Source organism: Tiliqua scincoides, chromosome 5 (genome assembly GCF_035046505.1).
Source record: "Tiliqua scincoides isolate rTilSci1 chromosome 5, rTilSci1.hap2, whole genome shotgun sequence".
NCBI classification, from domain to species: domain Eukaryota; kingdom Metazoa; phylum Chordata; class Lepidosauria; order Squamata; family Scincidae; genus Tiliqua; species Tiliqua scincoides.
Window position 1 is genome coordinate 126,399,549 of NC_089825.1, and position 71,257 is coordinate 126,470,805.

General features: G+C 48.8%; 1 protein-coding gene across 1 annotated transcript; it reads left to right on the forward strand.

Moving 5' to 3' along the window:
• Nucleotides 1-6,324: 6,324 nt before the first annotated feature.
• On the forward strand, nt 6,325-51,634 carry EFNB3 (ephrin B3). The gene is made up of 5 exons (XM_066629081.1): nt 6,325-6,443; nt 35,941-36,233; nt 46,225-46,317; nt 48,697-48,804; nt 50,820-51,634. Exons 1-5 carry the CDS (start codon nt 6,325-6,327, stop codon nt 51,224-51,226), a joined length of 1,020 nt encoding a protein of 339 aa, XP_066485178.1. The 3' UTR covers nt 51,227-51,634.
• Nucleotides 51,635-71,257: the final 19,623 nt, after the last annotated feature.

The window sequence follows — 71,257 nt, forward strand, 5'->3', positions numbered from 1 at the left end:
AATGGAAAGGCAGAGGCCAATACGGTTGGTTCCAGCGGCGTCGCAGGAGTTGCCAGAACGTGACTGTGTTCAGCCATGAACTGCCTCAGGGACTCCGGCTCCGGATTTTGACTCGAGGTTGACTCCTGAAGCCTTTTCCATAACTGGAAGTAGCCACAAGGCAGTGGAGGTTTGGGATCAGAGTTTTCCTTCTTTCAGATGAGCTGCCTTCCCAGGCTATGAGTCCCATCTACCCGGTGGCTGTTTAGTCGCCTCTTAGGACAAGTACAGCCAAACTGAGGGCCTATTCTTATCCCCAGCCCCCAGGGGAAATTTGCAGGGTAATTAGCAGCTATCTGATATTTGAATAGTGTCAGGCTTGAATTAGTTAGTTATCTGATCTTGCCATCACCTATGTTCACATTGGAGGCTCTGCTCCAAGCTTGGAGACCCATCAAAAATCAGGTTGCAACACAGCAGTGGGTCCTGACCCACAGTTGGGAAACACTGAACTAGACTAAAATAATTTGAAGGTTTTTCCTTCCAGCCTCCTTCTTTACCCCTCTGCAGTCCCACTGGGAGGAACCAGGCAGTCCTGGCTCAAAACTCCCACCCACTTCTAGACTTCCTTGATGTTCCTAGAAGGTAGGGGCTCTGCCTCCTAGCACCAATCCATTCCTGCTCCCCCCTCTCCCCCCATGAATGAATGACCTGTCTGCAAAATTGATGATGGTGATGATGATGATGGTGATGAAGAAAAGAGAGGTACCAGAGTTGTATCTTGTTCTGTGTCCAGCCTAAACTCCAGGGGTGATGCCAGCAATTGACCAAATTGGGCACTGATCAAGGGTCCTACCTGGTTGGGTTGGTCCCTAAATCCTTGTCCCAGTGACAGTGGTTTTTCCAGGACCACTGACAGGGGACACGCAGGGGAAGATTGGAAGGCTCCAAGCAGGGCTTTACTCCACAGGTGCTGTGAAAAGCTGTGCTCCCCAAGGTGTTCAGGGAGGGCCTGTGGCTGTGAGGGCACTCTGCACATGTTCTGAGGTTCCCATGTCTTTCATATCGCATGGTAGCGGTGTGATCCTTGTCAGACACAACAGGCTTTAGAGCTATGTGTTTTCATAGTCCTTTGATTGCTTTATCTTTGTTCCTGCAACCTTAGCAGGCTAACACTTTGGGGGTCTCTTCCCCATGTTCACCTATAGATGGCGCCCTTTTGCCTATTGAACTTGCTTTACCATAATTTCTCACAGACATTGGGATATGTTGTGGTTTGTATATGTGTGTTTGTCTAAATTATTTATATTTCTACCCCCACAAAGCAAATGCACCCCTGCAGAACTCTCCCATTTTGTAACCTCTTCCAGAATTCTGGCCTGAAGCTTCCAAACACCCTAATCCTGAACACTCCACCAAACTTCCCCCGAACCCATTTTTGCCTGACCCACAAGTATACACATTTGGTCCCTGTTGCATATATGTAACATTGGGCAGAAATGGCTTTAAAAAATTGTTCTGTCATTATATTTTATTTAAATTCATTTCTGTCCCACCCTGTTCTGATGGCTTGTGATGGGTAAAAAATTTACACTCCTAATACTGAAAATGAATGTCTATGATACCTAGAAACATTTTATAACAAAATGTGTGAGTGTGTGTATATATAAAGCTTGTGTGCATATATACTGTGTATGATGAAATACACTGTATAAGCACTGTATTGTGTACATGTATATTCATAGATCCAGATCCTTTTTGGGGGGGGGGGGTGGACTTGCACATATCCTGCAGTCAACTAATAGGGCTCCCTGGGGCACAGTTTGAAAACTAGAGACCTAGTTCTTATTTTATTTACCTCTGAGGAGAGAAGCCTGGAGTTTGATAGTTGCAGAATTCACCATTGTGGGCATGTGAACATCTTTTCTTTTACGTAAGCTGCTAGTCCTCATGTTAGGCTTGAAAGAATACGAGCATTGCGTGAGGCTACCTTGCAGACTTGTTCAAGGGGATTTGAACAGGCTGTGCAGTCACTGGGGGAGGGGCTCAGTTCCCCCATGGGTCCCACATAATCAGGAAAACCAAGCAGAAGAATCTTGAAAATGCAGGTCTGTTGAATATGCATAATTTTAATACAGAGTAACTGGGTGCAGCCTTTCAATCACCATAAAGATGGTGGGTGAAGCAGACACAGAGGCATTTCTACTTCCCTTCCCCCACTCCAGACAGCATTGGAGAAGGGCAGGGCAGGACCATATTGCAAGCAATGGGGCCTCTTGCACTTGCCTTCATTCCTTGAAGGCTCATTAGTCTTCAGCATTAGTGCACAAACCCATATTGGTGTGGCCCAGAGTCTCTGCTTGCCCTGAGCCATCCAAGCGAAGTGCTTGAGTGCAACATGGGTGCCCATCCGACAACCCTGACACTACATGTATGTCTGCCATGCCCCTATTACTCTAATGGAGAGCATGTATGTCTGCTAGAATCAATTGCTCATGTGCTTTCCAGTTTCTCCTCTTCTGTTATGAGGACTAGAAAGTCGGGGTCCTTTAGGGGAGAAAAGTGGAAAGCCATGATTCTCTCAATGTGAGAATGATCACATTGATGTTGAGATGCCGTATTTTGTTTCCTTAGGAATTCTTGGGGGTTGTATCCAGAGTCACAACTAACTTGTCTGTCTCGTTGATTTCAATGCAGCTTTGTCAGAATTCCTTTTCTTTGGGTACAATCCTTGGTCTGTCTTGGGATTCGGTCTCACAAACAGAAAATGCTGGGATATTCTGAGAATGAAGTCATATCCATTAACTATCTTGGTTCAAGCTGTCAGTTAAGCCACCATCATGATATTTATTTAATTTCTTTTTTTCTTTTAACCTAGTATTAATGGCATTCAAAACATCCTGTGGTAGGGAGTTCCACTGATGAATTGTTGCAAATTGCAATGAGAAACAGTAGCTTCTTTGCTGTACATTAGATTTGCAAAGGAAGCACAACTACAGGCAAAAATGGTGCCTGCAGATTTGAGTGTTCAGAAATGACAATTTCTGGACCAGAAGGTTTCTTACTGTGCCTCAGAAAACTTGACCTGATATGTATGACCTGCAACAGGCTATGGTTATTTATTGCACAAGGGAAAGTACTCTCTGCATTTGCTCTCTGGATACTCCAGTACTCTCTGGCTGTGCAGAGAGGACACGTTCACAATTCTAAATTATTTACTTGATCTGGGTCACAAGCACCCCAGCGTTAAAATTACTAAAAACTAAAATTGAATTAAGATTTGAGGCAGGGCTGAACCAAGACCTAAGGGTGTGTGTGTGTGTGTGTGTGTGTGTGTGTGTGCGCGCGCGCGCCAAATGCTATCTCCCCCTTACTTGGTGATGTACCAGCTCTGCTCCCTAACTTTGATAGAAAGGGGAATAGAGTGGAATTTTGGAATTGTAGCCCATGTGTATGTGCATGCATGTGTCTGCACTTGCATGTACATGTTGTACATATGTGTGAGAGAGACAGGAAGGGGCCGAGTGAGTACATGCTTTGGGTAGCATCAGTTCAGCCACCAAGATTCACAGGACTCTTTGTCTTCCCAGAGAAGGTTCCGTGAAACTCAAAAGCCTGCATATTTCTCTTTTTATTGAACAAAGTCACATTTGGTGTAGAACAGGGATGTGTGGAGGGGGGGGAGGCAGGTGAGACGGAGCCTTCCCTTCGAAAAGCAGCGCTGTTGCTCTGCCTCACCTGCCTCCCTCTGCCACTGCACATCCCTGGCATAGAAGTGTTTGTGCTTTCAGTTGCCACACATCTGAAGAAGAGTTCTGTCCATCTCAAAGGCCTGCATCCTGCTTTACCAAACTGCATCAGCAGACTCAAAATACAATTTTCGATACTGTGCTGTCTTCCCTCTTGATATGTGGTTTTATAATAATCTCAAGTAGTTTTTAATATGCAGACTTACATGTTCATAATAACTCTGGTTATGCTTTGGGTCATTTTCTTTGTTTTTCCTGGCTTCAGAGATGTAATCCGTGGCCAGACGTGCCCACATTCAACAGGTCTGACTTTTCTCCTGGCATGACCATGTAGAGATGAACTTTGCCGGAAAAAAGTCAATATGGAAAAAAAAAGAATACAAATTTAGTATCCCCTTGTCCCCTTGTCTTCTGTGACACTGTAAGACCCCAGAAAACGGGTGTCTCCAGATGTTCTTAGATTCAGTCTTCCCATCTTTTCAATCTTTGCAAAATTCCTTTGGGGGGGGTTTGTTGCTACTGACATTACTACTGCATCAGGTCAGCCATGGAGATTCACAGGATTCTTCACCTTCTTGATGAGGAGCTTGTGTAACTCGAAAGACTTCTGTTGCTCTCTTACTGATTCAAGTCAGATACATGTAGAAGTGTATGCTCTTAAGAATCATCGCCCCTCTGACGTAGAGTTCTGTGTGTCTCAGAGGCCTCCATAGTGCTCTGCCAACTTGCAGAAGTGGAAACAAAATAAAATGTTAGCTACTGTGGTAATGCTATTTGGTTTTTTGTTTATTTTAAAAACATTTTCATCAAGCCTTTCCAAGCTTTTGTGATTAACTGAAGATGGCTTACAGGATGGGATTTTAAAAAAAAATTATTTAAATTTTACAAAATGGGAATTTTTAAAAAAATCGTTTCTTGATATGCTGTTTTCTAAATAATCCCTAATAGCAGAGGGCTACCCCAAAATAGATTATTCTTTCTCCACCTCCAGAGCCACTAATGAACATAGGGTCCAATCCAGTGTGGAGGTCTCTGGTACAGGTCTTGTTGAAATTAATGGAAGGTTCACAAGAACACAGTAGTTGGTGACAACACAGGAACCAGCCAACTGGTGCCTTCCATGGCACCAATTCCCTTCCTTGCACAGTTCCCGGTGGTCTCACTAAATTGGGCTCACAATGGGTCCACTCTCTCCACCTCCCATTGCATTTTGACACCCAAATCGGCCGCCACCTTCCTGTAAGGGCAGCTCTCCACCAGTGTGCACCCCCAGCCCCCACTGATTAGAGGTCTGATGTTCCACCAATCTCTCTTGCCCCCCTTCACAACACTTTCCTCTATAAATAATTATGCTGACTCCATTGAAATCAGCTCTTCCATTTATCTACCTCAGTTCTGTTCACCTGGTGGAGGGGGGGGAACACTCAACATTTTTTTCAAATGTCCCCTTTCATTTTATTTTTTAAACACAGCAAACCCCCCCCCCCTTTTCTTATGAAGAATCCTTGACAGAGGGGTGGTCCAGAGTCAAAACCAGAAAATATTCTGCTCCCTCCCTGTGTGCAAGCAATCCTGGTGGCATTCGGCTGGCATCTTTCTCTTGCCAACCCCCCTGCCTTGGGTTGCACACGCTCTTGTTGTCGCTCTCTCTTTTATTCCTTTTTTTGCTGGAGTTTTTTCTGTGTGCAGCTTCAATCCTGAGTCCATATCTTCTCTCATCTCCTGACTCCAGCTCCCTGAATGTGTTTGGAGAGTCTCTCTTCACTCCAGTATTTCTCATTCACCAATTCTTCTCCTCCCTTCTCTCTCTCTCTCTCTCTCTCTCTCTCTCTCTCTGTGTGTGTGTGTGTATGTGTGAGTGTGTCTAGGCAAAAAAAGAAAGAAAATTCTCCTTATTCCCATTCTTTTGGATCCATCGCTGGAGTTCTCCATTGCTCAGCCTTCCAGAGTGGGGGCTGCAAAGAAAGCAAAGCACCAAATCCAACCGAAGAGGACGACTCAGAAGGGGGGTAGTGGTTGCAAATGAATTCTTGCTGTGCCCCCCTTTCTTTCTATCTTACAACACACACTTTTCCCCACCTCTCTTCAGCACCCCCCTAAGGAGCTCAGAACAGAGGGACCTACACATTCAAGAGGCCAAGTGGATGAATTTCTCCCTGGTGTGTTCCTGTGTTATTCTTGATGGTTGGTTTTTTCCCCCTTTTCTTTCTTTCAAGCAAAACAAAACAAGACAAAAAAACCAGAGATGCGGTTTGTTCTCCCAAGATTGTCTCCATCTTCGCCTCTGGATCTGTGTGTGCTCTTCAAACTTTCCAGATCCACCAGAAACCTTGTGCAAAAGCGAGGATTTATAAAACTTTACTGACCCAAGGGAATTAGATCCATAGAGACATTTTACATTTTATTTTTGTGCATATGTCTTGCTTCTCGGTTTCCAAAGGGTTGCATTAGTTGCTGCTCCTTGGAATTAGTGTTATGTGTGTGTGATTTGTCAAAGAAGGAAAACAAAGACAGGAAGGAGAAAGGAAGAAAAGGAGTGAAGAAAAAAGACTGAAGGGGAGTTGGATTTGAAAGGAGTTGTTTCTCTTTTGCAGTAATGGCCCTGGGGATCTCTTGGGCTGGATTTTATACTGGGCTGTTATTCTCTTTGCTGGAACTCTGGTTTATAGAAGGACTCAGTTTAGAACCCATTTACTGGAACACCTCAAACAAAAAGTAAGTATCTTGGAGGGGGGGTGTCCTCCATGCACACACCCGGAGTGTGAAGTATACTGTGTTTTAGGGGTAGCATTTTAAAAATAATTTTCAAGTTTTCCTAGCTCTTTGTCTTTCTGCAGATTAAAAAGAAGAATGGGGTGGTGAGGAAGGTAAATTTGGTACAAAAGAATCTGTATTGTTTGTTCTTATATTTTTTTAAAAAATATCTAATTTGGGGATTCTCTTGTTGCAAATCCAGACACACAGTAGTAAGAGAAGGAAAATGTCTTGTTTGAAATGCCAGAAGGATGATCTTGGTAACCGTGGTCAGTTTCAAGTGAAACAGACTAGGAGGAACCCTTTCATCACAAAGAAGCCTCCTTTCACACCAACTAAGATTTTACAGGTCTAGGTCCCCCCCCTTTTTTTTTTTTGCAAACTTTTGGAATTTCCATTTCCTCCTTCCATTTGGTTATAGGATCAGAGAAGGAGAATAAGAAATTTAGTGCTTGATTTGCACCCAGTCACTACAGTTTTAAAGATCCAAAATATGATTGTTTTGATCCCCATGTGTCTCTCTCAAAATTGTATCCTGGTTTCTTTTTCATCTTTCAGGAAAGTGATTTTCCCACTTCAGCCTCTGAAGAGTTTATCTGGTGACTGACTTCAGCTAGTTAGGGAAGTTCTGTATGGCTCCACACACAACTAGAATGCTTCTGAAGAGTGTGTGTGTGTAAATATTACTTTGACAGCATCTTAGTTATGTGTGTCTGACACCTTGATACTAAATGCATTTACTTGAAAGTAAGCCTGTTGATTCTGGTGGAACTCCCTGTTAGATGTGCAATGCAAGCAGTCCAGTTGGTCTCTGCATCTCTGGGTGTGTGTGCTGGTAACCACTTAAAAATCATGGTTGGTGACACTCAAAATTAAGTGAGGTGCACTAAGTTTGTGAGTGTGCTATTTTATGGCCTTTTCAGAACAGCTCATACTTGCTGTTAAACACTTGTTAAACTGGGTGTGTGTGTGTGTGTGTTGTAGAAATGTGTCTGTTCTGAAGCTTTTCATTTTGTGTATTGGGTGGGTCTGTGGATTGCATTCTGCAGTTATCAGCTGCTTCTGTGACTTTGTCCCTTTGGGTTATAGTCATCCAACCCCCCACTCTCCCTATGAATGGGTTACATTTTAAAAATGCATACACCGTTTGGGGCAAAATCCACTGGAAAGGCCTTCTGTGCAAGGCCTGTTGAAATAACTGAGACCAGGCAGGATTGTAACTTCTTTTCTCAATACCTATCTCTGCGCTCTCTCACACACACATTTTTCCAGATCAGAGCTTTAATAGGTCAAATTAAGAATTTTTGTGTGTGTGTGATGTGCTTTGTTTTCTGCTTCTCTCAACTGGAGTTTCAGTGCCTGTCAGTTTTCCCTTGAGTGGTCAAAGTATTCTTCAAATGGGATAGACCCACACAATTTCTCTCTCTCTCTCTCTCTCTCTCTCTCTCTCTCTCTCTCTCTCTCTCTCTCTCTTTAGTGTGTCATGCACACAACCTTAAGCACACACACACAAACCTCCCCCTGAGTCCAGAACTGGCTCCATCTGTTAACAATTGTGGCTAAACCTCCAATAACTTCTGAAGCTCAAGTCCTACTTGCACATTTAAAAGAATATAAAAAAAAGAGGGAGGAGGCTGGACTGGAATAATTTATTTAGGAGCTGAGATTCAGGATTACATCAGTTTTTTTTAAGGTAGTGGGGGGTGTGATGGGGGAGGCAGAGTGGTTGTTTGTCAGAAAATCTCTCTCTCGCACATGAAAAAAAAACCCCTGTGATTCATAAGTGCTACAATTTGCGCTCTGTCGCCATGTGAGGAAGCGCTTCCTAGCAACAGAAATATATATTAGAGCTTAATAGGCCTATTTGCCTAAATCATGGTGTGAATGTGTGTGATGGTGTGTGCGTCTGAGTGAGGGTGTGTTTTCCTCCTTCCTTACCTTTTCTTCTCTCCTCCTCTCCTCCCCTTCATCTCCTCCTCAAAAGGGAAGGGGGAAAATAATATTTTCAAACACATCCCTTTCTACCACTCCTGAAGAAATATATGCATATATAATCTTTAAATGGCACAGGAGGAGCAGAGATGGAAACAAACAAAAAAAGGGGAGAGAGGGTCTTCCACATTAAAAAAAACAACCAGTTATTTCAAAGTGGGGACCTGAACAGAGCAGGCCTGATCAATTGCTTGCTGCAAAAACCCATACACCCCCCCCAGCACCTGCTCTTTCTAATGGTTGAGAGGGACAATCATTGGGGAGAGGGGAGAAACAGTGTTTGGGGGCTCCATCACCCCCAGAAACGTTTCCAGCACAAGCCCTGTGTGAATGGATGGGAAAGGTTGCCCAAGTGTGCAGCCCCACATCTCCCGTTCACTCCAGTGGCCACTCCTGGAGAACTTTTGGGTGGACGGAAAGCTTCCGAACAGCATCAGTGTTGCTTTTTTGGAATGTAAAATGTGTCCTTAGTTGGGTATTCTTGTTGTGCTGGAATTTCCTGTTGGTGGTTCTGAGAAAAGGGGGGGGGGGCAGAATGTCAGAACTTGCCTGCAGTTTTGGAGGAAGTTATAACACAGAACAAAATACTGGGCCAGCAGGAAGGGTGCTGAGTGCTAAAGTTCTTAGTTTTTTGGGAGGTAGCTTGTTCCCTCCACATTGACAAGGAACCCCATGGAACTGTCCTGGTTTGTTTGAAAGCAAGCAACCAGAGTCCCTTTTCCAGAAAAGCAATTCCCAGAGAACACACACAAAACGTTTACATTTTCTGCCCTGCTCAGCACAGAAGGTGCGGGGGGGCGGCTTGAACTACAGGGAATGTAATCAGTTGGTCTTTCTCATCTGTGCAGTTGTAGGTTCCCCCCCCTCTCTCCCCCTAAATACCAGCTTTAACCCCCTCCCTTTAACTCACCAGGCGGGAGCCTGAAGAGAGAATGAATTTGGAGAGACACAACTTAAGGAGTTTGACATGAGTGGTAGTCATTTTTCATGTCATCTGGTGGTGTGGGATGGATGCCGCACTTGTAGCTTACAAGTTTGTTATGAATCTGTGTGTGTGTGAGCCCTTGTATACGTAGCTTTCAGTTGTTGTTTTTTTCCAAGCCATGTTGCAAGCTTTCACTGATAGATTAATTAGTTGATTAATTTGAGCAGGCCAGCTTTAACCGGGGAGGCTGGATGTTAAGACACAGATTTATACCTTGCTGTGCCTGGGAGTGAAACTATGTTGAGGCCACTCTTTCTTCCAACAATAGTGTTTGCCCCTTAACTTAAAAATTGACCTCACACTTCCTTCAGTATCTTCCCTATGCTGAGACTTTTGTGATATGAGAATATATTTAATTGTAACCAATTGACAGCACAGTCCAATGCGTGTCTACTCAGAAGTAAGTCTCACTGTACTCAATGGGGCTTGCTCCCAGGAAAGTGTGCATAGGAGCCGGAGGGCCCAATCCTATCCAATTTTCCAGTGCCGGTGCTGGTGTGCTTATGGGGTATGCACTGCTTTGTGTGTTGGGGATGCAGTCACAGAGGCCTCCTCAAGGTATGGAAACATTTGTTCCCGTACCTTGGGGCTGCATTTTGGTTGCACCGGTGCTGGAAAGTTGGATAGGATTGGGCTCTGAGTCAATTAAATGGCTGACAACTTTTGAAGTGTGCCTCTAAAGGAAAACATGTGCCTTTTCCATGCTGAGGTCCACACAGTAGCATAGCCAGAGGGGGCAGCGTGGTAAGTAGAGCAGGTGCCGCAATGCACTGTATAAGCAGGCCTTCCTGCTCAACATCAGAGCCATTGTGGGCAGCCCAATGACAATGCCCAAAGTTGGGAGGAAAATAAATGTTTTCCAGCTCTGATGATATGACAGAAATCATATCTCTGTATTAAGATAAGTGAACTCAGTGCAATGTTTTCCCAAGTGAATATTATCCAAATCTGTGGCTGGTCATGTCAATGGCTTTTCAGCAGAGGAAGGAAGAAGGTGCTTTACATGTTTGCCTTTGCGAGCTGTGTTGGCTGATCAGGTGTGGTGACCTTCCCAAGCAAGGAGCAGGGATGTATGTGTGCCAAAGTCCTTCCAGGCCTAAACGGAGCCGCTCTTCGCCTCGGCACTAAGTTATCTGACTGAGATCAAGCTCAATTCAAATGTGTTGTGTGCTTTAAATCTGTGAAACTCTCGTGTAGGTAATCAGACACGACAATTTCACACATGTTCTATTTATATACCTGTGATGTACACTGTGGGTAAGCCAGTCAACTGTAGCCTCCCAGCACGTATATGCAAGATGAGATCCAGGTGTGGTAGACCCATATGACAATTGCTATGTGGAGAGCGTTCTTTTTTCTATACAGAGGTACTCTCTGCCACCAGTCTGGAAGGACCTCAGTGTGATTTCCCCAGAGAAGATCCCGACTTTTGGCCACTGGATGAATTCATTCTGGACCCTCAACCGCTGCCTAGCTCTATCCTCTGTTATTATCGTAGATTAGAGTCCAGGCTTCACTCATGAGCATAAATGATGAGAGCAGAAAAAACCACCCACTACCCCTTTAGCCACCGATAACTCTGGGAGGCTCCATAGCTCAGTGGTGGAGCACCTACTTTGCACACAGGTCCTGGATGCAACCTTTGGTTCCACTACTGAAAAAGGATCTCAGGTAGCTGGGCTGGGAAAAAGGCTTATCTTTCCCTAAGACCCTGGAGAACCCCTGTCTAAGAAGACAGCACTGGGTCTGTCTCAACACAGGGGGGCTTCAGATGCTCTGAGGTTTCACTCTAGAAAGGAGCCTTAAAGCTGGCGAAAGGTCCTGAAGGGACACTGAAAGACCAGTAAATGTGTCTGAAGCGGTGTGATGGGCTTGTGCTCCAGCAGATCTGATCAGAGCGGTAGACATAATCAGACTTGGTAACTTTGCCACAAGCGGAACTAGCAATCTAATTCACATTTGACCATCAAGGAGAGACCATCTGTGGGACAAACAAACGCATGCATTCCTACCACTTTTAAAATGGAGGAACATTCTCACTAAATGGGATGTTATTGCCAGGGATGTGGGGCCAGGATTCAGTTTTCTTGGAATTGGTGGTTTCATTTGCTTTCATTTTTTTCTTTTAAAGCAAGGTTCATACCTTCTTGGCTAAAAACACAGTTTCAAAAGTGTATGCATGATGAGTGGTGGCTGAGCAGGCTTTCCAATGGTCAGGACTCTTCCCCATGACTGGCTAAAGCAGAATATACATGTTGGCAACCTTCAGTCTCGAAAGACTCTGGTATCGCGCTCTGGATGGTGGTTCCGGCACAGCGTCTAGTGTGGCTGAAAAGGCCGATTCGGGAGTGGCAATCCCTTCCACACTTGGAGCAAGTGTAGTGTGTCCCTGGTCTGTCTCCCTGGCTGTGGGCCTTCCTTCTTTGCCTCTGTCTGTTGACCAAGTGTTTCTTCAAACTGGGAAAGGCCATGCTGCACAGCCTGCCTCCAAGCGGGCTAAAGCAGAATAAAGCATGCAAAATAAGCCATACTTTTGCCAAATTTATGCTGGTCTCAAAATTCCTCTTATTTTTTATTTTGGTTTTTTTATTTGGTTTTTAGAGCAGAGCCCTTAAGAATGTGAGTTGCAATCTGCGTTTTGCAATTAAGTAATTGACAGAGCCATGTCACCCACCACCACAGAGAGTGAGGAAAATCACACCAGATTTTTAGGTGGTACTCCCAAAATGAATTATGCTTTGATCTCTAATCTCTGGTCTGTGAATGAGACTGCAAAGCATGGTAACATCTTGTCCTCCTACCTTCGCACGCAAGATGTTCTGACTGTTTAGGGTGGTTGTTCCTCCTGGAATTGGTGAGAGTTCACAGTTCATCTATTCCTCTTTTGGCCTCTTTTGAGTACTGCTTTCTATATAGCATCTTCTGCTAAGCCACAGTTGAAGATATAGGGCAGCTCTAACTACATACTTATATGTGTGTTAACTAGTTTAACCATCACACTCTTCCCCCAAAGAATTCTGGAAATTGTAGTTTGGTGAAGTACCAAGAATTATCTGTTGGGAATCACTTCATAGGTTTCTTTGAGGAAAGGAAATGACTTTTAAACCTAAGTGCCACATAGTAAAGGTCACTGATTTGACTTTACATAGAGTCCCCTATGCTCAATATGTAGTAGTAGTTGGCAACCTTCAGTCTCGAAAGACTCTGGTATCGTGCTCTGAATGGTGGTTCTGGCACAGCGTCCAGTGTGGCTGAAAAGGCAGATAGAGCACCACCTTTGCACATGGAAGCTCACTTGTTCAATCCCTGGCAGATTTGCCAGTGGAAAAGAGCTGAGATAGTGCTGGTAAAGGCCGACCCCTATCTGAGACCCTGGACATTGGGTTCCAGTCCAAGCAGACAGCATTGGACTAGAGGGACCTAGGTTGCTTCATAGGTTCCCAGATGTGGCCGTTGCTGTGATCTTTAGCAGGCAGGTTGCTCTAGGTCAGGGGTGTCCAAACATTTTGGCAGGAGGGCCACATCATCTTTCTGACACTGTGTCGGGGGCCGGTGAAAAAAAGAATTAATTTACCATTTAAAATGTGAATAAATTTACATAAATGAATATATTAGAGATGGAATTTATATGAATGAATGAAGGTCTTGCAGTGATTCAAGGCTTATAAAAGGCATTGCACAAAGCAAGGCCAGCCTTTCCTTCACTGCCACTGCTGCATCACAGATGTGAAACAGCAAGCTGTGGAGGGAGCCCTCGTCCCACAGCTCAGGTGAGAAGTCAAATAGTCGTCCTCTTGCTGACAGCAGTTGCGTCAAGCCAGCACAGGCTCCAACAAGTCTCTGGAGGGCCAGAGGCTCATTGGAGACTGGGGGCTCCCTGAGGCCCTGATTGAGGCCCCTGGGCAAGTGGCCCCTGGGCTGGGACTTGGGCACCCCTGATCTAGGTGGAAATTGAAAATATACTTGCTGGAGTACTGGGAGGATTCAAGCTTCAGAGTTAATCAGAATTCATCTAAGTCATTTTGGTAGCAGAGGACAAGGGCTGGTTCAAGCACATGTTACCATGCGAACGGTCTCCATTGGAAAGTCTTTTGTGTTGAAGGCTGCAGTCTTATGCACAGTTACCTAGGTGTAAGCCCTGCTGAATGCAGCACTGCAGTGGGACTTACTTCCAAGTAAACGTGTATAGGATTGTTCTGTAAGACTGCGGAGAAACTTTGTGTGTGGAAGGCAAACCTCGGAAATATAAAACAAGTGCCTTTGAACCAGCTTGGTCCCATGGGCAGCTATCAGGGAGGGACTTCACTTCAGACCCCACATCTGTTGTGCGCTTGGACTGTCTTGAACAAGTTGTGTTCTCTCACTCAGCCTCAGTTTCCCTCACTGGGAATAATCTGCATTATTTTGGGGTGCCGCGAATCCTTCACATTAATTATCATAAAGTATTTTATAATGAGAAACTCGCAATTACTATTAATGGATCAAAGAAGAAATGGATCAAATGCTAGAAAGAAGCAGGTTTGCAAATTACAAAAGTTTTTGAGCATTTGGGGTTTCTGTTATTTATTTATTTATTTATTTATTTATTTATATTCCGCCTTTCTCCCCGAAGGGCACCCAAGGCGGCTAACAATCAGGTTAAAATACAAGACAACAGATAAACATTAAAAATACAAAACACTAAAAAACAATTACAACAAGATAAAATACATAGCAGCAGATTGAAAACACGCAGTAAAAGAGAAATTTATAAAAACAGCGCTTATAGTGTCTCGAAGGCTTTCCTGACGAAAAAACTCTTCAGGCCCTGCCGGAACGCTAATAATGAGGAAGCTGTTCTCAATTCAAAGGGAAGGGAATTCCATAGTGCAGGTGCCACCACCGAAAAGGCCGTTTCTGGCCGCCATTCCCTTCGCCACTCTCACGACCAACAGGGCCCCTTCTGATGACCTTAGAGACCGGACCGGATTATACGGAAGAAGGCGGTCTCTCAAATACGGTCTCTCTCTGTTCCATTGTGTAAAAGAATTTGGAGTAACTGAACAGCTTGCACTTTCTTACCCTCGCTGGTTGATCTTCTAAAAGCTCTTGTCTTACCTGTTTGAGCTTGGCAGTTGACAAAACTGCAAACCAGCAGAAAAATAGGAGTATAACAAAGGTTTGGCTCTTTGCAAAATATTTTCTTCCTTTGTGATGCCTTGGCAAACTCTCATCAACTTGCTTAAGGTGTTTGTCTATATCTTTGCCAGGCAACTCTGCATTCAGAATAATTTTTTCTTTGCATGGATTCTGAAATGTTTGAATCTCACATCATAAGGGCAGCAGTGTTCTTGGATTAACTGTTGTGTCTGCTTAAGAAAAAAAAAAGATGATGATGATGATGATGCAATCAGATTTTGTTTTTTGGAAATCAGGCAGCCACCTCTGTGGAACTTGCTTGACTTTCCACCTTACAGAAACCTCTGGCCTTAGAGGTCCTCAGATTTTCCTCTTCACGGCTTGTGGCAGACTGTGATTTGTCCTGATTATAGCCTTATATCTTTCATTTTGCCAACTGAGAGCCCAATCCTATGCTTGTCTATTCAGAAGTAAGTCCCATTAGAGTCAATGGGCTTACTCCCAGAAAAGTGTGGATACGACTGGACTGTCAATCTCCTAGAGATTATTTGGGCATGATAGAGCCACACCAGTGTGTGCCACCAGTAGAGGTGAGGGAATGGGGCAAGAAATAGGGCCTTCTTGGTGGTGTCACCCCGCCTGTGTAATTCCCTCCCTCTGGAATTAGATATTTCCCTCCCTCTGGAGCCATTAGATATTTGATTTTCTCTGTAAACCGCTTTGTGAACTTTTTGTTGAAAAGCTGTATATAAATACTGTTGTTGTTGTTGTTGTTGTTGGAATTGAGAACAGCTCCCTCTTTGGTGTCCTTTCGGCAGGGTCTCAAGACCTTTTTATTTAAGGAAGTTTTTAAATGCTGACATGGGGGGGGGCTAGCACTTTTTAATGAAACATCATTTAATCTGTGGTCCAATTGTGCTTTATAGTTTTTGTGGTTTTAATTGTTTTAATGTTTTTAGCACTGTTTTTAGCGTATTGAAATATTGTTGTAAGCCGCCTTGAGGGCCCTTAAGTGGGATGGAAAGGCAGGGTACAAATCTCTTAAATAAATAAATAAATAAATACATGCATTGAAAAGATTTTTTGTGGACCTTGAAGTGCTTTTCTGAAGGTTGTGTGTTGTCACAGGTCTCAGAAAACATTTTTTAATCATGCGTGTTTCCACACTGGCTATGAGGCTGTGTCATTTAGAGACCAATCCTGCTGTTCATTTACTGGTGCTAAACATTACCCAGCCTGCACTTTACAGTTGCAGCGCAGCCCGCAACCCACGCTAGCAAAGGGATGGAAAAGAAACTGTAGTGATGCCCTTATACAAATTGGTGATGTGGTCACATTTGATGTGTGTAGTTCTGTGCCTTGAAAAAGAATGGATGGTGAAGACAGGAAGAAGGGCAGAAAAGGGCAATGCAAATGACATTTTGAGCACATTTGAGGAAAGGCTAAAGCATTTGGTGCTCTTTAGTTTTGAGAAAAGGCAGCGAAGGGGGTACATGATAGAGGCTTATACACTTCTCTGTCATGCGGGGAAAGGGGATAAAGAGAAGTTGTGTTTCCCGCTCATTCTGCTAGAACTTAGGGTCATCCAAGAAATTGATTGGCAGGAGACTGAAGACAGGCAAAATAAGATATTTCTTTACACAATGCAGAATTAACATACTAGGGAATATGCTCCCTGGTGACAGCCGCTGACGGACAGCTTCAAAAGAGGATCAGACAGATTCAAAGACAACAGCTGTTACCCAAGATAGCTAAATGGACCCTCCAGGTTCCAAGGCAGAGGGAAGGCCAGCAACAAGCGGGTCTTGCCTTCCAGTCCTACTGGAAGCCTACTGAAGGCAATTTGCCACTAGGAAGCAGGGCGCTGTTATATGGTGCTCTCCGAGCCAGCAGGACAATTCTGCAGGTCTTATGTTGAGTCCAACCTGAAGAAATGAATCCCTTGTGAATCCCTTGAAATGAAATGAATGAAGAAATGAGTCCCTTGAAGAAAAGAAGACCTTGGGCAGATACCGCTGCCCGAAGGGCCCCTCCTGACCGAGGAATTAAGTCAGATAGAGGTTAAAAGAAAAGATGTTTCAGACCTCATTGATAAATTAAAGATCAATAAGTCACCAGACCCTGATGGCATCCACCCGAGAGCTATTCAGGAATTGAAGAATGAAGTTGCTGATCTCTTGACTAAGATATGCAACTTGTCCCTCAAAACAGCCACGGTACCAGAAGATTGGAGGATAGCAAATGTCACGCCGATCTTTAAAAAGGGAAAGAGGGGGGACCCGGGAAAGTATAGGCCAGTCAGGCTAACATCTATACCTGGTAAGATGGTGGAATGCCTCATCAAAGTTAGAATCTCAAAACATATAGATGAACAGGCCTTGCTGAGGGAGAATCAGCATGGCTTCTGTAAGGGTAAGTCTTGCCTCACAAACCTTTTAGAATTCTTTGAAAAGGTCAACAGGCATGTGGTTGTGGGAGAACCCGTAGACATTATATATCTGGACTTTCAGAAGGCGTTTGACACGGTCCCTCATCAAAGGCTGCTGAGAAAACTCCACAGTCAGGGAATTAGAGGGCAGGTCCTCTCCTGGATTGAGACCTGGTTGAAGACCAGGAAACAGAGAGTGGGTGTCAATGGGCAATTTTCACAATGGAGAGAGGTGAAAAGCGGTGTGCCCCAAGGATCTGTCCTGGGACCGGTGCTCTTCAACCTCTTCATAAATGACCTGGAGACAAGGTTGAGCAGTGAGGTGGCTAAGTTTGCAGACGACACCAAACTTTTCCAAGTGGTGAAGACCAGACGTGATTGTGAGGAGCTCCAGAAGGATCTCTCCAGACTGGCAGAATGGGTAGCAAAATGGCAGATGCGCTTCAATGTCAGTAAGTGTAAGGTCATGCACATTGGGACAAAAAATCAAAACTTCACATATAGGCTGATGGGTTCTGAGCTGTCTGTGACAGGAGAGAGATCTTGGGGTGGTGGTGGACAAGTCGATGAAAGTGTCAACCCAATGTGCGGCGGCAGTAAAGAAGGTCAATTCTATGCTTGGGATCATTAGGAAGGGTATTGAGAACAAAATGGCTAATATTATAATGCCGTTGTACAAATCGATGGTAAGGCCACACCTGGAGTATTGTGTCCAGTTCTGGTCACCACATCTCAAAAAGGATATAGTGGAAATGGATAAGGTGTAAAAGAGAGCGACTAAGATGATTGCTGGGCTGGGGCACCTTCTTTACGAGGAAAGGCTACGGCATTTGGGCCTCTTCAGCCTAGAAAAGAGACGCCTGAGGGGGGACATGATTGAGACATACAAAATTATGCAGGGGATGGACAGAGTGGATAGGGAGATGCTCTTTACACTCTCACATAACACCAGAACCAGGGGACATCCACTAAAATTGAGTGTTGGGAGAGTTAGAACAGACAAAAGACAGTATTTCTTTACTCAGCATGTGGTTGGTCTGTGGAACTCCTTGCCTCAGGATGTGGTGATGGCATCTGGCCTGGACGTCTTTAGAAGGGGATTAGGCAAGTTTCTGGAGGAAAAATCCATTACGGGTTACAAGCCATGATGTATATGTGCAACCTCCTGATTTTAGAAATGGGCTATGCCAGATGCAAGGGAGGGCACCAGGATGAGGTCTCTTGTTATCTGGTGTGCTCTCTGGGGCATTTGGTGGGCCGCTGTGAGATACAGGAAGCTGGACCAGATGGGCCTATGGCCTGATCCAGTGGGGCTGTTCTTATGTTCTTACGTTCTTGTAAAACCAGGACAGTTTTAGACCAGTCAGTCTTGTGCCACTGCTTAGTCTCACTAATGCTTGCCCATTTTCAGCAGATTTACTCAGTGAACTGGCACAATTGATTAACTAATGTTTTAATCACAGGTTAAAATTTGCCCCTAGCCGGTCAATTAACTGATAAGAAGGCTAGATAGCAAATTGATTTCACACACGCACTCATGCACACACTGAGAGAGAGAGAGAGCGAGAGAGCTTGAGGGCCCGATCCTATTGGGACCATGCTGGCCCAGCACTGGCATGCAGTGTTGCAAACATGCCGTAGGCATGGAGGGAGCCATTACGAGGTGGGGAGATGGTGGGGGGCAGGCATGGTGGAGGACGGAGTGGGGTGGAAGGGGAAGGAGAGGTGGCAGGCCCTGCCACCATATCCTAACTCCCTTCTGGCTCGGGAGACCCAACACGGATCTCTTTGAATCTGCACCCATTCCATAGCGGGCGCAGATTCAAGGAGACCCACTGAGGCCACCTGGGGATTAGATGGGGTAAAGGAGTGTAAGCTCTTACTTACCCAAGTAGATCCATACTGCTTCCCAGCCCCATGGGATGCAGCGGTAGCCATTTCGGAACCACTGCAGCCCTGGGTGCCAGGAAGCCCAGGACTGGGCTGTGAATTGGTGGACAGTCCTAATTTCGAGATGTGGATAGTTAACAAGTCTTCAGCTAGTGAAAGGCACACTGAGCTGATGTGTTGAGGCCTTAAAACGATAAATCCAAGTGGCATCTTCGCACCACAAACACAAGCCCCCCACACAGAATTAGCCACTGTGCCCTTGTGCATGTCATTGGGGCTTGCTCAGGAGAACTTGCTCATGGAGTGCGCCCTGGATCAGATCCTTCCGACGCATCCGCTGCCTTGCCGTAAAGCCACCTCTGGCTTTGCCTCTTGGGCTGAAGATTCCACCACAGTACCCTTCATGGGCAACTCCTTACTGCTTCTCATAAGCCTTGCAGTTTACGCTTCCTGTTCTCCATGTGAAATTGGGGCTGCGTTCGTTTTCTAATAATAAATAGGAGGAAGCCATGTTTCTTGCATGCCTCTAGCGTGCTTCTAGTGCGGCTCATTAAAAAGCACACAACAAAATGGAGTGCAGTCATAGAGGAGTAATTGAAATCAGCTGCATGAAGGCTGCCGTGTTGTAACCATAATGCAAGGATTTTCAACATTTATCATCTCACGGCACACTAACAAGGTGTAAAATTGTCAAGGCACACCAGCAGTTTTTTGACAATTGACAAGGGCCACCACACTGCCAGCAAGGGGCTCACATCCCCCAATGGCCCTTTTAATAAATGACCCCCTCCCCCAGTCTCCCATGGTGCAGACCATTCACGGCATGCCAATGTAGAGGTTGCCATGTTTATGCCAGTAGTAATCAAATGCATGGAAGTGGCCATCTTTAACAGCTCTGAGCTTACAATTCAAATTGCTAGTGTGGTGTGCATGCTAGAATGTGGAAAATAACATGACCCGAGCGTGCTAGACGGAGAAAAAAAATCAGCTTTCTTGTTCTTCTCACGCTAGAAGCTGAACAATGATTGCAGCCTAGGTTTCCTTGTTGGCTGTTGTTTAGTGCTGTTATTTAACATCCTGCCTGTGGTCCATGTGGAAGCCAATGGATCCCTGTCTTTTAGAAATGGGCTATGTCAGAATGCCAGATGCAAGGGAGGGCACCAGGATGAGGTCTCTTGTGATCTGGTGTGCTCCCTGGGGCATTTGGTGGGCCGCTGTGAGATACAGGAAGCTGGACTAGATGGGCCTATGGCCTGATCCAGTGGGGCTGTTCTTATGTTCTTATGTCTTCCTTAAGGTAGCTTTCCATGTTCCTGAAGATTCCTATCGAGTGTCCCATGAGCCTTCCTTCCTCCAAGTTAAACAAACTCAATTCCTTCCATCCTTCCTCATCTGTCGTCATCTCCAGACATCTAAGCATTTTCCTTTCTGTTACTCTTTTGAGTCTTTCCCATTTTTCCGTGAGGGATCATAAGCAAGCTACTTATCAGGAGTTTATTGACTTGAGCAAGATGTTTTCACAGGGGCCAGAAACGTTAAAGCCTTTTCTGCTTTCAAGGAAGGTGGGATTCTGTTCTTGCCAATCATCAGGGCTTTGTAGATTGTCACAAGCAGCTTGTACATTGCTAGGAACACAGGACCCTGAATCAGACCATTGGTCTGTCTGGCTCAGAATTGTTGACAATGACTGGCAGTGGTTTCAGACAGAAATCTTTCTCAGCCCCTCCCTGAGTGAGAACCATGACCCAAAATTCATTGATGACTTTGTCACTGCTTAAACATACCTGAACGATGTCTGTTTATAAGTGAATTGTTTTCTGGTATAAATGGTTGCCGTGCTCTTTCCTTTTTTGAACAGGAGAGGATGCTTCCCCTACCCAACAAGAGGGTAGCACCCAATCAGTGCAGGTTAGAGAAGAAGAGCCGATAAAGAGAGGCTCTGGTAACGGTTTCACTTCTGAATAAGTTATTTCATTTTTTAAAAATACATTGAACTTCCCCCTAAGGAAAAGTTTTTTTAAACTTGCAACGCAATGAGCTCAGTGGTGGTCGGAGCACTAATGCACTTCAGGTGGAGCACATCTGCTCACAGGTGTCACAGAGAACACATGAAGTTTGGCATGTGACCATAAATCCACCTTCCTGTACGGACATCAACTGCTTTTAAAAACTGGTTTCCTGCCCATTTAAAACTGCATTACTGTACATTAATTCTCCCCCTCCCACATACACAGAGTGCAAGGACTGCTACGAAGCACTTTTAATGTTTAAAAAATCCCTTTCAGTGCTGCATTCAGTGTTCCACTGTGTTGTTCTGGTTTATGAAGATCATATTTTGGCTCTTGTCAGGACTTTTGGCTAAGGACCTTGTGGAAATCACAACTATTGATCCTTGTGTTCTAGAGGGCTTTACTGGGGGAAGGAGGGAAGAGGCATTTCTGTCTTAACATGATTATATATCCTTTCTACAACCAAGTTTGTATTTAAATATCTGCTGATGTGCCCAGTAAATCTAAGCTTTCTCCTTTTATTAAAATCAACAGTTCAGTCTCATAGACTAGAGCAAGGAAAGGCTCAGCTGTCTTCGCATCTCTAAAAAATTATCTGCTTACGACATTAAAATTCTTGATAAAATTAGGGTAGCAAATAATTGAGCACCCTTAATTGTGTTCGGGGAAGACATGACTGGTGTGACCTTTGCATAGAGGTCTTGCCAAATCAGAGGAAGATCTTTTCCATGCTCTTCTCCACAAGGCTGGTCCGAGCCATTTTGGGGCCCTAGGCAAAACACTAAAATGGCTCCTCCCTGGCTGCTAATTAACATGGGACAAAGCTTGCTGCACAGCCCCTGTTTGTTTCAGTAGGGTTTGTGCATGAGAACTCAGTGCTGACCCTGGATTGTGCCCCCTGTTAATTAGGGGAAGAGGAGGTGAAATTTTAGATTGTCTGTATAAGCCTGGCTCTGAGCGGAGAGCAGGTTTGCATGGCAGAAAGGTGCTCACCAATTGCTCAGGTAAGCCAGCCAAACCGGATGCCAAAAGTGGGAAGGGAAACTGGTGCGCACTAGCAAAAATGACTTTTTAAAAAAAGGAATTAGGCATTAATGGAAGATAAGTAGTGGCTTAGAGCCAGCACATTAATAGGTAACATATCTCTGATCGCCAGTTCTTGGGGGCAAACGACAAGGCTCAGCTGTTTCCATTGTGCTATGCTTGTGAGCTCCCAGAGGGATCTGGCCGCCCACTGTTGGAGACAGAGCGCTGGGCAACACAGACTCTTGGTTTGATCCAACAAGGCAATTGCACTACGACTTCCTAATTTGACTTTGGAGGAAAATTTTGCACTCTAAGCATTATTTATTAACTTACATAATTTCTGTGCAAAAGCAGCTACCAAATGCACATCCTACCATTCTCCCCCCCCAAGCAATTTACATTAAATTATCATGCCAATGTGGTACAATTGTATCAACTGAAACCAGCAGCCAAGACCTTGCTTAAAAAGATGGACTAGATCTAAAAGCTTGTTGGAAAATGGATTAGCTAAACTCATCCGCCCATCCGTCCAACAGGAAATTCAGGTGGGCACATCTCCACCCCACTCAATTCCCTATGCCTGGCTGCGGCAGCCCTTTGTGCCCCAGAGTACGTGAAGCAGGGCACTAAATCGTATCCATTTTCATGAACTTCACTGAATAGCGGTGGCGCAAATTGTCCTTGAAACCAGGCTTCAGCTGCCCGCTCCATTGGGGGTTTACTGAGTGTGCTAGATTACCAGTCTCCTCCTCTGGGTCTTGATTTTTGGGGGACAAATCATCTCAGCATTGTGTCCAATTGGTCAATCATTACCTATTGTGTATGAAGAATGGGGGAAAGGGGACCCTTATTTGTATTGTAAATTTTTTCCCAGCTTTTCCTCAGCTCTCATTCTGTCTCTTTGCTCACCCCCCTCCCAACCTTTGTGTGATTCAAGAGCCCCTTGGAAACCAAAGCATGAAAGGGGGTTGGTGAAGTGCCATCTTGTCACCTGTGCGACATGCATCTCACAGAAGAGCGAAGGCCCAACTGCCGATCAATGCTGCAGAGGCACTTAGAAATCAGTCCCCTCTTGTTAAATCAACAGGCAACTGTTCAGGTGACTAGTAATTTGCCACACTAATCTATATGGTCTTGTGTGAGAGTTTCAGCAACAGATCTGTGGACATGCCTGTGAAATCTATGGAAAGGCCACATCTGAAGAGTGGGGCAGAAAATCTTAGCACATTTTCATGTGTGGTGTGATGAAAACCTTTCAGCCCACAATATGTTGCTTCTGATTATAGTTAATGTGGCAGGGAAAGGAAAGTGGATTTTTAAGTCAAAGGCACATTCTTGCCAGTATGGGCTTTATGTCTGAAACAGGGACGTATGGTAGGTGGTGAGGCAGAGCCTCCCCACCAGAGTCCTACAAAAAGCACCGCCTCCGTGTGAGGTGCCCAAGCACCCACAACCCACAGCAGTGGCACTTTTTGAAGGACTTTTTGAAGGGTATTGAGAACAAAACGGCTAATATTATAATGCCGTTGTACAAATCTATGGTAAGGCCACACCTGGAGTATTGTGTCCAGTTCTGGTCGCCGCATCTCAAAAAAGACATAGTGGAAATGGAAAAGGTGCAAAAGAGAGCGACTAAGATGATTACGGGGCTGGGGCACCTTCCTTATGAGGAAAGGCTACGGCGTTTGGGCCTCTTCAGCCTAGAAAAGATACGCTTGAGGGGGGACATGATTGAGACATACAAAATTATGTAGGGGATGGACAGAGTGGATAGGGAGATGCTCTTTACACTCTCACATAACACCAGAACCAGGGGACATCCACTAAAATTGAGTGTTGGGAGAGTTAGGACAAAAGAAAATATTTCTTTACTCAGCGTGTGGTCGGTCTGTGGAACTCCTTGCCACAGGATGTGGTGATGGCGTGTAGCCTGGACGCCTTTAAAAGGGGATTGGACAAGTTTCTGGAGGAAAAATCCATTACGGGGTACAAGCCATGATGTGTATGTGCAACCTCCTGATTTTAGAAATGGGCTCTGTCAGAATGCCAGATGCAAGGGAGGGCACCAGGATGAGGTCTCTTGTTATCTGGTGTGCTCCCTGGGACATTTGGTGGGCCGCTGTGAGATACAGAAGCTGGACTAGATGGGCCTATGGCCTGATCCAGTGGGGCTGTTCTTATGTTCTTATGACTCTGGTGGGGAGGCTCTGCCTCACCTGCCTCCCCACCCACCACACTTCCCTGGTCTGAAAAGGGAAAATTTGATGCATGTGTCTCTTGGGGCCTCACCTTGCAGAGTTAATGCAGAGTCCCTATCTATCAGTAGTTTGGCCTGAACAGTTCAGCACTGTTGTTTTGGCGGTAAACATTTCAGTTTGTGTATATCATTGGGATTGCAAATGCATTCCTGCTTATTTTGGGTAGTCTTCATGTGTAAAACCTTTTGTCCAGGGCTGGCCCCCGCACGAGGCCGTTTTGGGGGTACCATCCAAAGGCAGAAAATCGCCATCAATTATTGAGTTTATTTTTCCTACGGTTACGGCCCTGGGGGTGCTATTTGGACTGTTCTGCCTCGGGCACCAAAATACCTTGCGCTGTTTCCACTTATGTCAAAGAGAGGAGAGGGAATGTGGTGTGGCTGTGCAAGGCTACGGAGCCTGGCTGTGCCTCAGAAGGTGGGCCTCCGAGTATGCAGTGAGTCTTCTGGAGGTAATTTCTGCTGACAAGCAGACAGGGATAGCTGGTGGTGCTCTTGTTAATTAGGTCATGAACAATTTGGAACAGTGTGGTGTTAAAAATATTATGTGAGAGGCTTTTGAGAGGAGTTTGCTTTAAACCCAGAGAGAAGTTTCTGAAATGCGAATACAGGCATTGCTACACGTCTGTGATTTTCTCCACTATAGAAATGGACAAAACTTGCAAGATTCACTTCATTTTTTTTAAAGTTCATATCTGTCCAAGATTTTTCCCCCTTCTCCCAGAGTTGGCAGTCCTAGATTAAGTGAAACTTGTCATTGCAGTGTCACTTGTCACTTGCTGTAGCTCTGACCAAGACATCTTTGGTGTTTGAGGTGAACAATCAAAATGGCATCCTCTCCGGTAGGGTTGCCGATTCTCAGGGTTTGATGTAGAGTAGGGGTGTCAAACATAAGGCCTACCGGCCAAATGCAGCCCCTGGAAGCAATTTATCCAGCCTGCGTTATAATTGGGCTTTCCCAGCTCCGTAATTGGGTTCTCTCATATCTTGAAAATATGAACAAGGTTTGCACATTTTCTCTTCTGTCATTTGCAGCAAATGAATTTCTATGTGAGAAAAAGTGCTACTTTCTGGCCATCATCTGCTTAATGATGTCACCCCCTGCCTAATGATGTCACTCCCGGCCTCAGCAGGCACCACGAATACTAACCAATCCTCTGTATGAAATGAGTTTGACATCGCTGATGTGGAGTGTCAGGGTTTTAGCCTCCTTCTCAGGGTCTCTTTGAAAGGAGTAAAAGGACTCAAAAGGACAGGCTATCCATTTTTCTGAATAGCTTGAGAGCTTTTGCTAATAGCTTCACAACAGAAAGTTTCTGGAAAGTTCTCCACTGCCTCACCAGCCAGCATCACTTATCACTGAGACTCGTCCCCTCAGATTTGGCATTCTGGTAATCCGGCAACCAGACTGTCTTCCACTTAATAACATGGGACACAGACTTCCAGAAAGTTCTCCTGCGCTCATCTTATTTATTGACTTAAGCAGAGCTATGCATTATTGGGGTGCAAAGCCACACCACCCAATATTCTACCATTACTGGTAGCCGATCTCTGAAGTCCAAGAAGAAGAAACACCCAAGACCATAGGTGGTGGGAGGGAAAGCCTCGCTTTGGCTCCCGGGACAACAGAATAACCAAATCACATTAAATCCCAAACAACTCCTGGGGTTTCTAGAAAAGCCTCCATTCCATCAGAAGGGCATTTCAGGTGGTTATTCTAGAGAAGCAAAACAGTGGCAATATGCTGGGGTGAACACACATCAGAATCAACCCCCAAATAGCCAGTTATTAGAGTTCCGTGCTGGGAGTGAATGAAGGGAAGGAATGGGGGCAGGCCTGCAAATTGCAATCCATCCTCCTGCTCTCTTAAACCAGGCTCAAAATTCGGATTACAGATTTGAAATGGTCCATTTATTTCCACTCTAAAATGCATCGGTCTGCCCTATCTGAAACGGACAGGTGGTGACCAGGCAACCAATAATTTGCAGGCGAATCGATAGGGATCTGTATGCGCGGGTACTTCAGATGTCAGCCCATCTCAGTAAATGTGCTTGCAGAGTGCTGGTGTGTGTGTGTGTGTGCGGGGGGGGGGGGGATACCTTTTCTGGGATGCTGTATAGGGGTGGGGAGGAAGGCACATAGATATAGGCCTTAATTGTTTGCGGCTGGTTTTAACCAGCATTCCTTCACCGTAGAACTTGGCAGAGTTTGAATAGTTCACAACAACTCAGAAATGAAGGGGTAGACTGCTGTATTCAATTCAAATAGGCCAAGGAGGAATTGCTATTATTTCATTATATTTGTACGCCTTCTAGATGCCCAAGGCCCCTCAACAAATTAATATTTTAACTTTACAACATCAAATGCCACAAAAATCACTAAGAACACAATTTAGAATGCAATAAGAGCAATTTCAGCTACAAACCAAGTAGCAGGGTGTAACAGTAGATTTAAACTTTCCAGACAATAATCTCCTTTTTGTAATAAAAAGAGGCTGCAGTTGCACCCGGTAGACTTTCCTCCTGCCTCTGGTGAATTTCTCTGCTTGCCATTGCCTAGAGCTAAACACAGCCATTACTTTTCGTACAGGAATCAGGAAGTAGAACCAGGACTCTATACATTCGCATTCCATGTTTTGGGTAATGGACATAGAATTTAGCAGCCGGAGGTTATTTTTTTCCCTTCTTCTCTGAAGGTATTATGCAAAATAGGTAAATGTGTGCAAATGTGTTTCATTTGCATAGTATACCCAGGATATTAATCCAGGGTATTAAAAGGGAGAGTTTATACCACTCTGATACAATATATTGAGATAATATACACATCTGCCTAGTCTTTTGCAATAGGGTGTCAGCAACCACACCCCCCCAAGAGGTCAACAGTCAACAAAACCTTTATTAGGCATAAACATTTGATAGGTGAAGACTCTGTACAGAAACTGTAGAGAGAATATAAACCTAAGTAGTACACAAATATATGTATATGTGCGCACCTACGTGTACACACAAATACGAACGTACATTACATTTTACATACAAACATGAATTATTTAAAATACAGAAAACAATCAGTTACTCTGCAAAGTTACTCCCCAAGAGGTGCCATCTGGCTCTTCCAGTTACCAAACAAGGCAATGGTGCAACTTTCTAGCAATTTTTTTTTTTGGGGGGGGGGTCAGGGACTGATGTATGGGGCTACCACCCCTCACTCCTTCCTCAAAGGAAAACTTTGGTGGCTGACCAAAGCCATCTTTTTGAAATGAAAAAGCAGCTTCCCGTCTCTTGCTCAACTGCTTCTTAGAGGCCTATTTGAAGTTTAGTTTCTGCAAAGCGTGAACTTGCCTCTCAAGACCATTTCTTCCCCCCCCCCCCTTCTGTGGTCAGCGATGTAACTGCTCTTTCTTTTCCCCCAACCTCCTTCCAGTCTTTGAGCATTCTGGAAAGTGTTATCATCGCATCCATGCCCCTGCTGCTGCTGCTGCTGCTATCAAGATGAGACATGTCTACCTCCCCTCTATCTTCTTCCTAGAACCCTCCATCATCATGTTAACCTCTTAAGGGCTTAAAGCCACACAGAGAACAAGGCAGGTGTGCATCAGGAATGTCACTGAGCCACCTCTGCTTCTTAGGGCTTTGCGAAATTCCCAAACTGGTCACACAGGCACTATAATTTTCTCAATGCCTTTGCTGTCTCCGATCTACATTTTTGCTGCCTCTTGTCTCTGCTCCTCACGGAGAGTCTCTGACAACTCCTTCCATCCTGCCCGGTCTAACTGAAGCCAGCCAGACACAGACACAGCACTGCCCTGGCACAGCTCCCATTCATTTCAGTGGGGCTGTGCCCATGATAAAGGAAACAGCGGATTGGTACCCATGGTAATTTAGACCTGTCCCCCGCTCTATAATGTTAATCCAGGTCAACTGCCTCAAGCCCTGGCCTCTCCTCTTGGCTGTGCTGTCATGGCATTCTTTAGATTGAGCCTTCTGGGGCGACAGGGGCCATGCCATGCTTGTGTTTTGTGCAGCCCTCACACTCTACTAGCATGACAGAAATGCTAACTTGTGGTGGTAGGAGTTTGGGCTTTCGTAAGGAAGATGTGAACATAAGTATGGAAAACCCCAAGGTTTCATTCCAGGTCGGAGAGGAATCATGCTGAAACTAAATAGAGCAAAAGGGCTTGTCCACTTCCGGACTCACCTCTGTTTGCCAGGCTCAATACAGAAGGGATCTCAGGGGCTTTGAGACGCAATTCAGATGACCATGAAGCGAAAGGACATCAGTAACATTGGGCAGGGACTAAGACTGACTGAGATGGAGGGAGATCCCAGGAATGTTGCAATGGTGTGACAATACGCAACAGGACAAAACAAGAGTGGGGGCAGTGCCTTCCTCCTCCTCTTCCCTGGAATAATCAGCCATGAAACTGCTGAAGCCAGTGCTCTGGGATTATCTGAATGGGAAGCAGGACTGCAGAAGGGAAGCGCAGCCTGATGCTCGGTTTAGAGGGTCAGGAGCGTTAGACCTCTGTGAGGACCATGCAGTTGGGGAGACCAAGGGAGTTAGGATACCTGGGTTCTTTGAGAGGGGGACTGGATCTTGTGGGCTAGAGCAGGTGAGGCCAAGGAACTTGGGCTCTCAAGAAGACCAGGGCACGGGTCTTGCTGGGAGCTTGCATATAAAGGCAGAGGGAGATTTTTAAATTATTATTTTTAAGGCAGCTGCATTTAACTGGAGGGAGCGCTTTGCATCTTTGCTTTGAATTTTTGCTTGGCTCCCACCCATGAGATGGACACTTTAAATAGTTTCCTTGCCCCATAAACTTAAACTGGGAATCCTGTTGTCGTTGTCGTCCCCCCGCTCCTGCCACGTACCCCTTGGTTCCTGATCTTTCTTCTCACATCCGGTGAAGCTGGGCCAATGACCCTGGCACCCTTCCTCCCATATTAATTATTGCTAGAAGATGGAAACCTCACTGAGAGAGAGAGAGAGACCAAAAGTCAGTGGCTTGGAAAAAACTTAAAAGCTGCTTGAGTGCAGCCGAGAGACCCAGCCCAAGGACCCAGGAATCCTGAAAACACACTCTCCCCCCACCCCTTCCATTTCAGCTTTCCAAAACAGTTATGCACTCCTCTCCAGAGGTAGCTGTAGCTGGAACGCAGGCAAGGAATCCGAAAGCCAGGACCACCCCTATTCAGTACTGTTTCCAACTATGCGTAAAGAAATTCACCCATAGCCACCCCTCTGGATGAATCCCTCTTCCCTCTCTGAGTTTTCCCTGTTGCCTATTTTAGGTTGTAAGTTTATTGTGGCAAAAATGTGTCTCTTTGTGGAATTTTGCAAGGTGCAATATGCGCTGGTGGTGCTATAATAAATCATAAAAGAATAACTCTCATCCATGTAGAAAAGCCACCTCCACCCAGGACTTGGCCATGGAACTTGTTGTGAGTCACAGTGCTCAGCCCCCAAGAATGTCGTGGGAGTGTCTCTGAGTATGTGCAGAGTGTCTTTTTTTCCTTACCGCTAAGCAATTACTGACAATGCATCCAATCTCAGGTTAGGGGTAAAAACTGCCAGATAAAAAAACCCCTGATTTGAGAGCAGGTCTTAGCATTTTGTATATTATTAGAAATTCAACACTTTTTGAGTTCCAGAGACAGTTGCCTCTCAGCACCAAGGAAAGGGTTGATAAGTAACTATTTGCTCAGCCACAGAGGCAGCTATATCTCAGCCCTACACAAACTCCTATATCAGCAGTGCACACACACATACATAGAGCTTGTGGCAGATGCATCTCAGTGCTGAACAAGGGGGCTCTGTGAGCTATGGACCTTCCTTTCAGTTTTAGGGCAAGGGAGGTCAGGAAGAGTTAATTATTTCATTAAGAATAAGGTGCTGAGGCAATCAGGTTGGGTGTCCCCCCCATCGATGATAAGAATCAGAAAGCGTCTCACACCAGTGAGCTAGAACGGGACACCAGCAAGCCACAGGGTCACACAGGCAGGGGAGAGAAGTGGGGTCTCTAATGTTTAACCAGGAGAAGAAAGATTAAATTCCTTCTGGACTCTTGACCGGGCCTAGGAACAGGAGGGGAGGGGTATGCTGGGAGAGACACCTGGATTGTTTGGAAGTAGGGTTTTCTGGCTGGAGAAACGGGGGGCAAGAATTCCTAGTGGAATTGAGAAGGTGGGATTGAGAGTCGGTGGATTGGAGAGCTGTGTGAGAGAGAGGGAGCAAAGGCTGCTGGGAGTCAGGGCACCTGGGTCCCTTGGAATCTGTGTGCACACAGCGAACCCTCACTTTAACGAACTTAGCAGTCTTCAGAAGGAATGACTAGTCATATAAGTTTTGTGCATGTGCACTTGTGGCACGTATGTTCTCATAAATGCATTTGGACTGTTGGCATTTATGGACACCCCGTCGCCCCTCCTATTGGTCAGTTAAACTGCGGGTTCGTCCTGTGTGCGTGTGTTGTGGAGAGGGGAGCTCATTGAGTTGGAGAGAGAATTGTGTTCCAGGACTCCTGGGTTCCCCGTTATGGGTGGAGGGTCTCCTGCTCCCTCGGCTGCTTTTTTCCATTTGCTCCTTAGCTCCTTTCCTGAGCTGTCACTTCCTATTCCATCTCCTCTCCCCCTCCCAACCCCCTGCTCCAATTCCAGCTGAGCCCATGACCCCATTTCAGGGACTGGGGGAGTGCAGTAGACTGGATGGCGTTTTGGGGGGGGAGGGTGGCTCCCTTGCAGAGCAGGAAGCAACAAGTTCTGTCACAAAGCCAACCCCATCTGGCACTGGAGGGAGGCATGGGGAGGGGGAGAGCAGGGCAGGGGGATCCCCCCAAACTTGGGTCTGGACTAAGAAGCAGTGGCATTTGCTTGGGAGGAGCAGCAGCAGCAGCCCCTCCCCAAATGGAGGCTTTGTCCCCTCTCCTGGCCCTAGAACTGAGCCCATCCCCTTCCTGCACTCATTCAGACTAAGCCCCTCCATCACCACCAGTTGGCATGTGTTGCTATGGCAACTGTAGGCATTTTGCCCTTCCAGAAATACTCATGGGCTCCTGGAGGGGAAAGTGGGGCCTAGTGTTGTGTGTGTGTGTGTGTGTGTGTGTGGATTCTGCATAGGGGGGCGGTTTGCCACCAGGATATGTGGGCTCTTGTGTGTGTGATTGTGTGTGTGAGGGAGGGAAGCCTGCTCTGGAAAAGACTAGGGAGGCATGTTTGGAGGAGGGTAGCGGAGTCTCCCCGTCTGCATTCCCTGGAGGAGAAGAGTCAACCAAGTTGGGGGACAGCTGGTCACCAGAACACCAGGGTTCGCCACCAAAGAGAGTGCAACCTTATGGGTTAGAAAAGGAACCTGGCCAGGGTTGTGAGGTTGGGGGGGAGGCAGGTGAGGCAGAGCCTCCCTGTTGTAGTCGTTTGAAAAGCAACGCCGCCGCCATGTGAGGTGCGCTAGCTCTGCGCGTGGGTTGAGTGCGCTAGCTCACCTCACATGGCGGCGGCGCTGCTTTTCAAACATGGCGGCGGCGCTGCTTTTCAAACGACTACAACAGGGAGGCTCTGCCTCACCTGCCTCCCCCCCACCTCACATCCCTGAACCAGGCTCCTGGCTTCTCCAGTATGGGTGCAGTGATGTCTGGCTTTTTGTGTGCATGGGTGTTATGGGCTCTCGCTCTCTGCCCCATATTATAGGCCATGGCTCCTACAGTGATTTTGTTGGGCTGCGTCCCATGTTGCAGAAACAGGTGGAAAGGTGGATGTGACTGTCTGGTATTCAAGATTGCTACTTGCGCCAGGCCATGCAAAAGGCATTTCTTGCACTCCAGATGCACAGCAGAGGGACACTGCTCAAGGATGTGATGGAGCTCTTTATTTGTAGTATGGGAAGGGGTCCCCCTTTTTGTGGCCGGAGGCAGGCAAGTGTGGATGCTGCCTTAAACTCCTGGGGCAGTGGTGGTAGGGATGTATATTTTGTTGTGTTGCTTGTGTGTACACATTTGCTTGTGTATGGTTGTGTTGTCAAGTCAGCATGTGCCACGTGTGCTTTACATTACAAACTTTATTGTTATGGTTTGGGAAAGTCGCCTAGTGAAAAGGTGTGGGTTTGCTAAAGAAAAAAGGTTGAAATTTCTTCAGAACATTTCCTAGGGACTTCCTTGTCAATGAAATAAAATGGATGTTATTTTTAGCACTTTAGCAGGGCTAGATCCAAGGTCAGTGGTATCCCCAAATTAAAACGAAATAAAAAAAATGAGGGGAGACAGTATCTGAGTTCTTAGCAGTGAAAGGTGTCCCCCCCCCCAAATCTGTGAGTGGGAAAAGGTTCATGAAGTGATGAGACATTGCTGAAAGAGAAATGGGAAGACCTGGTGGTGTTCATTATTTATAATGGCCATGTGAGTGCTCCCAGTAGTGTAGCTGAGGGGGGGTACAGTAAGTTCTGCAGACACCACAATGCGCTGTCTGTGCATTGCCATCAGCTGCTTAGAATGGCTCTGAATGTGAGTGGCCAGCACATTGCGACGTCTGCAGTATTTACTGCGCCCCCCCTCCTGCTAGGCTTCTGAGAGTTCCCTGGCTTGAGTGGGAAGCACCCAACCTCTACAGAAGTTTAAAAAATTAAATTAAAAAATAGCAATAGCAGTGTACGTTGATATATTTATAACATTTTATATATCCCTACCTTTCAGGTAAGCGAAAGTTCTCAGAATGGCTCACAACTGAAAAGAAACCATAAAACGATAAATTACAATACAAACTAAAAGCAGAAACAGAATAAGAGGGGGGGGGACCAGAAGCAGTTAGATGAAAATGTTAAATGCTGTTTAGAATAAAATATTGCCGTACAAAAGAAACGGACTAGAAAAATAACAAAACGTGTGTGCCTAGTGCCAGTCTCTCTGGGAAGACGGTTCCACGAGCAAGTCAATACCACCAAGAAAGCCCTGTTCTCCCCCGTCTCACCTCTAAAAAGACCCTCAGAAGGAGGACCTCAGTATTCAGATTGGCTTGTGTGGAAGGAGGCAGCCCTTTAGATAATTGGGTCCCAGACAGTGGATGTTAAAGATTAAAACCAGTGCTTAGAAATTTATTGAATTTTTGTCTAAAATGCTTTTAAGCTTCCTTTCTGTCCCACTTAAGGGGCCACCAAGGTAGCTTACAATATGTCATAAGAACAAAATGTAAAAAACAATAAAACAACCAACAAGCAACCAGACAAGAAAGCAGCCAAAAGAAGCATCAGAGCAAAATTAAAAGAAACGCAGACACAGCGCTTGGAAATGGATTGGTAGCCAGTAAAACTCTTACGGACCAATGTGACGTGTTCCATGTGACGAGTCCTGGTCAATACTGCAGTCTAGCGACTGTTCTTTGAACCTCCTGGAGTTTCCAAGCAGTCTTCAAAGGCCCATCTCTGGCACACTGCAGTAACGTAATCTGGAAGTTTCCACAGCATTGATAACAGCAACTAGACCTTCATCCAGGAGAGGTCACAGGTGTTACGCTTTATATCACTGATGCCACTTCAGCATCTAGAGATAAGGCCAAGTCTAAGAGCAATCCCACTGGCTCAATGAATTCCTGACAGGGCATGGAACCTCTTCCAGGACAGGTAGAAACCACCTCCCGGGTCAGACTTGAATGGTCCTGCATAGCCTGGCACCTCCCCTTGCAGAAATGCTCCATTTACCGCTGAATCCTACAGCAAGAAAGCCCTGCTTGCCAGGATTGTATACTTTTAGGCTGCAATCTTATGCACACTTACCTGGGAGTCAGCCCTATTGACCTTAATGGGACTTACTTCTGAATAGACATGCATATGGTCAGGCCGTTAACATGTGAAATGGTTGAACAACCATTAGCGCACTCATCTTCACAGCAGTCCTGTAAGGCAAATCATTAATATTTGCACTTTGTGAGGGGGGGGGGGAGGGAGATTGAGGTGAGGCGCTGGCTCACATTAAACCATTACTGGCCCAAGTCAGTTCTCCCTTAATGCAGACTGCTTAACTAGGACTGCTGAGCTAGGAGCAGACCCAAGAGTCCTGGTTTTCCTCCACCACTGGTCTAACCCTTCAGGTCTCCAAAATACCCCTTCTTCCCTCCTGCTATTATCTCATTTGGCAGCTGATAGATCCCCAGGGACTGGAACAAGCAGCTCTGGGGTCAAATGTCAACAGGTTTGAATGCAGGGCTGGAATCTCTTGTTGGTCCTCTGGTGCTCACTCACACAGGGAGGGGCTCTGAGGCCATGTGGGACCATAAGATTTTTGGGTTCTTCTGATTTTTGGAGGGGGGAGATGCAGAAATGCAATGAAAGACAGATGTAGGGAAAGGCACACAAGAGGAGGAAGCAAAAAACATATAAATACGTAGGTGGGGTTAACATCTGTTGTGTTTTTGGTGCTTGAATCAGTCTTAATTTACCTTCTAATAGCATTTGATTTAAAATGTTGCCCACCTTCAAAGTTTGAGAAAGAGCGAGTTATAAATTTAAACACTCAGGTATAAGAAAAAGATATGAAACAATTGAGGTTTCAGAGACAATATGGTTTTCAGAGAGTCAAAGCTGGTTTGCAGTAGGACTTGCTCCTGGTATTTTGTACGCACATTCCCACTTTTGCCTCTGGTAAAGCATGTGTTTTGTATTCTTCCAGAAATTTGCAAAGCCTCTTTGACCAGAGGTAAGAGCAGGACTAAAGAATTTTTGGCTCATATCATGTGGGATGTTTCTCAAACCATTTTCAACTCTCTTAAAACAATATTTGTCTCCAGCTTAAAAGGAGAATATAGGAAGGAAGGATTGCGGAGCCATGGTAGGCTGTCGACTGCACATTTTATGTAGCTGGAAGTGTTTTTAACATGTCTTAAGACACGTTATCCCAACATTTTTAAGTAGCCACAAGACTCTTCGTTGTTTTGGGCGCACCAGACATAGCGACCCCTTTGGACAGTGGTTTTCAAACTCTCCATGAGAGTTTGAGCCACTGTAAGTTCTTGCAGGGGTGGAGCGGAGGCAGCAGGGGTGCGTGGGTCGCTCCGCTTTCACTTTCACTGCTGTGGGGAGCCCTAACAAAGGTTTGCACCGGGCTCCCTGCACCCTGGGGAGGCTGCAGGAGACTTGGGTAAGTGTCCCCTTAAGGGGGCAGAGGCCAGGGCCCACAGGCTGGGGCATTGCGATGCCCCAGTTTGAAAAGCCCTGTCTTTGGAGGATGATGGAAAAATTGACATGTTTCAGAGTAACACAGCACTGTGGCAGCTATTTTCAAGTTACAGGGTGAGCCTCTGAGAACGCACAGAGTGCCTCACTACCAAGTAACCCCACCCATGTCCCTACAAACAAGAATGTCCTCTCTGCCAACAGCAGGTGTGGGCCCCAGAATATCTTCTTTTACTTGAGAGTCCCCTTCTCTCTGGAAACCCGGGTATCCTGGTTATTTATTTAGTAAAATACATTTTTATCTCACCTTTCTTTCATCATGGAACTCAGTTGACATTGATGGAGTTTCCAGGTGGTTTCCTATCCAGGTGCTGATCAAACTCAGACCAAGGTGATGGCGTTACGTCCTTCACATTGTGCCTAACCCCCCAGGGCCCCTTGTTTCTAGAAAACACTGGAATCCTGGCTCCCAGCCCTTTCCGATGGAACCTGCTATATGGTTTCCCCCACCCCCAAGAAGTGAGCTTTTTGTGTTGGAGTCTTGCTGTCCATTGCCTTCCACATGCTCTGTTTGGCTCATTTGCTAAGTTGTTCCCCTGCAGGTTCCAGAATGAGGGGGGCTACATCTTGTACCCTCAGATCGGTGACCGCCTGGACCTCATCTGCCCACGCTCAGTGCCACTGGGCCCCTTCTCCACAGAGGATTACGAATATTACAAGCTGTACCTGGTCCAGACGGAGCAAGCGGAACGCTGCGAGATCCTGCGCAGCCCAAACCTCTTGCTGACCTGTGACCGGCCAGAACACGACATGCGCTTCACGATCAAGTTCCAGGAGTACAGCCCCAACCTCTGGGGACATGAGTTCAAGACCAACCAGGATTATTACATCATCAGTAAGTTCCAAACACGGGGGAGGGGAAAACTTCCTTTTTCTTATCTTTCTGAAAGCAGGTATTTTCAGGACATGCTGTTACCAAATGAGCTAGGTACTCAGCATGTGGTCGGTCTGTGGAACTCCTTGCCGCAGGATGTGGTGCTGGCGTCTAGCCTAGACGCCTTTAAAAGGGGATTGCACAAGTTTCTGGAAGAAAAATCCATTACGGGGTACAAGCCATGATGTGTATATGCAACCTCCTGATTTTAGAAATGGGTTATGTCAGAATGCCAGATGCAAGGGAATGCCAGATGCAATGCCAGATGCAAGGGACCAGGATGCAGGTCTCTTGTTGCCTTGTGTGTTCCCTGGGGCATTTGGTGGGCCGCTGTGAGATACAGGAAGCTGGACTAGATGGGCCATGGCCTGATCCAGTGGGGCTGTTCTTATGTTCTTAACTACAATTCCCAGGAGGCCTTGCAGGTCTCTTGTTACCTGGTGTGCTCCCTGGGGCATTTGGTGGGCCACTGTGAGATCCAGGAAGCTGGACCAGATGGGCCTATGGCCTGATCCAGTGGGGCTGTTCTTATGTTCTTATGTTATGTTCTTATTTGTTTAGGGGAATTAATATACCTGCTCTGTTGGACCGTAGAGCACTGGGATCTTAGACTGGATGCGAACCAGCGTTCTGCAAAAATTCCTTTGAAAGAAGAGACTGAGAGAAATATTCCAATAAATGATTACAGCTTTATTAAAAGGGACACAACATAGATATCCAAAAGAAATCAGTAAAGGGCTATTGTAGTGCCCTAACCAGAGTGTCCTATAGTGGTGAGTGCAGTGTCGTGAGAGTGTATTTGGTGCATCCGAAGAAATCAGAAAGAGAATGGTAGGGAGGGATTTCAAGGATCCCTCCTCTGCCAACCCCAGCTGCTAGCTAAAGATGGGGAGAGAAGGGAACAAGGGGAGTGAAGGAAGAGAAAGAGTTCAAAGCGCAAGGCATAGCTGCCCGTCTGGACGTCTGGTCTGTGAGCAGCAGTTTCTGTGAGCAGCGTGTGTGGACACCCCGGAGAGTGGACACCCCGGAGGGTTAGGGCACTCAGGAGAGTGACTCCATGTTTGGGCACTCAGGAGAGTGACCATTTGCTAGTCAAACCCTCTTAGTATTTAAGGATATTGAAAAGTTGCTTACGTGTAAGCAGAATATTTGGGGGATAAATGTGTAACTTAGGGTGTTTGCTTTTAATGTACCAATAGGTAACTTGGGTGTGAATGGAGGGAATTCTTCTTAATCAACCAGGATGCAGGTAAACAGGGCCAGCAGTGTCAGCTAAAATACAAATTAGCTTTTTGGTGCCAGAGGATGTCTAGCAACTTTAAGTGAGGTTTACCTAAGTTAATGCAAAATACAGGTATACTCCAATGTTTTGGTACAAAATACAGAAGTTACTGAAATATCATTCAGGAAAGCAAACACCAACTGAAGATACAATGGAAAACCGTCTGACAAGATTACTGAGTTTCCTTTAGCTAGATGAGATGTCTGGAGATGTTTGGCTCTCATTGGGCAGGCAGTCTCCAGCAGGTGTAAAACATTTGGAGCCAAATTTTGAAGAATAGGAAGTAATGGTGAAAATTGGGGAAGTTCTTGATTTGAACTAACTTTTTAAGGTTACTTGAGACAGATTGTGAATGGAAAATGATGAGAATAAGGATAAGTTGTATGTGATTAAAAAATATATAGAAAAATTCTTATTCTTGTATATAAAAATGCAAAATAGAATTTTTGTATATAATAGATTTTATAATCTAATAACAGATAATAACAGATTTTGTGTGTGTGTGTGTGTGTGTGTGTGAGAGAGAGAGAGAGAGAGAGAAAGAGAGAGAGAGTTTGTCTTGAACTTCTGTCAAACAGAAGTTCAAGGCAGTGCATGAAAATTAAAAACCAATACAAAACTAAAGATAAAATTAAACTGGTATACTGTACAAAGCAAACTTGAAAAAATAGGAACAGAGGAAACCCCCAACCATCAAAAACAGTAAAACCTGTCAAATCAGGAGTTAGTAAAGCACGTCTAAAAGAAGTGAACACTGATGTGTCTTTTTGAGGGAAGACATTCCACAGCCTGGAACCCATTGCAAAAAAGGCCATCATCTCTGAGGCCACCTGTCTGACTTGGAGATGCTCTTAAAAAGGAGATCCTTAGGAGATCTTTAGCTCTTAAAAAAAAACTGAGAAAGCAGTCCTTTGGCTACCCTGGATCCGAGCCACAAGAACATGGTGAGAACCCTGCTGAATTAGGCCTGAGGGGCCCATCCAGTCCAGCATCCCATTTCCCACAATGGCCCACGACCTGCCTCTGGGAACACCCCACAAGCAGGACAGAAAGGCATACCCCTCTCCTGCCATTGTTCGCTGGATTCAGACATGCTGTTGCTGAACCCAGAGACGGCACATGACCCCCCCACCAGTGACAGACCTCTGGTCCCTTTTTAAAGACATCCAAGTGGGTGCCCATAATCACATCTTATGATAGTGAATCCCATAGACTAGGTACGTTCCCTGTGAAGAACTATGGAAGGCCCATCCTTCCAATCAGTTTCACTGCATGACCCAACCTAGTTCCAGTGTTGTGAGAGAGGGAGAGGAACTTCTTCGTCTTTCTGCAGCATGCACGATTTTATGTCTCCATCACATCCTCTCTTAATGGCCTTTATCCTGGCTAAAAAACCTCAGTCATTGTGCCCTTTCCTCATTTCACACCTGTTTTGTACCTTTCTTCTGTGTTTCCAGAGAGGGTCAGTCTTAAGTGCTGGGCAGCTTCCCTTCATGGTAGCCAGGCAGGGTCACATAGACTAGAACTCAAGGGGAGGGACTCTCCTTTAATCTCCAGGCTGGTCTTGCCTAGCTACCAAAAACAGAGTCCATTTGGCTCCTACTGAATCTTCAGCCAGGACAGTATGCAGTATTCCCCATAGATTTGTATAGAGGAATTAGAAGATGAATGGAGTCTGATTCTCAATCCATTGGACTGATGTTTTCATTTGAGCTATCTATTAATGCTACAATCCATATATCTGGCTTGGAGGCTGATGTAAAGGACAAGTTACTTATTCTTGTTAAAAACCAGCAATTTCACATTTGAGTTTCAGAAGAACTCTTGGGTGGGTGCCATCTGGCCCAGTGATTGGTTAGTTTTTAATTTTACTGTGGGCTGTCTAGAACCCTATCCCTCATCACATCAATTTGATCCAATAGCTGACCCGAGAAGGTCAGTCGCAGCACAAGTATCTGCCCTACAGCTTCTACAGTGAAGACGCTGTTACAAAAACTTCACTCCTCTGCAATTTCACATCTTCTTGAAGCTTCTCCTTTATTTCTTTGCTCTCTAATGTTCCAGCCACCTCCCTGGCAGGCTTCCTGCTTTTGATGCATTTAAAGAAGCTTTATTTCGCTGCTTACCTTGATTTCTATTCTTTAGCAATAAGCTTCTCATAGTCATTTTTGGCATCCCCTATTATCACCTGACATTTCTTTTGCCAGAGTTTATGTTCCTTTCGTTGTCCTCGTTTGGGCAAAATGTCCATTTTTTGAAGGAAGGCTTCTTGTCTTCTGAAGCCTGGATTCCACTCCTGGACCTGGTGGTGCATTTCCTGTTTTCTGCTCTCCATTTAGGACTGCTTTATAGGTCAGACATACAGGACTTAGATTGGCACCCATGTTAAAAAAACATAGAGAAACGGAAGCCAGATGAGGGACTGGTTTGAATGCTGTTACTGGACATCGATTAGCCCCTCTTCACACGTAGCATGCATGCTTCGCCTGCTTCCCAGGACACTGGGGCTTTTGTGCATGATCACATGGGGCAAACTGCCCCGCTGTATGCACTGCGAATATACAAGTACTTTAGCAGTGTGTGGGGTGGTGGCTGGGTTATGCCCCCCACCCCATTGATTGAGCAGAAAAGCCTCAAGGTGAGAGGATCATGCATGCTTGTGTTGTCAAAGGGGCCAGTTTGGAAAGTGTTAGAACCAGTCCCAGATCTTCCATTGCTGGCAAAATATGATCACACCCCAGTTCGCAATCAGCCTGAGGCATTCTGAACTGGTTGCACTTTTGAAGCACTCTTCCTAGGCATCCCTGGGTATTCTAGTGGTTCAGTGCTGACCCCACCCCCTTTCCAGACCCAGGTCAATGGCACTGGTAGGAGGATGAGTTGCCAGCATTTAAGGAAAGCAGATGAAGTGCCTGTCCTCCTTATCCCCTTTCCACTTTGGGGGGAATGAAGGGCAGGCCTACTCGGAGGATGGCTAGTAGGATGCCCCCCCCCCGTTTTTTCAAGGAAGAGGAGAGAGGTTGAGTCATTGGATCTTCCTTGGTCATCCCAGTTCCTCTTCTCTTTTCCAACCACCCCCCTTACCCCACAGCAACGCAGTCACATCAGTTCTGGCTGCCTGGGGTGGCCCTTCAGCCATCACCATGGCAACTGTCTCCCAGCAAACCTATGCATGCCAGCAACTTGACTGTACCACGGCAACCACGTTGTGGTTAGCAGCCAATGTTTCCCCCCACACCTCCATCTTCCCTCGTGTTGTTTTTCCACAGGGTTGTCTCTGTCTCCATTTCCTCCCTTCAGTTTCCTGGGAGTTGTTTCTGAAGGGCCCCCTCTCAGGCTTACCATGCTTGAGAAGCCACTGCTTCTGAAGTGGGTTCGTGGACCAGTTTAATGGAAGGTCCTTTGTTCCTGCCACTAGAAGGTGAAGTGATGTGCAGGGTTAGGGCTATCTGGACCTCATTTCACAAACCAAAACCAAGCACAGGATGCTGGGAAGCAGTTTTCAGTTCGTTCTCTCTCTCCACACACACACACTCACACACACAATCTTCCTCTTTCTGTTTTTCTTCCATCTTCAGTTCTCTCTGCTTTGTAGCCTGGTATATGCCCCTGGGCAAGGAGACACTGTTGAAAGAAACCCACTCTGCCCGCACTGCTTGCCCCTCCCAGTCCTATTTCCAACCATTGCATCTCCAGTGGGGCAGGCAAGGGAAATCTGGATCTGATGTGTGATGGGAAATCTGGATCTGAATTCTTTTTAATAAGGGGAGTCAATTCAAGGTCATAGCCTTACACACTGGGCAAAACAACTGAAGGTTTTATGTCAGTTCTCCCCCCACCACCACCACCACCTAAAACATGACATTCTTCTCAAAGCCAGCTGACGGAAGCAACCCTCTAGGGGACTGTAGGGGCAGGAATGGTGGACTTTTGGTGGAGACCAGGCATTGCTGACCCAGTTTTCTTTTTCTCAAATGATTTTATGCCCAGCCAAGCATGAGGGGAGAGAGCAAGACAGCTGAGTGGAAGGGAAGGGAGGAGGGCAGTCGATGGGGGGTGCGCGTGGGGAAGAGAGGCGATGGCGCCGTCTAGGACAGGAAGTGATGGAAGAGGAAGTGACAAGCAACCTGTGTAAACAGCTGGCCCCCCAGAAGTGGCTGCATCTCAGCAATGTAGGCAAGGACTATAGGGCATGACTTGAACCCCAGACACTATTATTCATGTCAGGACACAGCCATAATAAAGAGGGTAAAGCAGCTACCACGTTTTCCAGACTCACAAAGAGAGTCTGGTCCAACAAGAAGCTGACGGAACATACCAAGATCCAGGTCTACAGAGCTTGCGTCCTGAGTACACTTCTGTACTGCAGCGAGTCATGGACTCTTCACTCACAACAGGAGAGGAAACTGAACGCTTTCCACATGCGCTGCCTCCGACGCATCCTCGGCATCACCTGGCAGGACAAAGTTCCAAACAACACAGTCCTGGAACGTGCTGGAATCCCTAGCATGTATGCACTGCTGAAACAGAGACGCCTGCGTTGGCTCGGTCATGTCGTGAGAATGGATGATGGCCGGATCCCAAAGGATCTCCTCTATGGAGAACTCGTGCAAGGAAAGCGCCCTACAGGTAGACCACAGCTGCGATACAAGGATATCTGCAAGAGGGATCTGAAGGCCTTAGGAGTGGACCTCAACAGGTGGGAAACCCTGGCCTCTGAGCAGCCCGCTTGGAGGCAGGCTGTGCAGCATGGCCTTTCCCAGTTTGAAGAGACACTTGGCCAACAGACTGAGGCAAAGAAGGAAGGCCCACAGCCAGGGAGACAGACCAGGGACACACTACACTTGCTCCCATTGTGGAAGGGATTGTCACTCCCAAATCAGCCTTTTCAGCCACACTAGACGCTGTTCCAGAACCACCATTCAGAGCGCGATACCATAGTTTTTCGAGACTGAAGGTTGCCAACTACTAGTGTCTCTGAACATGTACAGAGTGACCTTTCTTGCTGGTGAGCCACCACCTTAACACTTGTGGAATTCAGGAACAGGGCTTAATGGGTTTGTAGGCCCTGCTTCATGACAGCTTCAGCCTCACAATCCCCTGCTTTGCAAAATAAAACCTATGACTCTCTCCGATCTCATTGTCTTGGCCCATCAGTTGGGAGAGGAAAACCTCTTTTGTTTTCTACTGATAGTGTTTCTAACTGCTTAAAAGTGAGGGGCTTGGCTGTGGGAGATGGGGAAGCTTGGAAAACATCTCTGGAGGTTTGGGCAGAGCCAGACTTGGATGCTCTGATGTGCAAGAAAGTAGAGGACAGACAGATCTGAGATATGGGGCACTACGCACTGGGAAGGTCTCCTGCATATACTCAGTTGAAATGAATGGAAACACTGCAGGATAACTTTTCTGTGGATTGTACGCTGTACAAATTAATATGTATGCCATATTAATGCCATTTGGATAATCTCCTTCAAGTTTAGAGCCTTGTGGAAGATTGATGTGTCTGGACCTAAAGCCTGCGAAGGAAGATTAAAACCAGTGCCTCTGAGCATGCACAGAGTACTTCTCCCATCCCACTGCATAATGAGGGCCTCACATATTTAGGGTTAAATGAAAGGCATCCAGATCAAAGGATGATATGGACATTCAGGCAGATCTATGCCTAGCACCTCTTTAGAAAACACACACTAGACAATGGAAATTATGGGATGTATTTAACTATTAGGCAGGTTTCACAGGCCATCTCTCTGCATGGAGGCTTGCCAATGCACCATCATTTTGTGCTGGTGGCAAAGACAGGAGCTGTGGCGACTCTCAGACCTGGTTGTGTCTGCAGTCTCCCTAAAATTGCAGTCCACCATCCAGTTGTGTGCTTTGTGAGGGTTCATCTGAGCGCATCTAAACTGAGTCGACGGGCCTGGCTTCCTAGCGCCCCTGGCAGCTGCTAGCAAGGAGTTCTGTGCTGCCTGCATACAACTCCTCCTCCCTTTTAACCATTAGACCCACTTTTCTTTGCAGAGCTAGCATGAGAACCCCAGGGTCCAGGCTGTGAAATTCCTAAACTCATAATAAGACAAGCTTAAGTCCTTATGTTCCACACTAATTCTTCAAGGAGTGCTCCTCTGTTTATGCTCATGGTAGCCAAAAGGGAGCTGAGTCCCTACTTTATCTTTCTTGAGAGAATGGGGAAAGCCCACCCTCTGGCTGTGGAAGCTAAGAGAGCGGTGAGGCCTGGTGTCCAGGAGAATGAGCTGGGCATGGCCGTGTCGCTGGCGTGAACTTAGTCTCTCCTTTGAACCAAGTAGGTGGCACAGTGCTGAGGGCCTCAGGGCAAAGCCCTTCACAGGCCCTCCAAGGCGCCCCACCGTCCCCCTGTGGGTGCCACTGACAAGCGGATCCTCTGATGGGCACGAGCCCCAGCCAGCACCCCACCTGGCTGACCTTGGGTGCGGTTCTGAGGCAAGACTCATGCTCTCAGTTTCAGCCTTCCCCCATCTGCCGCGTGGAGGTAATGATACTGGCCTACTTACAGGTCTATTTTAAGGATTACAAAATAATGAATGTGGAAGTGTTTTGAACACTGCAAAGCACGATGTAAATGCTTATTATTTACTGTTAAAGAGTATTAAGGGGAGCAAACACACAGTAAATAATCTGGAATATGTGTCCTTTAGCCTAATGTACACTGGAGTGAGGATTTAAATCAGGGGTGCTCAAACTTTCAACTTTAGGGATGCTGGACCTTTAACAAGTGTATAGAAGAGAGAATTGCAGCAGGTGCAACTTGTCATCTCACAGATGACAAGCTGCACCTGCTGAAATTCTCTCTTCTATACACTTGTTAAAGGTCCAGCATCCCTAAAGTTGAAAGTTTGAGCACCCCTGATTTAAAATATGGCAGTGCAGAAGGTCTTAATGTTTATGTTATTAGTCTTTTGGGTCTGCAGCAGGAGGCAATGTCTCCTTCACTGCCTGGGTTGGCTCTCGTGTTCATGAGTTTGTTCCACGGATGCTCCTGTGTTGGCCAGAGGACTGGTCTAGGTGGCCTTTTGAGGTCTGCCAATTCTACGAAAACTGTCTTTCAGATTTGGGAAAGTTGTATAAAGCTCACTTAGAGGAATGCCAGTTATGATAACATCATTTACAACTGAGCCCCCCTCCATCACTCAAATTTATGGCGCTAGCACATTTAGAATACTGCGTACTGTTCTGGTTGCCCCATCTCAAAACGGACATCATAGAGTTGAAAAATATGCTGAGAAGCACAACCAAGATTAGCAGGAGCACCTTCCTCATAAGATTTGTGGCTTTTAGTTAAAAAGAAACGATGTTTGGGGGAAGGGACCTGATAGGGGTTTCTAAAATTATGCCTGGTGTAGACAGAGGGAAGAGCCCCCCCTTTTTCTCTCATAATCCTAAAAGTGGGATCACCTCACAGCCCTGATGGGGAGGAGACTCAGGAGAGGTACAATACAGTCCTTCTTCGCACAGTGCGTCCTTAGGAGGTGACATGTGCTACCACAGGCTGTGGTGATGGCCACAAGCTTGGAAGGCTCGAAAATGGGGGACGGGCAGATTCCTGGGGGAGGAAAGTCACAAGCCACGGCTCACCTTCAGAAGCAGCATAGCCCGGAATACCTGCTGCTGGGGGAGCACCAGTGCGGGAGGTTCTTGCCTTCACGCTATGCTGGGGGGGCTTCCCAGAGGCACCTGGCTGCCCACTGCTGGAAACAGGATGCTGGACTTGGGGGACCTTTCTAGACTGATTCCTTCCCGTTTTGCAGATGGCCAGGGAGCTGGGAGAACAGCAAGTTCCTGGCTGAGGTGGTTTTCAGCTGAGGAAGTCGCACCTCACGTTCTTCGGTGCAACGCTTGCGGGAGCCTCCAATGGGGCAGGGGCAAGCTGCCAAAGCAAGCTACCTGGATACTCTTCTCCTTGTGCCTCTCCATCACTCTGTTGCTTTTGCTCACACCTCCCGGACCTTTGCTGTAACTTCACCAGAGTCCCAAGTCTTTTCAAAGGGGCTGCAGTTGTCACGAGGGGTGCTTCTTCTGCGGTTCACCTGCCCTCTACCCACACTTGGGGGTCACGAGAGGCTGGCCACCAGCCAGGACACCTGAGTGATCTCTGCCAGGCTTTGGCACATCAGGCGTATTCCGTCTCTTGGCTCATCTTTGCAGCTGCTGGCTTATTAGCAGATCACGAGGGAAACTTTTTCTGTGCAAACATTAAGCATCTTGTTAAAATATTCAGTGACCCTGCAGAACAGGCTGCGGCTGAAAGGAGGAACCAAGAGACTGGTTGGGAGGTCATGACACCTGAAGAGTGGAAATGACTGGGCAAAAATGGCTGGCAGGCCAGAACTGGGGGCACCCCTGCACCCGGCCTGTGGCCTGATCTCCACAGTCCACTTAATACCAAGGTCTGCATTCGCCCATGTAGGGCTTTGAAGGGAATACAGTCTGGTCCTGTAAGGCCTGCAGTCCTGATTTCCTTTACAATCTATCCTACCCCCGACCACATCTTCCCTATATCAAGGAGAAGACCAGCTATATTCCAGAGCTTTGCTTCATATGGGTCATTTGTGGAAGGAGGGAAGTGGGATCCCTTGTTTCTTTCCCTTCCCGGGCCCATTACTACTGCTGATCTTTCTCTCTCCTTCCCCACAGCAACGTCTGATGGTACCAAGGAAGGGCTGGAGAACACAAAGGGTGGTGCCTGCCTTTCCAAAGGCATGAAAGTTGTCCTGAAAGTTGGGCAGCGTAAGTTGCAGAGATGGGGAGAAGGCTAAAAATGGGGGTTGGGGGAGGAAGAAGGGCTAAAAGGAGGGGCTTCCTGGCTTTTCTTTGCATCTTGCAGAAGAATTGGATATGCTGGGAGTGGGGGGGGGGGAGTTGGTCCAAAAACCTTGAGGCCTTTGGGATGGAAAGAGGGGGTATCTAGTGCACCAGAGCAGATCATTCAGGGAACCAAGACATTGGACCAAGAGTGAAGTCTTGTGGCTTAGAAGAGGGGATGCTGGGAAGGATTTTTTGCAGCCTCCAAGTGGGGAGGCTTCCCATGGCTGGCTGGTGTGCACCTACAGCAGCCAGCAGGTCTTCTGGGCTCTTCTTGGAGCCCTTACTGTTGCTTTGCAGTCCCCCCCCCTCCGGATTTGAGAATACCCACACCAGCCAGAGCAAATGACTGCCCAGTAACTGGGAGCAATAGAAATGGAGTCAACTGGGGCGCAAAAACAGATTGTGTGGGGCAGGGGTCATCATAAACCCTATAATTACTTCCCTCCTCCCCTCCTCCTTTTCTAGTCCTTCCCTTGCCCCCACTTAATTTCAGTCCGCAGCTCCCCCACCCTTCATGGATCGTGAACTCCTGCTCAGATAGGCATTTAGCAGACAAATCAGTTGGAAGAAGTTTTTCATGAGATACAGAGGTTTTGATGAATCAGTGTTGTGGGGGTGGAATTGGGAATCCTGGGCTTGAATTTTCCCCGGGCAGCCTTGGGCAATCTATTTTTGCTCGGTCTTAGGCAATTTGCAAGGCTTTCGTGACAATAAAATAGAATGAACATTAATTGGGGGACAAAATATACTCAGGCAAGCTCTCTTGTCTGAAATGGGTCTGCAAAATTTTTCATCGTTTTTTGCTGACTTGAAATTTTTAACAGTGTTTTTGTAAGAATTCTGCTGATTTTCAAATTTGTGCATTTCCCCCCCCCCCACCCCCATGAGCTGAGGAAATAAAATAAGCTAAAAGAATATTTTAAGTTCTCCTGAATTTAAATTATTGGAATGAAAATGAAAGTAATTCAATTCAAGTAGTTGTTGGATAGGATCCCAAAGGATCTCCTCTATGGAGAACTCGTGCAAGGAAAGCGCCCTACAGGTAGACCACAGCTGCGATACAAGGACATCTGCAAGAGGGATCTGAAGGCCTTAGGGATGGACCTCAACAAGTGGGAAACCCTGGCCTCTGAGCGGCCCGCTTGGAGGCAGGCTGTGCAGCATGACCTTTCCCAGTTTGAAGAGACACTTGGCCAACAGTCTGAGGCTAAGAGGCAAAGAAGGAAGGCCCATAGCCAGGGAGATAGACCAGGGACAGACTGCTCTTGCTCCCGGTGTGGAAGGGATTGTCACTCCCAAATTGGCCTTTTCAGCCACACTAGACGCTGTTCCAGAACCAGCATTCAGAGCGCGATACCAGAGTCTTTCGAGATTGAAGGTTGCCAACTACTGGATAGGATGCTGCCAACTGCAGAGATGGCAGGAGGGATGATGACCTGGACTGGAAGAATTAAGACTGGGAGGAGTGCATTGGTGGAATTGGAAGGCATTGTCTTCCTGGCAAAAGGAATCTTCCATTTGGGAGATGGGAGTCTACAGGCAAGTGCAGTCTTGCTGGGCTCCCATAATCAGTGAATTTGGCCACCAGGTGCTACTTCAGGTGTTTTTTAATCCCTATTAGCAGCAGAGGGGCGAAGGAGCTGCCTACCCATAGCAGTCCAGGTGAGTCCTTAATTCGGATCACGTCACCAGACAGAAGAGCACATTGTCTCCATCTGCTGGTGACCCTTAGTCCTGCAGCTCAGCAGAGCTTCGGTGGGCCGCTGTGAGATACAGGAAGCTGGACTAGATGGGCCTATGGCCTGATCCAGTGGGGCTGTTCTTATGTTCTTATGTTCTTAGCTTCGTCTAATTGTCCCTATGCAGCCTTGCAGGTTCCTTTCCACACACACCAACTCTGTCTTGTTTCTGCTGTGCAAAATTTACACTACAGAAAAGGTCAGTCCGTAGATACTGTTTTCCAGCTGGACCGGCGTTTTCCAGGAGCAGGACTCTGCAGACGCTCAAGGCAAGCAGAGTTCAGTGATGTCCTTCTCCATCTTCTGCAGAATCTTGTCTGACAGCCTGCTTCTATCCTGTCTATCCACAAAGTTGGTCTGATAAAAGGAGTTCACGTATTTCTTAGAAACAGCATTGCAATAGTCGGCATGCCAGGACAGGGGAAGATGGCCAGAGAATGTTCAGTGCTGGGAACAGGAGAGGGACACACCTCTGTGTGCGCGCGCTCCTGTTTGGTACCTTCCCTCCTCCCCTTTGTTGGCCCAGATTGCCCATCGCTGTCTCTTTGCCCTTGCCCCCCAGATCCCAACACAGGCTCCAAATCCCAGAAGTCAGTTCCAGATATGCCTGCTGAGAAGGAGCGAGGGACGTCGGGTGCTGCTGAGCCCAACAAGGAAATGGTGAACCCAGGTATGCCCCTTCCAGCACGACAGGGACAGGGTGACAGGCACTGCTTAGAAGAGCTAGTGAGAGCTGGACTACCCACTGCAGCATCGTGGCAAAGAGACGGAGCTGAGCTGTGAGCCAGGATGTCCCTATTATAAAGCTCATCTCTGCTCACTAGGCCTGGGCAACTAACTCTCTCTGAGTAGTGCTTTCCTGATCGGGTGTTGCAAGAACAACACGAAGAAGCGCTTTCACACTCAGAAAGCGATGATGATGATTACCTGCTCTCTGTGGGGCAAAGTATCCAGAAACGGCAGCGGGTTCAGGTGGGCCCAGTTTGCTGATGGGGGAAGCCTGGAGCATGTTACTGTCATCCCACAAGACCTATACTGGCCTCCCATCCATTGGTGGGTACAATTCAAGGTGCAGATTTTTTTCCTTTACAGCTCTGAAGGATTTGGGCCTTGATCCCAGCAGGATGACTTTCTGCTGATTGAACCTACCCATCTGTTAACATCTTCGGAAGAGGCTCCATCCTGCATGCTATGCCTGAGCAAGACTCATCTGGCAGCATGCAGGACACCGCCTTTTCCATGATGGCCCCCCCCCCGGGGGATTGTGATGACCCTTCTTTCTTTGCTTTTAAAAAAGTGCTCAAGATGCACCTTTTCTGCAACGTTCAGCTTGTGAGCTGTTCCTGTATCTGCTGCTGCGGGTTTCATTTTTTGTCTGTATTTAATTCCTATTTTAAATGACTGGTTTTTAGTTTATTGTGAGTTGCTTTGTTTTTATACCCCTGTTAGTTGGGACTACCTAGTGAAAGATGAACTAGGAATGCATGGATGAATGAACAAGTGTGTACATTTATTATTATGGAGGAACACTGAGCCCCCCCCCCCTCCAAGTCAGAGGGAAGGTCTTGGCAGAGCTACTCAGTGGAAGAACAAGAGAGAAGGTAGCTAGAGACAAATGGATGCAAATCCCAGATGTTCTGGCCTCAAGAATCCTTTGCTTCACGCATGGACCCTGCCCCATCCCCAGGAACCTGCTAGTACGTTCCATTTCTTAGAGCACTCCAGTGCTCCTGCTCTTATCTCGCTCCCTTCCCCCCTCCCAGAGTGCCCAGGCATCCTGGCTCCCAGCTTCTCCAGCTCCTAACTCATCAAGCTTCACTCGCAAGGCAGTGTTGGGTTGGGCAGAGTCTGTGGATCGGCACTGAGGGGGTCTGAGGCCTTTTCCAGTCTGGGTTCAGGCTGCTGGCAGACTGGAAGACCCAGACAGGGCAAGTGGGGAGGAGGTGCTGGGATTCATCTGCTCAGGAAGGTCTCTTGTGGCAGGGCTGGGGCTGGGGGTGTGTGCAGGTTGAACTTTATTGATAGTGATGGTTGAAATGAACCCTGCAGAGCTGGGCCAAGGGAGGTATTGGGGAGGCAATTAGCTCCATTAACCAGAGTTGACAGACACTAATGAGCCCCTTCCCCCACCTAGTTTGGCTCGCTTTGCCACTTGAAGAGCACCTCTGCACCGGTGGCTTTTCAGCCATTCGGATCTGAAAATATGACCGGGGTGCTGGAACATGGAAGGGGCTCCCTGCGGCCGGCTCAGGCCTCCCAGCCCAGGCCTGCCTGCCTCTGCTACAAGAGGCAAGGATGGCCAATGGCTCAATTGGCTCTAGCAGTAGTCAAGCAAACTTTCCCTACGCATAAGCACCCTACAGCCCGGACTTCTTTCTTCTGGGAGCCTGCCGGGGCCCAGGGCAGGGGCAGACGGTTGCAAGGAAGTGGTCAGAACGTACAGTCCCCACCTTCTGCCTGAAGTGGTCTAATCGCGGGACAGTTTTTTCCCTTGATTTTTCTGGATGTGTCTGTGGCCCCCAAGTCTTTGGTTGCTGGTGATCTTTTGCCAGCCTGTTGCTCTGACGGGGAGCCGGGAGCCGGCCAGGGCTGCTGGGTTCTCAGAGTAGAAGCAGTGTGTATCTCACAAGCTGGTGTGATGTGAACCCCCCCCCCTAAGCATTCTTTTTCTCTTCCCCCAAACAGGACCTGCTGCTGGAAACACCACTGGAAAGGTGGGAGGAGAGAACGGCCCCCTGCCCCAGTCCAACGTGCCCATCATTGCCGGGGCTGCGGGGGGAGCTGCCTTTGTCCTGCTGGTGGCGGCTGCTGTGACAGGGGCCCTGTGCTATCGCCGCCGCCGCGCCAAGCATAGCGAGTCCCACCACCCACCTCTGTCGCTCAGCACCCTGACCAGCCCCAAGCGTGGGGGCGGGGGCAGCGGGGGCAACAACAATGGTTCTGAGCCCAGCGACATCATAATCCCGCTCAGGACTTCAGACAGCGCCTTCTGCCCCCACTACGAGAAGGTGAGCGGGGACTACGGCCACCCCGTCTACATCGTCCAGGAGATGCCCCCACAGAGCCCTGCGAACATCTACTACAAAGTATGAGGGGGTGTGGCGAAAACAGAGCTCCCTCTGACTGCCTCTCCCACCCCGGAGGGGGGAGCGGAGAACTCGACCCAGGAGGCGAATGGAATGCAGCCAGCCCACACCCCTCCTCTCACCTGCTCTGGACAGTGCACAAAACGGGGTTGACGCACAGGCACGTGTGTCCCCCTCCAGTAGTGGGGGGGGGTCAGTGGGACTTGGCTACTCTCTTCTGCCAACCAAGAAAGCGAGAGCCCCCTCCCCCCAGTGGCTTTTCCCGCTCAGCAGACTCTGGCCTGACTAGGATTAACAGACTGAGGAATACAAACCCCCCCCCCCCGTCGGTCAGATGTGACCTTAAGAGAGCCAAACCTCATCACCCCATGCCACTCTCTGTGCCTCAAAAAGGGCTGATTCCCTTCCCTCTCACGCTTGGTCGCACACCCCAAATCAACCGATTTCTCCATGGAGTCCAGCATGGGTGGGATTAATGGGGTGCAGCTGTGCCTCCCTTTCATTAAGGGCCGATCCATGTGCCGTGCTCCCAATCAACACAGAAGGGTCACTTAACACATGCATGTATACACCCGCCCACACCAAAATGAATTGGGGAAGAAAAACTCTCAAGCAGGTTCCTCACACCCAACTCTCTTCCAGATGTGTTTTCTCGTTACGTCCATATAGGTAGATCTCTTGGTTTCCAACGTGTCAAGTCAGTGCTGCTGCAGTTAGAGAACTTTAGTCGGGCAGGGAGGGGGAACTGAGTTCGTCAAGGCTTTAATTTGGCTTTGAATTCAACTGTGAATGTTATTGCCTCAAAATTCCAAACTATCGAGATTCACCTTTTGGTTCTAAGGTGTCCCTCGAGGCTGACGCCACAACGATGAACATACTGGAACATTTTGCACAGCTTCAGAATGGTGCATTTCAGCAGCCCCTTGTGCCCTCCTCTCCTTGGGGTGGCTCCTTCTGAGTCCAGCAAGGACGCTTTCAGTTCATAACACTGAAACAGGAGTTTCTCCTGACCTCCCGCAAACACCTCCAGGGGCAGGAAGACCTAGGCAGCCAGTGTGCCTGTCGCTGTGAGGGCAGGATCTCCCCCAGCTCATAACCTCTGCCTGGAGCACCTCCACTGCTGCTACAGAGTCTCACAGGCTCTTTTGGATTTCCCTTCTCATCACCCCCTCACCTAAAAAAACACTTGTGACCGCAAAGCTTTTGCTGCCTTATGTGCATTGGGGTTGGCTGGGGTGCAGAATGACTGGGGCCGGTTCTCTGCTGGTGTTGAGATTGGGGCCAGGGGAGCCTCTGGGGTTGGTGCAATCCACAGCCCAGGCTCGTTACGGAGAGAGGAATTGGTTGCTTATTTATCCAGCAGTGGCCATTTTGGGAATTTTTCATTGTTCAGTTGCTTGGGGGGGAGGGGGGGAACACCATTAGAAGCAAAATGGCCACCCTTTCCTATCAGACCACGCTGCAAAGATGGTCCAAGAAGTAGCGTCCAATTTGGGAAGAAGACTGTGACTGAATTCTCAAGCAGCCACACCCGGCAGATTTTAAGGAGCAACGTATTATTAAATGTGACGTTTAACGAGGCTCTGGAACATACAGGACTTCGTGCACTGAGACTGGGGAACGCGGTCGGCCTTTTCCTGTTTTGGCAGGAAATCAAAAAGATAAGGGGCTAAAAAGGTGGTCTCTTTCAGCTTTAAGAGGTTTTGTTTCGTTTTTTTGATCTGAGAGTTTCTTAGCTTTGTCGGTGGAATTTTACTGTTGGATCATGTTGATTATAGAAGTTCTTGTGCAGCTCGGTTTGGACTCGGCTTCTTCCCCCTCCGTTCCTCCCGCCTCTCTGTTGGAGACAGACAAAGGGTTTGCGACCGTCTCTCGCCTTTACAGCCGTACGTCTGGGATAATTTTACGCCGTTGTGCAGGTGTAAAAGAGGAAGGAGGGGGTCAGTGGGAACAGAGTGCCCTGCCGCACCCTTTTCTGTACTGGAAATGCAGTAAGAGGGGAAAGCGCCAGAAATCGCGGGCCAGCAACCCCCTTCCTGGGATACAAGAGGGGTGCCAAGGCTGCCCACAGCGCTCTCTCTTCAGGAGGGGACAGTCTCATTGCGGATGCTTCCTGCCCCAGAACTTCCTTATCCACAGCTTTCAGAGTTCACATGTTCCTAGAGAGTTTTGGCAGCTCTCTAGAAACAGGAAAAGGCACATGCAGCCTGAACTCATGGGAAAGTCCCCCTTGGCTGCCCCCTCTTCACTGCCCAAGAGGTGTGGGCCCTGTCACCTGATGAGGGGAGGTGTGCACTCTGCACGGGTTTTGAGCCAAGAAACTCCAATGGTGGAGCAATCTGGGGTAGCCAAGAGACCTTCTCTTCCATTACCTTCTTGCCCCCCCAAACCGTCAACTCTAAGTGGACACTGGCGAGGTGGGATGCAGAGTCCTGCAGAGTCCGCTGTGTCATTAGTCAGAGTCCCTGCCCTCCCACTGCCGCTGCTAAGCCTGCCAGTTCCACACGCCACCTGACCTTGCATCCCCCATCTCTTTCTTGAGCAGTTGGATCAGCAAACCTTGCTGTTGTACGTGATGGATTCTGACAGCATCCGGCGCTCTACCCCCTCCCCGGGGCTGTGTCTGTCCTGTGTACCAGAGATCTAATTGAGAATTCAGCCCCCCCCCATCCATACACACACACGAAGTAAACAGCACCCAAAGGGAACTTATGGGATTGAGAGTTCTTAGGGGCAAGAGGGCAGGAAGGAGAGTTGCCACGCAAACAGCCGCTTTCGACGAGCAGCCCAGTCTCCTGACACTCGACTTTGCTCAGATCACAGCAGGCAGGCGTGCCCCACACCAGTGACAGGTTCCCCCCATGCAGCCTTCCCCCCCCCCAGCATGTGTGTTCTGGGCCCGTCGCCTGCCATCTCCGGATACGTTGTCAGTGTTCGAAGGAGAGGAGGACTTGAGCAGTTATTTTGGGAATTGGAACAGGAGAGCTCACATCAGCAGAGCAAGCGCGATGCCAGCATTAGATGCCCCAACAGGAGTGGGGAGCAGAGCCTGGGTGGAGGAGGCAGTAGCTGGCGGGCCCTTGCTTCCCTGGAGGAGATTCCTCTGAGCAATGGGCAGAGCATAAACTGTGATGGATTTCACGTGCATTTCAAAACCGGTGGTGCTTTCTAATCCAGGGGTGTGTAGCAGGGGAGTACGTCAGCCAGTGGTCACAAGGGAGCGTCCCGAGGAAGAGACCGCTCTCACTGTTGCCTGCCTGGAGAGCATGCTGGGACTGTTGCCCCTCTATGGCTTCTCCTTTAAGCAGTTGCGCACACCACCACGGTTTATTCTGCACTAAGGAAAAGAGACACGACTGTCTGCCTGGGAAGCGGGAGCTGACCCACTGACGGGCACTGGGTGGGCACGGCCACTGTGCAGAGTGTGATCCTGCCAGGGGAGTCCTCTGACAAGCCCCAGTTGTCATCCCTGCAGCTTTTTCATAACATCTTGCACTGCCAGGAAATGGGGGGAAATCTTAAAATGGCCCAGGCCCCCCCCCCCGCCCATGTGCTGGTGGCAGGAATGTGCTTTAAGAGGCCTGAATTTCCCATCCTGCTTCATAATAATCAGCCACATCTCTCGAGGTTGTGGAATTGTTCCCTCCCTTGCTTATTGCGTTCATCTGAGCCTCAGGAGCATGGGTGAAATCGGGTGGGGGGCATTGTGGGGAACAACCGGAGCCCATGTTGCATTGGTGGGGGAACAGAGCCCATTAGCTCAGCCAGCTCAGCTGCTTGGCTCGGAGCCAGAGGTCAATTGGGGTCACTCCCCAATTAGGTCACATTTTCTCCTCCTGTCTCTACACTGGGAACAAACCATCGCTAATGAGCCAGGATGCCTGGGTTCCTATCCTCTGCGCTGGTGGGATCTACTGGATTAGAGCCAGAGGGGGGTGGGGACTGGGGTGCCGCCTGATGGGTTTGTGGGAGGGGGGAGGATTCCTGGGTCCTCTAATGCGATTCCTGGTTAGTTTACCTTGCTGGGGCCTGAAAAGAGGGGCGGGGAATGGGTTACATGTGACAAAGGGAATTAATCAAAGGGGCCGCAAAGGATCGTGCCTGGGCAGCTCAGGCTGTGGGAAGTTGTGTTGGCTCCATGGAATGAGAGTCGCAGAAGAAATGTGCCTTCCTTGGGCTTCCTCGGGCGAAGGTTTCCAAAACCCTGCAGGGTTTGCTTGGGGTGTGGCTTTCTTTGGAGAAGCATAAAATAGAGATTAAATTATTTGATGTTCACCAATGTCAAGAGGCGATGCTGTGCGCAGGGCTCCATCAGAGCATGGGCCCAGGACCAATTTTCAAGATCAGGGAGGGCTGTACTCCTGCACGTGTGCCAAGTGCTTTTGCTGGACTACCAGTGGACTGAAGCCCACCCCCTGCATCTCAAATTGGGGTCAGAGGACTGGATTTCTGGGCACATGCCAGTTCTTCATCGTTAGGACTGCATTGTTGAGGCCCCAAGACCACAAGACAGATCATTGCGTGTTCTCACAATCCCACCGGGGGGGTTGTGTGGTACAAAAGGGGGGATGCACCCTCTCTAGCGGGGGCCTGCATGACATGGGTGGGGAGACTCAAAACGGCTTGGGCAGACACGGAGCGACACAGCTGTCGGTTTGCGCTCAGGACGATCTCAGGCGAGGCCTAACATACCATGACACTGTCTCTTTAAATCTCTCCCCTCCTCCCCTGACCCCACAGCCCCAGCAGAGGTAAGAGGAACAATAAGCCATGGAGGGAGGTTGGAGGTCAGCCTGATGCTCCCACCGCCTGGAGTTTGGCCCTGAACTCTGGCTTTGAGCACCAGCCTGCACCAGCCAGCACACCTTTCTCCCAAAGGATGGAGGAAGGAGGCGGTGGCGTAGCTAGAGGGGTGCAAAGCACCACGTAATGCAGGGAAGGGAGACTCACTGCAGCGTGCAAGGGGCCCCTCCCCCCTTTGGAGCCATTCCAGGTGGTGGGAGCAAAATGGAGGTGTACGCCTGGCTCCAATGGGGAGGGGGTAGGGCCCCTTGCACGCTGCAGCGAGGTTCCCTGCCATACTTAGCGCTTTGCCCCTCCTCTGGCTACACCACTGGAAGGAGGTGCATGTGGTCCGGTACTGCTTGTCTCAGGCTGGGCCTTTTGTCTCTTCTGCATGTGGGTCCTCCTGGTCAGTGATATGGAGGGGAGAGGACTCTCAAGGGGACTGGGAAAATTCTCTGGAGCCCGAGGCCTGGGAAGGGGCACAGGGACTCCCTGGCCACCCCCACCACTAGGCAGCCATTTCTTCTGGGCTTTGAGGAGAGGAAGCGGCAGGGTGCAGGTGCCAGAGAGGCGCAGTTTCCATGGGCCTTGGAGGGGAGCAGGGCCAAGCGACGAGTCTGCACCCCGGATCCTTTCCCCAGAGGCTGCAGGGTAGTTGTGATGCATTGCTGCTACTGCTGCCCCAGATGGGGACAGGTCACCATGCCCAGCCCAGCCTTTCCAGCTGCCGCGTGGCGCTGCCCCAGCGTGGGTGAAAGCCTTGTCTGCCCTTTGTCTCCCGGAAGACACATAGCCTGTTGGAGCAAAAGGGGGGGTGAGGGGGGTGGACTGGCGCAGGGCCATGTCACTCTCCTCCCACGCAGGCCTGCAGAGTGATGGGCTTTGCTCCACCTGGGTTGCCACCCAATTGCCCTCCGGCCCTTGGCTGCCCTGCCAGGAGCTGCCACTACTGTCTGAGCCTTTGCCACAGGGCCCTTGCTGAGTGTGCCAGGCACTGCGGAGCCTGACCTTGCCCACAGGCCCAGTGGCCTGCGTGACTGGTGTCCCTGGGAAGAGCTGCAGTACAGCGGGTGGCAGGCAGAGGCAGGCTGGTGCCCCCATCCTCCTCGTTCATTTCCTTTTCTTCCTCTGTCTCCCTGCTTCATCCCTGACTGATCCCAGAGCGCCATCAAATTGCCCATCTAATTGTCCACAGGTTTCCAAGCCATCTTCCAGAAAAGCCTGCGGTCCCACAGACACTTATCAAGGGTTCCTCTGTGCCAAGATCTGAATCCCACCTTCGTCACCAGTTGTCAGATGTTTGCTGGAAATTTTAGTAGCAACCCAGGGACAGGAAGAGAGAGAGAGAGAGATGCCAGTGTCATCACTTGGCATTCTACTTCGTTACAAACACTGTATGTACAACTGCCAGATACAACAGAACAGCAGGTTCAACAGAACCCGCTGCCAAGTGAAACCGAACTGGAGATTCACTTAGGCACACTCCATACACCACAGACCATGGAGGCAGCTGGCCCACCATGGCCGATCTCCCCCTCCCACGGGCAGCTTAGGGATTGCGTAGTCCAGGGGAGAGGCCATCAACAGGTTGGCTGGGGTTCCAAATCTAGTTGTGACCTGATCTTGGGTGGCAGTGCTGCCGCCGCCGCCATTTTGCTTTGGGCTCAGGGCCACACAACTTGAGCAGCATCTGCAGCCAAGGGTCCTGGATGAAGTCAACCCCACTGGAGACTTTGGACTGGGTGCTTTGGCCAAGCCTCCTAATCTTCAGACTCCCCCCCCCCCACTGCAGTTGGAGAGAGGCCTGCCCTCTCCTCCTGAAGCACCCCTTTGGCCCTGCCTTGTTTTGCCCCCTTCCTCATTAAAAATGGAGCATGCAACAAGTGCTGTGTCAATCTCCAGACTTCCTCTTCTTCCAGTTGGTCTGGAAGGAGAGAGGGGAGCACATCGTGGTAGCTGTGCTTTCTGACTGGTCACCACTAGGCAGGAAGAGGTGGTGTGGCTCCTCGCCTGGCCGCTTCTCTCACTCGTGGGACTCCTGGAAGTTGGGGGCCTGTCACAGGTTGGGGTTTGAGGTGGGCCGAGCTCTTGACCAAATTATTAGAGATTTACAGCCCAATCCTATCCAGATTTTCCTGGGAGTAAGCCCCATCGAATCTAATGGGACTTACTTCTGAGTAGACATGCATAGGATTGGGCTGTTAATTCCCTCTTCTGCAGCTCAAAGTGGCTCTGGAAATGCCTCAGCTGAACACCACCAGGCCTCACCAGGGTTGCTCCTGAACTGAGTGCAGAGCCTTGTAGAGGCTCCATGGGAAGTACAGCCCCATGCAATGAGCAAAGCACATTGGGAGAGCCCTGTTGGCCTGCCTGAGTGATGGGATTCACGCCCCACTTTCCAGAAAACAACCAAGGTGGTTCAAGGTCCAGATGTCCACCCAGGGCAGCCTTCTGCTTCCAACACAGGCCAGTCAGGTGCCCCTGAAGGGGAAGCCCGCAAGCAGGCAGGAAAGCAGCTGGCATTCCAAGGTAGACTGCCTCTGAACATGGAGGGTGCATTGAGCCCTCATGACAAGCAGGCACTGATAGACAACGCATAACCTCTTTGCTTTTGCCACCTTCCCTCTTAGGGCCATCAGAGCAGTGACCATCAGCATCTCTTGGGGCAGCCATACGTGAGTTCTGTGCAGTCAAAGATGGGTGTTCCTTCTGCCTGCCCTAAGCCTGCTGCTGATTGATTGGATTGGACCAGTAGCATAACGGGGTGTGTGTGTGTGTGTGTGAAATGGTACAGGTGCGGTGACAACACACCTCGTAAGTGGCCCCTCCCACTTGCCATTTGAGCCATTCCGGGCAGCGATGGCAACTGCATTGTACTACACTGCTAGATTGAACAACTCCAAGTTCCCAAGTTATGAAAGAGGGAGAGAAATGCCCCTCTCTCCACGGTCTCCACACCATCACTGTGCAATCCTCATTGGTGCAGCCCGTGAAGATGGCAAAGTTGAAAACCACTCACTGAATGTCTCTAATGCAAATGGGTCCCTCCCTGTCTCTCCTCCTTGTGCCCCCCTCCTGCCCAATCCTTCCATCGACATCGTCTGTCCACCCGCCTGCCTCCCATCATAGTCTCTCAGCCCTATCCACCCACCCCATTCAGAGAGGCGGTGGGGCAGGGGGGGAAGGCTGGGACCCTCTGGACAGACGGGGCCTTGCGGAAGCTACATGCAGCAGCTGCTGGCAAGGCCTGAATCAGGAGGAGAAAAGGACCTCCATCAATCAACCTCTCCCTCTGCCCCACTGCAGCTGGGATGGGTCTGGTCTGCTTTTGAGTGGAACAATGCAGAGCCCTCCCAAGGCAGAGACTCCTGTGGTGGGCTGGAGGATGCAAGGAGAGGGCCAGGCCAGAGCTAGCAAAGGGGGGAGTGGCACAATTCCTCCCCCCCCCCCCCAGTAGCCCCACCACAGAGATAATGGGGGTGGCTATCCTCCAACAGAAGGAAACCAGCCCTCTGGTGTGTGCTGGGTGAACTGCACACCAATACTCGTGACGCTGCCCTGACCCCTGGTGGCTCCTTCCTTACACTGCTGAATTTTGAAAGGGGCATGAAGCCTAAGGGTTAGATCTCTCCATGAGTATTGCGCTTCCCCCCCAAGTATAGGGTGGGCATTAGAAAAGGAACACAAATGAGCAGTAGTGATGTGGGGGGAGAAGGAGAATATTCTAAAGGGGAGGCAAGCAGATACCAGGGTGGTGGGTGAGGGAAAAACACACAGACCCCCATGCAGCCCCATTTAGAAATGATAAGATGATCCAGGCAGTGGCATAGCTAGAGGGGGTGCAAAGCACTAAGTTTTGCAGGGAGTTTCACTGTGGCACGTAAGCAGCCCCTTCCCTTTGGAGCCATTCCTCGCAGTGGGAGCAAAACGGTGACCAATGGCCAGAAATGGCTCCAAAGGGGAGGGGCTGCTTGCGCACCACAACAAAGCTCCCTGCAAAACTTAGTGCTTTGCACCCCCTCTAGCTATGCCACTGGGTCCAGGGTTAAGACCCAAAAGCGGAGGAAGGTGAGTACTTGAACGTATGACAGACAGGTAGAGTGATGGGTTGTGAGAGGGCAGCAAAGACTCCCGAGCCTCTCTTTTCCCTGTGCATGTTTGCTTTCCACTCCATTTTTCCATGCCAAGAAGTGTGGGTGGGAGGTCTTCCTGGGAAGAAACCCTTGGAATCGCTGGTGGAAAGAAAACATGCAAACCTTTTTTTCTTGCTCCCAGCACAGTTTTCAACCTGTTGAATCCTTTCTGCAAACAGGAGCTTCCTTTGTGCACATCAGCATGTCAAGATGGGTTCGTTTGAGATGTTATGTTGGAGCCCCAAAGATTTAACCTTGGCTGAGGTGGATCGGAAAGCAAATACTTCCAATATTTAATTTCTCCACCAATATTTTCCGCCTGGGGAGGAGGAGGCAGGCGGGAGGGAGACTCAAAAGAAAACAAATGTGTTCAATTCCCACTTGGCTTCCATTCCCCCCCCTCTGAAATTTTACATCTCTATTCACGACCACCACGCCCCACAGGGAGGTGTTCCTATCGCTGGCCATCGCCCTGGGCAACAGCAAAGGTAACCATGGCAACTTGTTGCCCAGCGACAGGAAACACACTGTGCCAAGGAAGATGCCCTGACCCCAGGCTCCTTCTCTGGAGGAAGGGGCTGGCTTTTTTTTCACACTGGGCCTTCCTCCCCCCCCCCCCCCACAGCTCACATCTCCTGCCCCTCCTGACAATCATGTAACACCCTGGGTGTGGACTGGCTGTTCTCTGGTGTCCCAAGAGGACTGGAAGAAGGAAGGCTGAGGAAAGAGGGAGTGGGGACTCACTCCTGGGCAGCGTTCTCTAGGAGGGGAAAGGATGAAGAGCCAGGCCAAGAGGGAATTGTGTGGGGTGCAGCCCCTTTCCTCTCCTCCTGCAGTGCTGTGACCAGAAATGTTGCCCCTCCTCACACCGTTACCTCCTCTGGGCAAGAATCCCAACATGGCCTTGGTCACATCTTTTTGTCCTTGATGTTTTATTCCTGGCTCTGCAAGGTACCCAGGAATGAGCACAAAGAGAGCATTGGGAAGGCTCATTGCAATTGGGGTGCAGGTAATGGAGGAGGACAGGACGGAAACAAGCCCCTCTAGACCCCGGCAGGGCCGCACACCCCACGCCTAGTTCAGGTTGCCGCACTGTGCCAGAAGCAGAGACAAGGGGCCAGCAGAGAAAGATGAGCCAGTGAGTTGGAGGGGTGAGCCAGGCTTCCTGCTGCAGAGGGAGCCCGTTCCAAATCAGGATTCCTTCCGACCCTTTTGAAAGTGGTCCTTGCAGCCCCTCCAACACATGATCTTTAGCGGCATTTGCTTCAGCCTGGGAAAGGCGGGACAGTTTTTCAAAGAATCATCATAATTGTGGCAGGCACTGCCTGAGGAGCAGAGGACTATGGGAAAGAGGCAGAGGTGTCTACGTGGAACAGGAGAGGCAGGCAGGGGCAGCCCAGAGAAAGCAAGCCAGCGAGAGCCTTCCCAGAGGACCAAGGGCAGCAGCCAAGGAGTTGCACCCAGGAAACAGCAGAACTTGGCAGGCTTGGAGACCAGCTTTGGGGTGCCCTAGTGAGGCCTGCTGTGGAGAGCTGGGTGGCACATTTTCTGGATGCCATTTGAGCTGGGCTGGGCTGGGCTGTGTGGGGACGCAGTGGCAGAGCTAGAGGAGGTGCAAAGCACTACACTTGGCAGGAATCCTCACCGCAGCATGCAACGGGTCCCTCACCTTCAGAGCCATTCTGGGCAGTGGGTGCAAAACGGAGGCATACACCTCCGTTTTGTACCCACTGCCCTGATTGCTCCGAAGAGGAGGAGCCCCCTTGCACGCTGCAGTGAGGCTCCCTCCAAGACTTAGTGCTTAGTGCCAGACCTGCTCCCCCAGCTACCTCACTGTGGGGACGGAGCCATTTCAGCCTGTTGTCTGATGTCCGCAGGCCTGGGGAAGTGAGTTTGTTTCTGTGCAATGTCACTGCCTGATCACTGTCATTTCCCACCACCCGTCTCGGGGAAAAAAATCTTGATGAGTTTCTGTCAGGGAGAAGCCCGCTGGTTTCCCGAAAGGTCAGGCAGCTGCTTGCCAGGCGGATCAGAAATAACCCTCTTATTTGGGTTTTTATGGTGATGATGGGAAGAGCTCCAAAACATCACAGAGGCTCAAAATTAGCCAGGAAATTGCTTTGAAAAGGGGCTCGGTGCGAAGTAGCTTCCATTTTTAATGTGTGTGTTTATTTGAGCGCCATTTTGCCGATTGGAAGCAGCGCGGCAAACACCCCCCCAGGTGGGTTTCACGCCATGTGCCGTCTTTTGGCTTGGAGCTTGTCATTCACTCCCAACCCTCCCTACAAGAAGCCCTCTCCCTTTCTTGATTTGTATATTTCAAAACCTTCTGCTCTGCTTTCTGTGCCTATCAAGGCAACCCAAGGCAGCTCCTGATAAGATAAAACAACGTAGAACAACAATCAAAATACAGGCAAACAAAACAGCAAATTAAAGAGACAGTATAAGACCAATTCGGAACCGCAACTGTAAACTCCCCTTGATGTTGTTCACCACGACCCTGCCTGGAATGTCAAGTTTAAAATGAAGTGGTGCCTGATTCCTAGCCTGTGGTTTCTGTTGGCAGGCTCTGCTGACCCTTATTTGGGTCTAAATAGCGATCAGGTCTACTGGAGTCATCCACAGATGACTCAGATGATCCACAGTCATCCACAGACTGCTGAAAAAGGCTGAGTTGCATACGCCTTTGGGGTGCTGAAGTCAGAGGTACCAAGAGTTTGGACTGGTCATAAATTCGACACTGAAATGGTCAGAATCCCTTTCCAGGTATGGTCCTGTGACGAGACTGGCATGATACACATACTTGGTCTGGAGAGAGCGAGGAGTGAACAGTTTTGTGCCCTCACTTGCAATACTAGAATTAGGCTCATCCGGTGACATTGACTGGCAGGGAGATTCAGGATGGAGAAGAGGAAATACCGTAGACAAAATCCTCCACACAAGGCAGAATTAGTGAAGGAACCCCCTGCCACAAGACAGGGTGATGATGGCCATTGTCTTAGACCTCAGAAGGACACAAATGCCACACATTCATCCAGGAAACCTGCAAAAGTAATCTTAGGTATCTTGGATTCCTCAAGCGCAATGGCAGAGACACAACGCAGTGAGACAGCTCAACGACCCTAAAGAGCGTACCAAGTGTCAACTCACCATGGAGTGAGGTTATGTTTCGACTGACCCTGTGAGGGCTGAAAAAACGATTAGATAAATCGGGGGGGCGGGGAGAGGTCTGTCAATCACTGCTCATTGCAATGGCATGGGGCACCTCCGAGGTCAGAGACAGTCTACCTCAGGGTGCCAGTTGCTGCAAGGGGTGACAGTGAGCAAGGGCAATTGCTTTGTGTCCTGTGCAGTAGCATAGCTACAGGTGCTGCAAGGCACCAGGTAAGTGGCCCCTCCCACTTGCCATTGGCCCCTCCCACTTGCCACTGGGTAGCTGTTGCTACCCAGAATGGCTCCAACAGTGAACAGGAGGGGCCACTTACATGGCACGTTGTAGTGCCTGCAATACTTATTGCACACCCCCCCCCCCAATAGCTACGGTTCTGGTCTTACGACAGTAACTTTCCCAGAGATTGTCTGTTTGACAATCAGATGCTGGATATGGTGGGTCCTCGGTGGTCTAATCCAGCAGGGAAGCATTTTATGTTCTTATGGGCTGAATGATCCTTGTTCTTAGGCATGCTCTTCAATGCTCTTCTTTGTTGCGTTCACACATTTCGTGGACACTGGGAAACAGGTCTGGGGACCGAATCCACTTTCCGATTAAGCCTTCTCCCAGTCCTGCCAGTAAACCTGACCTTTCCTTTCCTTCTGTGCTGAACCTGAATCGCTAAGGGGGGCGGGGAATAGCAGAAAGACACTCTTTCATCATACACCCCTCTGCCGGCAGATCCATTCCTCACCACCTCTTTCTCTAATGTGTTGATTGGGACATATTGGGGGGTGTGTGTGTGTAAAAGGAGGGAAGCAGCTGGCAGAAGAAAAGATGTGTGAAAGTGACATCAGCATCTGTAGGGAGGGGGTTAGGCAGCCGGCTCAGGGAGCAGCTACTGAGCTCCATGGGGTGACTCTACGGCAGTGTGGTGAATGGCACCTTTCCCCCCGAAGGAACGAGCTCCTGTGCATGCGTTGTGTCGCCTGCCTGTCCCCAGGCAAGACTGAACCTGGGTGTGCCATGGAAGGCACCTGACCCAAGCGGAACAAAGACCAGGAGGAAGACACCAGCGCCCTGCTGTGCACTGCTAACACTGCCCTCACCGGTCAAGGCCATTCACCTGACGCTGGGCCACAGCGAGAGTTTTCTGCCTTTGGAGTAGAGCAGGGGTCTCCAAACCTTTTGGCCAGAGGGCCTCATCAAATATCTGCCACGGTGTTGAGGGCCAGAAAAAAAAATGTAAATGTAAAATGTATATAAATAAATTAGAGATGGAACTTAGATGAGTGAATAAATGAATGAATGGGCTCATTCATTCAAACTCTCTGGCTCTTAGGACACCCTCCAAATGCAACCAGAGCACAGTTCCAGTCACGTTCAGCCAAGTGGGCCATGTTGGAGGAAATTAAAAATAGTTTCCTCTTTGGGGGGGGGGAGCAGAGTAGCTTAAGCAGCGGACCCCCCTTTTGGGTATCACCCCAGGGAACCTCCCTCACCCGGCTGACTGCTAATCAATGAAAAAAACAAAGAGGCAATGGCTTGTTAATGTTGCAAAAAGAGATTTACTTACAGTTCCACTGAGTGTATATTTCCAGCATCTGATTAGGATCAGAGGTTCAGCTAACACTTAGATAGCAAGGCCCTGGAGCTGCCTCGCCCTGCATGCCATGTGCTCAAGATGGCCTGGGCGTCAGAGCCCTGGGGTGCGCCATCTTAACAGGTCGGTGGTCAGAGGACAAGAGGGTGTGCTCAGAGGAGAAGGGAAGGATAAAGGGTTAGGGCCACACTCCACAAGGTTCACAGAGAGAACAGGTAGAAAGGTCAGAGTCACTGGGTCATAGCTTGACCCCTTCTAGACAGCATCCTGCCCCCTCTAGACAGCAGACGGAGTTGCCCCAACTCCAACAGGCCAGAGGTTTTCAGGGGACAAGAGGCTGTCCGCAGGCCGCATCTGGCCCCCGGTCTGGGGTTTGGAGACTCATGGTGCAGAAGATCAGAATGGCAGAAACACAGTTCCTGCTCTAGGGCAGTGATGGCAAACCTATGACACGTGTGTCAAAGATGACACACCATGACATTTTGGGAGACATGACAGCATTTACTTACTTACTTACTTACTTACTTACTTACTGTATTTCTATCCTGCCTTTCTCCCTGAAGGCAGCTGGCATTCACCAATACTCAACAACAACTGAATCTGTTTTCTTGTATTTCATTTTTGTCATTATTTAATGTTTCATTATAGAATACATAGCACCACATATGATTGGACTCTATCTTTTTAAATAAATGCACATGTAAAGAACTGTTTCTCTTTCTTTCAGTGTGTGTTTGTGCGATGAACCAGCAGAGTCAAGTTAGACATTTTCTGAATTTTTGACACGCTGAGACCAAAGGTTCGCCATCACTGCTCCTGGAGAATTCCTGCTACAGGCAGGGGGTTGGACTAGATGATCTTGTAGGTGTCTTCCAACTCTTGCTAAGAGGAACCTAGTGCATGAGCAGGAAGCAGAGAAAGGTACTTTCTGGTGGCTGCTTTTTAAAAAATTACTGTCAACTGATGTAACTATTTGTGCACTGTTTCCTGGCGCCTGTAAGGAGTGCAACCGCCTAGGTCCCAAACCTCTCTTTGGCTCAGTCTTCCTCTTCCTCTGAATTGTTCCCTCAGCTTTTAAGCTCAGCCTGTGTGACTCACAGAACACATGGAATTCCTTGATTGATCTGCTGTCACCTGGCAGCCAGGAAGGAGAACCCCCCACCAGTAGTGTAAGCAGAGGGGGGAATAGCATGATAAGTATTGCAGGTGCTGTAACATGCTGTGTAAGCGGCCCCTTTCACTTGCCATTGGAGCCATTCTGGGCAGCGATGGCAACCGCTCCACCACAGCTATGCTACTGCCCCCCACCCACCAGCCAGCCTGGCTCCTCCATCCTGGCGCCCCCACTTTCCAGAGACCCAAACCTCTCCTCCTCCTTACGACCCCCCTCACCTAACACCCTCTGCCAAGTGATCTGGCTTGGAAGAATCCTATCTTTTGAGGATTCTATCTTTACGCAGCCCGTAGTTAATTTACAAATGGCCCCTGGGCTGGATGACTCTGAAAGGTGCTTAGCCAAATGGTTAGGAGTGATCTGGCTGGTTGGCTGGCACAGGAACAGGGGTTTTTGGGTTGTGGCCCCACTGCTGCTGTGACAGGTTGTGGGGTTGTGGCCCCACTGCTGCTGTGCCCCTTCCCAGAGGGGACCCAGTGCAGCTCTCACACTTGCGGTCTTTAGGAAGAAGCAAAGCACGCTCCTCTTTGACAATGCCTTCCCAACTCTGCCCTTGTTTTTTTTCCTTTTAATGAACTTTATTATTTACAGTTATCATTTTAAATATGCGTTGATGTTTATTCCGGTCAGTTTTTCTTTATTAAATCAGTTTGATCTCTCAAAAAAGTGGCATAAAAGTTGAGTCAATCAAAAATAATGATAAAACTCATGGAGGAGGTGAGATTTATTTTGTTTTATTGATTTATTTAAGACATTTATCAACATAAAACGATGCCCGGGGCAGCTTACAATGAAATCACCAAATAAGGAAACCCACCAATGGCTCCTGGTTGTGAAAGCTCTTTGAAACCCTCAAGTCCAGAGGTCATGTGCATTGATTGTTTGGGGGGGGGGCAGACTGTGGAGGAGGAGGTTGCTGCCTTCATGCCCCATTTTTAGGGTGCCTGAGAGCATCTGGTGGGCCACTGCGGAAAGAAGCAGGAGACTGGACTAGATGGGTGCACCTTGGGCTGAGCCAGCATCCGGGCAACTCTCCTTAGGGTCTTAAATCGTGAAAGCTAAATGGAAATTCCATGACCTCTAAATAGTGTGTGTGTGTGTGTGGGGGTCGGGGTCATGGCACTGTTGGAAACAGGATGCACCAGCAGAAGGACTCTCTTAGGCCTCATCCAGCCAGTGGCGTACCAAGGTCATTTGGCATTTGGGGCCCATACATATTTGGCACATCCCATGACAACAAACTTTGTAAGTTTGTATATTTCTATTTTTATGTTGATGTATAACTTTGTAACGTCATATATAAAATCATATGAATAAACAATTGAAAAATAAGGTGTGTTTTTTTTCTTGAAAAAGAAGTTTAAGCATCTTGGGGTGGTCTCTCAGACCCCCCCCGTAACCTGGCACCAGGGTCTCCCGCCTCCCCCCCCCAGCCGCCACTTTATATGCCACTGCATTCAGCTAGCACTGTTGATGCTTCCTCCAGTGGAAGAAGAGTCTCTCACCGGCTTTTCCGCTGGTCCTCAGACCAACCTGGAAAGCTCCTTGGAGCAACTGATTTGAAACATGCATCATTCCCTTGGCCCCCCCCCCCCCACAAAGTAGTGACAGATTGTGGTGGGGTGAGAGCTGCCTCACCCCGCCATCCTGCTGGAAACCAGTGTGCTCAGCAAACCCTGGGAACAAAGGCTGTGTCCATCACTCGCTGGCGGTGGAGGTGTTGGGATGGAGAAACAGAGAGGTGCGCAGGGAGGGGGGGTGATGCTCCTAGAAACCAACTTTTATTAAAAGAAGGGAAAATATATAGGATTTTAATTTAAAACTGCCATCAATCACGCAGCAGGGGAGGAGAGCAGCAAATATCTCCCCATTCCCACAGTTCTTGCTTGGTGTAAAGATTATTGTGCAGCTGTGGCAAGGAGAATGGCAGAGGGCGGGGGGGTGGCAAGGATGACACCATGTTCTCCATCCCTGGTGGAGGAAAAGGGGCAGGAAGCCCCGTGGTCCGCACTCCAGATCAAGTACCTGTGCCTGCATTTTCAGCATCCTGTGGGGCTCACAGGGGCTGGTTTGCTTACCCATTAAGTGCAGGTTGATGGCTTGTGAGAAAATTCAGAGCCACACAGTTCTGATGGAGAGCATAGACCCAGTGGTGGGAGTTATTTCAGATTAGTAACGAGGAGCACAAGGGTGCATGCTTGTGTATGTGGCCTGCGTGTGCAATTATGTGCGTCCCTCTCCTTGTTTATATCTGAGGAGCTGCACCTGCATCTCTTTGTGCCTGAAGTCAAGAGACGATGTGCTCACACATGTGTGGTTTTGCTTACGCGACCATATGTGCCCGTAACTGTGTTGTGTTTCTGTGCGCCTGTCTCCGCCAGTTCCGGTTTCTCTTTCTAGCCCTTCCCTCTGCTTGTCTGTCTCTGCCACAACTCCTTCACACGCCTGGCAGATGTGTCACCTTCCAGGGTGTATGTGTGTGTGTGTGAGAGGAAGTTGACACCTGCTGTGGTGTCACCTTCTCTGCTCCTGGCTGTGCAATTTCACAGCTCTCTCTCCTGATGTGCTGCCCTACATTTGGGCCTTCAGCATCTCCGGAGAGTGGTCGGTGGGAGCAGTGCTACCTGGGAGATTTTGATGGGGTGGGTGGGGGGCACTGCTTGGGAGGAGAATCTTCTTCGGGTGAACTTTATTAATCCCCAGACACTATTCCGGTAGGGCTGTGAGAGGAAGAAGCACACATCAATAGTCCCTAATTAAGACAAAAGGAGTGGGAAGAACCTTTGATTGCATTTCCATTTAAAGTAACACTAATGACATTTCCCTTTTATGCACAAACTCGGAGCTCACCTCGTTTGCTCGGTGTGCTCCCTGCCAGCCCTTCTCGCCTCTTCCCTGCCTCTGCTCCCCCCCATGACACTTGTGTCGCAGACAGGGTGCCGATGCGGCAAAGAGACTTGCAGAGAAGTGGTGCTGCAGGTGGACCTGCGAGTGTCTTGCTGCAACCCAGTCTGCAGACAGAGGCTCACCTGCCCTCCCAGGGGCAAGGACTCCTCTGCGGTGAGCTGAAAGAATCAAGAGGGCCAAGGAATTCCCAGAGCAGGAAGGATGCACAAAGGATGTGGCTGGCCTGGGCAGGATTCTGCACACTGTGGTAGAGGCAGGTAGATGGAGAACCCACCACCCGCTTGGCTTGCATTGGAGAAACTGGTTTCAAGAAGTGGGATGCTAGTTTTTCCCCAGTGAAACTGGAGTCCTGGTTCCCAGGAGGCGTGCCCTGACCCAAGACAACCACCATGGCTGGAGATGGGCCAGGAATGCTCCCTCCCTCCCTGCCCTTCTCCTGCTCTCATGGGAATAGAGCTGGCACCTCTTCCCAAATTAGATCAGAGATTCTTCCCACTGGGCCCCCTTGGATCTCGCTGCTGCTGGCTGGGCCTGATCTCCCGCCACCCCGCCCATTTGGCCAGTGGGCCAGACTCCAGTCAGCCACCCTGTGTGCTACCAGGGCGGGGAAGCGGTGTGGTCTGGGGAGTCTCTGGCACACACGGAGAGGACTGGAGCTGGAAAAGAGCAGCCGCGCAGCTCCTGCCGAGAAGTTAAATATTGACGGATTGAAAAGTTCACTTCTTGCAGGCAGAGAGAATCGCCAGGCCTCCTGGAGCTCGGAGTGTGAAAGGGAGCAGTGGTGGGAATCTGTCGAGGAGCTGGGAGATGCAAAAGGCCACCCGGCCATAAAGCAGGCAGGACAAAAGAGAGGCAGGCGGTGGAGGAGCCAAGAAAGGGCTGCTCTCCCCCCCAGCTCTGCCATTGATTTAGCATCAGAAAGGTGTTGCCAAATCTCAGAGGCTCCCGCAAAGGTCAACCCCAGCAGCAACCCCTCTAGCCTGCTTCCTCCTTTGTTCTCCTTGCCTTGTCTCAGAGACCAGCCTGTCCCAGGAGATGGCTGGTTTTGGCCCTGAACGGCAGCAGAGCAAGGGATTCACTGGGGAGGGGGGCTGGACTCAGGGATTCCTCCTGACCAGGAAGACCCAAAGGTGGGTGAGAGGGCCCAGCCAGCGGCTGCGCTGGTGTTCGCCCCTCCTGCGCCTCCGTGTCCAGGGCTGTCTGATGGCAGCCGTGGCGTAAGTACAGCCCACTCATGCCCCGTGCAGTCGGGACTGGCAACCAGGGCAGGCCGGACAGCCACCCCTTCTGCTTTGGGTTCCTTGGAGCTGTTCTGGATTCGACCGACGCTGTCTGTGTGAGATTATTCTAGTGTGTTTGGAGTCATCTCAGGTGCCTCCAGGTTGGGCTCCAGTATCCCCAGCAACACTGACAGGAATCAGCCCCCTGCCAGCTGGGCTGCCTCAGGGTGCTTGGCCTGGAGCACCCTGGAGCAGCCCCACTCCTCCCCTGTGGCTCTCACAAGGGGTGTGAGGGTCCCACAGTTCTGCTGTCTGCAGGTCCCACAGCTTCATTCTGCAGGGCCCGGGCCCTTGGGAGAAGGGTCTCGCCTGCTGGAGAGGGAGAGAGGAGGGATGGGCTCCTGGCTGCCCTCTGGCGGCTGAGCTGACCTCCTGTCCAGTCTCCTGCCTCGGCTCTGCCCCCGAAAGCCCCCCAGCTGCACCCGGCGCCCCCAATCCCTCTCTCACGCCCTCCTCCCCATCTCTGTTGTTCGCACTTCTCTGTTTGCCGCCATTTCATCCTGTGCTTCTCATTCCTCACACCTTTTCCAAACGTCACCCTCCCTGTTCTCGCACCCTGTTCCTCCTCCACCCCACCCCAGACTGGTCTCACCCCCACTGTTTACTCCCCCACCCCCCACTGCTCTATCTTTAGCTCCCCATGGAAACACATTGCTCAATGTTGGGTTTTTGCACTGGTGGGGGGGGGGATCAGGATTTGTGGGAAGAAAACAAAGGGGTGAAGTGCTTTGGGACGGGGGGGGGGCACCCGCAGAGGAGTCTTGCTGCACTTTCTCTCCTAGAGCAAACACTTCCCTGCGATGCCGATTGTGTTCTGAGTTTGCCCTGCTGCTCTCCACCCGATTCTTTCTTCTCATAAACATTTTCTCCTTCTAAATTTATAGCTGGGAGGATCACAGAGGCTGCCTCTCCCAGTGCTTGCTGGCCAGGCAATACCATACCCTGAAAGGCATGCACAGGCCAGCCTCCTCAACCTGCACCACGCTTGAGCTGCAGGTGTGCTC

Coding starts and splice junctions, on each gene's coding strand:
- EFNB3 (XM_066629081.1), top strand. CDS start 6,325: ATGGCCCTGGGGATCTCTTGGGCTGGATTTTATACTGGGCTGTTATTC. Junction 6,444..35,940: donor TGGAACACCTCAAACAAAAA/GTAAGTATCTTG, acceptor GTTCCCCTGCAG/GTTCCAGAATGAGGGGGGCT. Junction 48,805..50,819: donor CAAGGAAATGGTGAACCCAG/GTATGCCCCTTC, acceptor TCCCCCAAACAG/GACCTGCTGCTGGAAACACC.